Source organism: Barbatula barbatula, assembly GCF_947034865.1.
Source record: "Barbatula barbatula genome assembly, chromosome: 17".
Lineage (NCBI taxonomy): Eukaryota > Metazoa > Chordata > Actinopteri > Cypriniformes > Nemacheilidae > Barbatula > Barbatula barbatula.
The window spans coordinates 19256013-19327591 of NC_136780.1; the positions used below are offsets into that span (position 1 = coordinate 19256013).

Sequence of the window (71579 nt, forward strand, 5' to 3'; positions counted from 1 at the left end):
CAAGGTTGACAGAACCGGGCTAATATGCTCATACTTTTTTGTACGTGTAAGAACTCGAGCTGCCACATTTTGGACCAGTTGGAGTTTTTGTAATAGGCCTGCAGGGCAACCACCTAATAGTGCATTACAGTAATCTAGTCTTGATGTCATTAAGGCATGTATAAGCTTCTCTTTGTGGGTGTTTGTTTTGTGTTTTATCATTAAAGTCTTGTTAAGAAAGATATAACACAGCCAACATGCCATTTTAGGATTTTTTACAGAAGAAATTTTTAAATCCAAGTGCGAGACATGACAGTGAATGGCAATTGAACAGTCTGAATGAGAGTTCAAAAGTCTTCGAAAAACATTGAATATGAAAAAATTATTAGCAGACTTCTGCTGCTTTGTCCTAAACCAGAGATCTCCCACCCTGTTCCATCCTGCAGACTGCAGCTCCAGCACACCTGTGTGAAATCATCATGCAACCTCAATAGATAAAATACAATACATGGTCCAGATCAACAGGAGCAGGGTTGGAGACGCCAGTCCTGGGACCGTTTCAATAAAAACTGTGAACTCAGAGTGGATGTACACAGAGATGCCAAACTTTTAGTTTTTGCTGATTTGAGGGAGTTCTATCACCTCTGGGTAGATTTACCTTGAGTGAAGCGCTTGAACCACATACACAGTTAGGAATCTAACTACTACTGGGGGGGCGGTAAACTACGACAATACTGAGCGAAGTAGGAGAAGTAATATTGACAGCGTGGTATTCAAATGAGTAGTTGTTGCATAGGGAAGATAGTGTGGAATATTTGCAATTATTGTTGATAAGCACACCTGTGCCTCCTCCTCTTCCAGTTTGGCGGGGGGAGTGAGAGAAGGAGTTGTTGGTAGAGAGAGCAGCAGGTGTGGCTGAGTCCTCTGGACGAATCCATGTCTCAGTAAGACCTAGAATGTGAATGTCAGACTGACTAGTAAAAGCAGGGATGAAGTCAGTCTTGTTCACCGCTGACTGGCAGTTCCAGAGACCCACAGAGAGAGTCAGAGGTGGGCGAGAGCAATGTCTGTGATGGAGTACGGGAATAAACTAGAAACACATGATAGTAGTTTGCAATAGAGTAAATAAAAAGCAAAAGGAATGTTAAATATACTAATGTGCATTGCCGGTGTCTTTGCTCGGTGGAGTCGCGCAGGTAGTCGCAGGTCTTTACTCTCGTCGGTCTTCACACAAGGAGGGCTGCACGTGAGGCCTAACGCTAGATTTGTGAGCAATATTTGAGAGAAAGAGACTAGAACTAGAAAAAGTCTTCGATCTTTGAGTTCAGCTCATGAAAAATGGGGTCAAACACCAAAGTGTTGCGTTTATCATTTTGTTCAGTGTATGTTTATACACATATGCATTAAAACATTTCCTATTGAAATACATTAGATTAAAGGTTGTAACTGTCACTGATTCCGGTGAGCCTGTGTTGTCCACTACAGTCATACCTCCAGTGACCTCTTGTGGGTCCAGAGATGATGGTGTCGTCATGGGAGGCAAATGAAAAAGTGAAACGTGAAAGAATATCCCCATTTCACATTACCTCATTGAAGAAGAAGCACAGGTGTGGGGACTTGACCAGAAAAGCAGGAGACAATGCTTGCATTTCTACAAAAACTTCTTTATTATGAATTGCCATACACCATAGCTGACCCTCCTCACGGAGGGGCCCAGCCAAAACTCCCAAATACACAGAGAGGCAGCCTTTTCTACCCAGAGGATCAAACCAATTTAACTTAGTGGGTGACAATTAAAAATCATATACATAAACAATAAAACTTGTTTGTTTATTATGGTTTAGTTAAGTAAATGATTTTACATCAAAGTAAATTATTTTACCTCACAATAAGTGAAACTGATACCCAAAGCAGTAACAAGAATGAACCATTTACATAACACAAACCCCCCTACAAACATAATAAATGAACCAAGCCTACATTACCCATAAATACTGAGGATCAAATAAAAAGGGAAACAGAAAAGCCACACACCCTCTTAGACCCCGACCCCCAGAACCATGAACCCAGAGTCAAAGGTATGAGAATTAACACAACTTCTAAATAAAGTAAAGAGATGAAAATGACTGGTGTCTTTCTTCCAATCTAATGTGCACCTTAGACTAGAAAATGAACAGAAAACATTTCCAATAAATTAACCCCACAAACATGTAAACAAAATAATATAAACTTAACCCACACATTACTGAGGGTGATGTGAAATCTTCACAACAGGATAAACTTTCATTCAGTATGTTGGCCTCTTTTTGTTAAGAATCGTTCTATCTAATCTCTCTTCCTCTAAAACAACTGGGAATCGTTTCCTTCCTGCCTGGAAGCCCTACAGAAACTCATTAGATCAAACGTACACAACTTCTACGGCGCTGCCAGAAGCCAAAGGATCAAGAAAACAAGAGAAAAGATGAATTCTTAAAGACATTCAGTTACAGCGGGTGATTGTGCATAAGAGACAATGGAAACAGGCAACACGACATCTTGTGTCCCCCTGGACCTGCCAGTCAGAGTTTCATCAGAGATTCTCTCGTCACGAATAACAAAAGCAAAATCGAGTTCACACACCGTAAACAAAAGGAGTTCAAAAGCAGAGAACTTACTTTTCTCAAATGCTTCGTAGCAGTAAGGAACCTCCTCATCGTTCCTCTGAGATGTGAAACAATCTTGCTGTTACCGTAGAGTTTCTTCAGGCTTCTTGAGTGTTTTCAGAATAATTCTTAAGAGGCATCATTTTTCAGGATGTAGTCTCAGCATCAGGCGCCGTATCACGTGTGGTGAAGAGCAGTCATAATCTAGTGTTTTACACGCTTTCATGCAAACAGAGAAACTTATTGATTCACTGGACACAGATTTCATCATGACTCCAGCACTGTTCAACAGCATCTTAATGTGTTGGGACAGAAATCAACCCATATTAATGTTGATAGAAGAAATAGACTTGTCACAAACAGACCTGCACACCAGTGCAATAATCTTGCTGTTTGATCAGCATCTTGATATGCCACAGCTGTGTGGTGGATAGAGAAGTGCTTACTAACACAGATTTGTGAGCATTATTTGAGAGAAAAAGACTAGAACTAGAAAAAGTTTCTGGATCCGCACAACATATAACGGAACAATGGAGACGGCTGATTGCTCTTTTATCGCAGGTCTCCACCGAGCTGCAGCATCCATCATGACTTTCTAAAAACAACTCAAAACATCCGAACCAATAACTGTCTGTTTTTATGTCTATTAGATAAAGACCATTTTTAACGTTGTTCATGCTCTTCCTTACTTGCTTCAGCTTTAATCATCTTAGTAACATGGCCTGGTGAAGGCTAGCAGTAGCCTACTGTTTAGCATGTTGACAATGTTACCGTATTTTCGGCACTATAAGGCGCACCAGATTATAAGGCACACCTTCAATGAATGGCCTATTTTAGAACTGTTTTCATATATAGGGCGCACTGGATTATAAGGCTCATAGAAAAGAAGATACTGCAGTCAAACGTTTGACTGGGTTTGTGTTATGCATCCACTAGATGGAGCTGTGCTAAAAGGAATGTCAACAAAACAGTCAAACATTTGGCAACTCTTTTCACTCCCATGGTAACGTTGTTCAAACGTTGATGTGCATATTAACAATATCTCCCAGCCTTGCTCACTCTTCTCCCAAACGTGGAGGGGAACTTTTCCCTAATTCAGTAAACACACAGTAAAAAGAAAAAGTCTGATACCACTAAATCAAACGTTAGTGCATAACTCAACATTGTTCAGTTACACGTAACATGTAACACTTTTTCAGTTCATTCCCTGTCTACGAATCCCTCGAATTCTTCTTCTTCAGTGTCCGAATTGAACAGTTGGGCGACTACGGCATCCAACCTCCCCGGCTCCCTCTCGTCATTATCCGAGTCAGTGTCGCTGCTTTTGCCTGGCAGTTCAGAGATTATTCCTGCCTTCGTGAAAGCTCGAATCACAGTTGAGACTGATATATCAGCCCAGGCATCCACTGCTCCCACGCAGCTCGCAGTCTAGCTTTGAACGCCCTGTTGACACCAATATCTAGCGGCTGGAGTTCTTTAGTTAATCCACCCAGAATGACGGCAAGCTCCGAATTAGTTTGCTTCACTTGTTTTTGACACCATCTGTGATATGGGCGCGCATGGAGTCGTAGATCAATAGGGACGGAGCTGTGTGGAAAAAGCAACCCAGTCTCTTGACGTAAATTTCTCTCAGCCACTCACTCATCTTTTCATCATCCATCCATCCCTTCGGGTTAGCTTTGATGACGACGCCGGCTGGAAAGTTTTCTTTTGGCAAGGTCTTCCTCTTATAACCATGGGTGGAAGTTTCAGGCCATTAGCCTGGCAGGCGAGAACTACAGTGAAGGATGACTTCTCATTCCCTGTGTTGCGTATAGACACCGTACTGGTCCCCGATTTTATCCACAGTGCGGTTCACGTGAATATCAAAGGTGAGTGGAACCTCGTCCATGTTGGTGATGTGCTCAGGCCGGATCTTTTTTTCAGTGAACTTCTTTTTGCAGTATACGCGGAAAGTGACCAGCTTTTCTTGGTAATCTTTTGGCAGTTGCTGCGAGACGGTAGTTCGTGTGCGGATGGAGAGATTATGTCTTTTCATAAAACGAAAGCACCAAGAAGGACCGCCTCGAAATGCATCGATGTTCATGTCCCGTGCTAGTGCTGTTGCCTTCATTCGAATAGTGACTGTAGAGACGCTTCTACTTGCTGCTCTCCGTTCAACAACCCACTGTTCGAGTTTGTCCTCTTACTGTGGCCATCTCGCTTTGTTCCCTCGGAAACTCTGTTTAGTATTTTTTACTTGGTGCAGGTCATCTTCTTGCTTCCTCCACTTCCGTACCATTGATTCATTAATGTTGAATTCTCTCGCTGCTGCTCTATTCCCATATTCTACTGCGTGACCGACAGCCTTGAGCTTGAACTCTGCGTCGTAAGCGTGTCTCTTAAAAGGTGCCATTTTGGGGTCTTTATACACACACAAGTGTTGTGGGACTGTGAGTAAGCACAGTACAGGTGTTTACTGACTACAGTAGCCGTAATGCTGCAAGCTGTGCGGCTTTGTAGTTTACCAGTCGTACTGAAACATTTAATTATTATTAAATAGTTTTTATTGGTTTTACTGAGCGCCTTGGTTGATCCATACTGGTTGTACAATTAACCAATTGATCCATATATAAGGCGCTCCGGATTATAAGGCGCACTGTCGTTTTAGTGCGGAAAATACGGTAAATGTGCTTTGGATAAAATGGTAACCTCTAACTCCCCGCTTGTACCTTAAAACAGCACACGACTGGCCTTAGCTATGGTGGCTCACCGGCATGTGCAAACTGATACAACCCTAAGCCTAGTCATATGGCAGTGTTGGCAAAATTGTATTCAAGATATTTGTTGTCAAAATTCACCAGACTGATACATTTACCCGAACATAATTTTTTTTTACTGGGAAGAAGTTTCAAACATCAATCAGATTGTGTTGCAATTCAATTCTCGCAATGATTTGTGTCATGTTTTGAATACGCTTAAGAAATCTTCTCTATGATATTGCTTTTAATGTATGTATGTGTGCGTGCGTGCGTACAGGACATGTTTCTGTGTGTTGTGTACACTGCGCTCCCTTAAAAAATTGGGTGCATGACGCCCCTGGTCGAAACGGTCAATTGTCCGGTTTGAATAGGTCCAAAAGCTTACCGTACAACCGCATCTGCATAGAGGTTGATGTTGTGTAAAGGCTTCTTTGATAGTGGCCTTCAGCTCTTCTGCATTGTTGGGTCTGGCATATCGCATCTTCTGCTTCACAATACCCTATAGATTTTCTATGGTGTTAAGGTCAGGCGAGTTCGCTGGCCAATTAAAAACAGGAATACCATGGTCCTTAAACCAGGTACTGGTTGTTTTGGCACTGTGTGCAGGTGCGAAGTCGTGTTGGAAAATGAAATCTGCATCTTCAAAAAGTTGGTCAGCAGCAGGAAGCATGAAGTGCTTTAAAACTTCCTGGTATACCGCTGTGTTGACCTTGGACCTCAGAAGACACAGTGGACCAACACCAGCAGATGACATGGCACCCCAAACCATCACTGACTGTGGAAACTTTACACTGGACCTCAAGCAACGTGGATTGTGAGCCTCCCCTCTCTTCCTCTAGACTCTGATTTCCAAAGCAAATGCAAAATTTACTTTAATCAGAGAAAAGCACTCCAGTCCTTTTTGTCTTTAGCCCAGGTGAGATGCTTCTGACGCTGTCTGTTGTTCAAGAGTGGCTTGACACAAGGAATGCGACAGCTGAAACCCATGTCTTGCATACGTCTGTGCGTAGTGGTTCTTAAAGCACTGAGTCCAGCTGCAGTCCACTCTTTGTGAATCTCCCACACATTTTTCAATGGTTTTGTTTCACAATCCTCTCCAGGGTTCGGTTATCCCTATTGCTTGTACACTTTTTTTCTACCACATCTTTCCTTCCCTTCGCATCTCTATTAATGTGCTTTGACACAGAGCTCTGTGAACAGCCAGCCTCTTTTGCAACGACCTTTTGTGTCTTGAGATACTGAATTTGAGATTTTCCTTAGTTGTCAGTTATAATCATAAAAATTTAAATAAATAAACATTTGAAATATATCAGTCTGTGTGTAATGAATGAATATAATATACAAGTTTCACTTATTGAATGGAATTAGTGAAATAAATCTACTTTTTGATATTCTAATTATATGACCAGCACCTGTATGCAGCCTATTGCTCAAATGCCATTTATAACTCATGTCCTGTACTGGTTCCAATGTCTTGTACCTTTGACGGTGTTAAACATGTTGTCATGTGGATGGGAATAAGCATGGAAATTATATGCAGATGAGGTTATGCGTAGTAAAACTAGGCATTGTAAAATGTGTACTGTACGGTGGTTTTGGTGAGAAGACGGGGTGGAGATGCACATACACACAATCTTCCTCTGACTGGGATTTATAAAGGGATTTTTGCGCAGGTTTTGGCCAAGCTTTTGTGCGAACGTACACTTTTAGAATGAAATCTACGGAGACTTTGATACATGAGGCTACAGGGGTCTCATTTATAAAACTATGCGTAGGATCCTCACAAAAAGTGGATGAACGCCAAAAAATGGTCTGACTTAAAAACCGTGAGTACGCACACCTGGAAGGGTATCAATCACCTGCAAGCCTGCGTACGCGACTCATCCTCATACCCCGCCCTGTACACGCCCATTTTTAACCATAAATAGTCAATGTAAAGCACCTTGTGAATGTGGACTCGTATATTAATAAGCCTGGCATCCAATCTGCATGTGAAGCCACACGTCACAAACCACCATATATGGAAAGTCATAACATTTCCGGGTCTAACCGCTAAGAGGCCATAAGAAAATCATAAAAAATTATATAAACCTGCCAAAACTCCCAGATCCCATCCTTTATCTCCACAACAAAATCACAAATGTCCACACGTCATTAACTGTGCTTTGCAAATGAATAATTGTTATAATTAGTATTAATAGTTAGTATTAGTTCTTAGAATAAGCCTATTAAAGCTTTAGAAAGTCTCTGCAGCATTTATATGTTAGACCAGGGGTCGGCAACCCAAAATGTTGAAAGAGCCATATTGGACAAAAAAAAATAAAAAACAGCTGTCTGGAGCCGCAAAAAATTAAAAGCCTTATATAAGCCTTATAATGAAGGCAACACATGCTGTAAGTGTCTATATTAGCTTTATTACCCCCCTAGTATCAAAATGATAAGTAGGCTACAAATACATAATGAGCATTCATGATTAAATGTTTATTTTCCCCTGTTTATTTTAAGGCTCATTTTTACCGAAGACACTCGGCCCCTAACGTTACCCATGTCACTGGTGTGGCGGTTTACATGTGCAATGGCGATGTGTGAACGTCAGTGTCAAAACTCTAAAGAGTTAATAGCTCATCTGAAGAGCCATATTGTGGAAGGACACGTGGTCACTTGTCCAGTAAGAGGATGCACATTTCTCTGTTGTCTCTAAATCTTATTTTGTCTTTATTATGATTAAAAAGGTTTGTTTTGTTCCTGCCCTTTTCAGACACTGAATTTGAGCAGAAACCATAAAGATACTCAAAGGACCTGTGACTCTTCGGAAATGGTGAGATTTCAGGTTATATATATATATTTTTTTTTTTTTTCTTCATTAAATTCATTTTCCTTTGTCCCTTTACAATATTGCTGTTTTGTTTTTGTAAACGGCATCAAATGAGAGTGACAGGTGAAACAGTTTCAAGACAATGGCAGGAAAAGCATGCTGAAGATTGAATCAAACCTTGGCTGGAAATATTTGGTATGTGGTTTACCGTAAATAAAATTGTTGAAAAACATTCAGCTACACTGCAACACAGGGAAACTTGTTTTGCACTTATTTTCTCGTTAATTAAATTTCTTGTCTCATTATTTTTGTCAGTTATTATTATTTATGGTGTATGCCCTTTTTGTTTTCTTTCTAAATGCAGAAGGGGTCTAGCCAGTCAACAATGAAAGCTTCGTTGCCCCCCTGTGAGTCTTCTGGAAGAAATGATGGTGCCTGTATTCTTTGGTTTCCCTAAACATCACACCCTGTTTATACGAGGCTCTTCAATTAAGTCTGCACCCAAAGATTCAATAAGAGGTAAGCAGTGGTATTATTCAAGTTTTGCAAAAGAAAGATGGACAGGAGACACTAATCTTAATTAGCCGAGCTCAGGTTCATGTCCAGGTGAGCAGTTTCATACGATGAAGGAAACTGACGCTATAAAATGTAGATTGAATGATAGGTCTCATCACCATGCATTCAGTCATTAACTTCAAGTTCTATGATAAATCAATAGGAAATTTAAATACAATGTTTTCCAACAAATTATGATTGTGATTAGGGCTGCGTTGTCAATGTATTTTACATAAGTAGATTTAAGAACTGCATACTTTACACCTAAGAAATAATTTATCATTAGATCTGTTTTTGACAGCACGTTTCATTTCTGTGCATTTTGCTCAAGCACTGATCAAACTTTTGAAACTTTGTCCATTTTTTGCTGCAGAGGGGATCCTGCCAGTCCAAAGTGAACTCCTGATGGACATTGAAGTACTCCTGCAGAGCTTGTTTCTTCGACACCATGCGCATTAGAAACTCCACTGAGTGCTTTCCTTCACCAACGCAGGACCCAGTGACTAATTACTGTTGATCGGTCAGGGGCAGGTCATTTTTTGTTTCGCGTTTATTAATTCCTCCATGGATTACCAGCCATATATATGGACACATGCTGTATTCTCAAGATCTATGCTGTTTGGTAGGAATAGAGAAAATGATATGTCTGTTTTGCAATGGTATGTCAAATTTTCTCATTGTTTTTCAGTAATATTCACTACCTTAGTTATATATGAGCATCTTTAGATTTTTCTATATTTAGCGGTTGCAAATGTAAAATGTACGGTAAACTCATATTTTACTGTATTTTTAGCGGTAAAATACCGGCAGCTGTGGTTGCCAGGAATTTACCGTAAAATGTATCTCGTCAAAATAAAATCCTGTAATTTGTTATACAATTTCACTGTGTTTTTTACTGTCAAAGGTTTTAATAAGGTTTAACATATTTCTGTTATTTTTACAGTTATTTACCATAATAGGGTCTATCATATTACTGTTAAATTAACAACAAATTACTGTAAATATTATTATTAGAACTTTTTTTTTTACTGCAAATATCCGTAAAAAGCTATGGAAAGTTGCATTTTTTACATAAAATTACTGTATAATTGACAAATATATTTGTTTTTTTCTACCATGATTTTGGTAAAAATATGTTGTCTACTGGAAAATTTAGGGTTACAAAACCAGTATACTGTATTGTCTTTTACAGATTCCACATTTTTTTCACGGTATATTCCTGGCAACCACAGCTGCCGGTATTTTACCGTAAATTTGACAGGTTTTTTTTAACAGTGTGAAGAGAATTTAAATGTACGTGAGGTATTAATACGTACTCACGGCTACTTTCTGCAATCTAACTTGACTTCACTGACTCACCAATTCCCCTTGTCTCCAGAATATGTGTACGCATGGGTCAGAGGTTGCTTACAAGTGCTCTGGTCAACTTAGTTTTTTCAATAAATACCAAATTTTGAAATTGGCGTACGCACGTTTATATATAATAGCAGCGTGGCGTTCAATTGGAGAGTTAAATCCTTCTGTAAAAAAATGGTTTTAAACAAGTGGCCCTAATATAAGGACGGAGGCAGCTAATGTTGTACTGTAGGTCAAATGCATCATTCCATACATAGTACGCTGTTCTTCTGAACATTGATTAAAAATTGATTAGAAACAACATATAAAGAAGTGCAGAAAATGATAGACTGCTCGGCTAAAATTATATTAAATGCTTTAAAATGGCAACCAAAACCAGAAAGATGTGGAAGAAAACGGAAAACTGCCATTGGAATGGATGGAAGAATGGCAAAGATTCAGCCAATGATCAGCTCCAGGGTGATTGAAGAAAGTCTGATTTTACCCACAAGTACAATTAGAAGACTAGACACCCTATGTAAAGCCAAACAAACATGTGCTGAATATGTTACTACAGGCCAAAGATCACATTGACTGCCCTACAGAGACAATGGCGCAAGACTTTGTGGACTGATGAAAGCAAGATTGTTCTTTTTGGGTCAAGGGGGTCGCAGACAGTTTGTCAGATGACCCCCAAACACTGAACTCAATCCACAGTATGATGCATGGTGACGCAAGCATCATGACATGGGAATGTTTCTCATACTATGGTGTTGGGCCTATTTATGGGTGTAACAAAGTTCCATAAAAGGGAAGGAAGGAGGCAGGAACTGGCGAACATTTAACAAAACTTTAATCAAATCAAATAAACAATAAACACGGATGTAAAAGACAGGCAGCCACCTCACGGTAGACTGCCGGCCATAAAACATAAACACAAATTTAGCATATGTCCGGGCCAGGTCCTCTCTCACTGACAGTCCGGTCGCTCGTCCTCTTTATTATCTCCTCCGTGATACAAGATACCCGTACAGCTGACGCTCGTTAACACTCATGCACTGGCCTCGCATCCTGGCTCTTGACCCGCCTACCTCGCTACATACTCTCATCGCCCCTCACAGGCGGTGGTTCCTCTGAGACTGTGCTTGCCCCCCCCCCCTTTGGGGTGTCGCGCAGCCTCGGCGGAACTATTCCCTGAGGGTATGCACCGACGAGACGAGAGAACGTAGACGGGAGCACTCCGAGCGATCGGAATGAGAGAGGAAAAAAAAAGATAGTTCGGTTCCCCGACATGCTGTAGCTCGGTCCTCAGCCCAGCCGAGAGGCTCTTTCTCGCGGTGCTATGCGGTGGTGCTGGACGTCGGTGGGACGGCTCACTCCTCCTCCGCCTCTTGGTGGTTGTTTTCTTTGGCTGAGGGCAGCCGGCAGGAAGTTTTCTGTTCCCTGCTCCTCCCCTTTTCCTTGGTGGAGGACAGCAGGCTCCGGTCAATGGCAAACGGCCCGAACTCCTCCGCTCCCTCTTCTACGGCCGCCACCCCACCTAGGCCCAGGAGTATGGCAGCAAGGTCTTTGTACCAGCCGATTCCTCTTGCTCCCGCACCACCGCCTCGGCACCGCAATGTCGAAGAGCGAGGGCTCTTCGACAGCATGTTCCTCCTTCCTCCCGGGTTTCAGCACCCATGTAACAAAGTTACATATAAAGTAAGGAAGGAGGCGGGAACCGGCGAACATTTATCAAAACTTTCATCAAATCAAATAAACAAACACGGAGGTAAAAGATATGCCATAAACACAAATATAACGTTTGGGCCCGGTCCTCTCTTACTGACGGTCTGGTCACTCGTCCTCTTATGTACCCCAATCTCCTCCGTGATACGAGACCGGTGCGCGTACAGCTTCCTCGCATCCCGGCTCTCGTCCCGCCTACCTCCCTACAATGGGATTCCGGGGATCATGGATCAGTTTGAATACTTAAAGAGGTCATGTTGCCTAATGCCGAAGTGGAAATGCCCTTAACATTGGTGTTTCAACAAGACAACAACCCCAAACACAGCAGTAAGTGAGCAGCATCATGGTTCCAGACCAACAAGATTAACGTAATGAAGTGGCCAGCCCAATCTCCAGACCATAATCCAATAGAAAACTCTGAGGCAAAAGCAAGACATGCAGAGGAATTGTGGTCTATAGTGCAATCGTCCTGGGCTGGAAAACATGTTCACAGGTGACATGAGTTGGTCGACTCCATGCAACACAGAGTTCAGAAGCAGTTCTCAGAAACCGTGGCTAAACAACTAAATATTAGTTCAGTGATTCACAAGAACACTTCAAGCATTTTATACAGTAAATGTTTTACTATGTTTAACTTTAAAAAAAAAAAACTGTCTGCAAGTCTATTTACACAGCCCAACATAAATTTTTCTTCACAGTAATACAACATTTGATAATTTGTTTCTTCTTGTTTTGATTTAGAATAGAATGTGCAGTGTGTATTGAAATAAAAGTTATTATAAGGACTTTGAGCTTTACTCACTTATTGAAACACACTGCTATTATTTTGAACACAACTTTATAACATTTTTCTAATGACTTCAATACTAATAACTTGATTTATGTCCACAGACCACAGTCTCACTTATGGTCCCTGTGGGGATCAATCGTTCTTTTCCTTTGATAAGATAACATTTCCACAGACAACTCAAAAACAACCAAAGGAAAGGAAACATTGGGGCTCCAAAAATGATTTCCATTACTTATTAACAACTTACAGGTTTACATCAGACCTCCATTCAATTAAACTTTATTATATCGAACATACCAAATTGCACATCCCTATACTGCTGATACTCTCAAAACACTGTATAAGTGTCTTCTGACTTTGTGTTAGGAATAATTTGTTGCAGACCAATCGAATGACAGAGTACCGCGAGAAAGTTTTGAAAGAAAACTGAGCTCTGCTCTCGCAGAACTTTGATGTCATACGCCGACCGGTCTGCGCAACACCCGATGAAAGCCATCATAATTAGCGTATTGCTAATAGCTTCTGTCAAGACACTTACATACGGGCATTGAAACTCTGATTGTATTTATAGACTTCATATGATTCATATGCGAAAAAAACTGCTCACACTGATATGGGGAGCTATAGGTTCCTGACCACTTGCCAAAAAAAAAGAGAAAACAGAAAATACACATATCTGGAGCTGACTTGAATATGGCATTAACTTTGCGATTGGCTGTTATGTGTTGTGGGGGCAGGGTGGACGCAGAGTCACTGAGAGAGAGAGTCGCGCCAAATAGGTTTTCACAGCACCGGCGGTTCACGGATCCTCCCTCTCAACGACTCTGGGGGAGGCGGGGTGGGCACAGCTTCTGATAGGGATGGCCGGTTCCCCCGTGGAGCCGGGCCTGCAGACCTGGTTAGGTGTTAAGACTAACGACACAATACTGCTCCCTACTGCTTCAAAGGCATACAAACTTATTTCAGTATATTGCTCAGCAATAAAGCAGAATGATAATAGACAAATGAACAAAAAACACATTCCTCTGAACTTGACTGTCTGAAAGAAAAACATGAGGCTTTATAATAATAACAACAGGAATATTTTATATACCGGGCTGCAGCGTTACACACGTTTATCTTTATTATGTAAACATTTCTTATGAAATATCAACTCTTTAGCATACGTAAATGACAATTGCTATAATATATGATTTTGAGTGTTTTGGAACGTCAGACACAAAAAATGGAAAAACTTCTGCTGGATTTACTACACATGTCTGATAAAAATAGTCTTGCAGCAAAATAGCCCTCAACCTCTGTAATAAAAACAGATTATAGATTTGTGTGTGTGTGGTGTTTAGCTTGTGATTTACGTCCCGTAACATCAGTTTTCCATAAGAGAGCGCTGTAGAGCTTCCTGGATCATGGTTTGTTCATCTGTTGCGTAATCCTGAAAACAAATCAAAGAGGCATTTCACACAAGAGATCTGAGGTAAAGAAAAAAAGCACCTTTGCTTCCCAGACACCAGTGAAGGCTTTCGGGTGACCTGCCGAACCAGCACTGATAACACTGTGATCACAGTGACGGATTTGGCCTGCTTTTATTGAGTAGACAATAATCTTGACGGTCTAAACCAAAACAAATCATGAGATCAATCAACGGCTGAGGTCACAGCTGGAGTGGGACGGAAGATCATCTCTGGACTTCTGGATCCAAGCTGGCCCATTACAGACGTGCAAACACCCATGTACATGATCACAATCAGTTCGCACAACATCTTTCTAATGTAAAATAACTTTAGTGCTCATGTTATTTTATCATGGACAGGTCTTCAAGCTTTGTTGTTTGTCATTTATTAACTGATAGTAGCATTAGGATCTAAAGATCAAGTAACAGTCTTTCTGCACCCATAGTTGCAATATTTTTACCATATTTAAACGTTTATTTTTAGAACTGTATATTACACTTCTGATTTCACAGATTTTTTTTGTATGTTCATGTATAACCAGTGATATGCACAACGGGTAGAGATTAGTGATCGACCGATATTGGTTTTTTTAAAACAGATACAGATTATTTGCGTATTTATGTGCCCGATACCCGATATGCAGAACAGATGTTTATTTACATAGATTACAACACAGCTGAACAGTCAACACAACAATCACTCCCTCCTTAAATAGAGGGTCTGAAAGATTAGCACTTGCACCAAACTCATTTGTAGGGACCGAGGACTGGCACGCACGCACACACAGAGCTCATCGAGAAAGAGAGCGCATGAAAACAGGTCGGGAAAGCGAGAAGCGCTGTTTATCTTCTAGTTAATCGATCACAGATACAGCCACTATCACAGATGGATACAAACATTACGTGACACCGAATAAGTAAATGCATTGTACGGGAAACACTGATGGAATAATACATTGTCATTAAAGTAACAAACAAAACGGCAAATAAATCTCAATTGGTAAAATATGCTACGTTAATAATATTTTTGTCAGTCTTATAAAATACCTGCGGACAAAGCACTGTTTATATATGCAATTACTAACGTTACATTCAAACTGTGATCGCTTGAGATAATAAATAATGAATTCCACAGGGCTGTATTTATTTCAATGTTTATTAGTGAAATAATGGTTATATAGTCGATGAAAGTATAACTTGGGGTGTCATTTTAACTTGCCGTGATAGTGACTTTATCTCTGATCGATTAACTATAAGTGATTGTATTCAAAAATACGTTTGTTTGAATACAGCGCAACTTTGATATTATACTAAATAATTAATAAATTATTATAATGTACTTAGCCCTGGATGCATGTACGCAGTAATAATAAAGTTAATAACATAAGCTGTCTTTAAATGTCATTTACTTTACGCTCTTGTTGTATCACGTGATAACACTCATTCAAAAGGTTTTCTTTCAGCCTTTTACCGCAAAAAAATATTCGAGAACTTTAATTTTTAACCATTAACAGAAATGTCCTCTAACAAATACAAAACAGAAGTGCGGAGCATCAAACAGGAAGTCACTTGTGGTAATAGCGCCCTCTATGGAGACGTAAAGAAAAAGGTGGATAGATACACACCATCATACGCTCATCTCAGTCTTGCAACTCGCTTCAGCTCTATGCGTCCAGTCACACAGCGGTCCAACCCTTGACTTGACTGATTACATTAATACAATAAATACACATGCCCGCGAGGAATGTCTCGGTAGTCCTGATGGCCAGTAGACGCCTGGCCTTCTCACAACAGCAAGAACACTCCCTTGTTTGTTTTCTGTGTGTGTCGTACAGTTATGAAATTACTTTGATATTCTAATAAGAGTTCATTAAAAAAGACAATATCTTTCAAGTTTAACCTTTTAGTTTTCAATCTGATCCACTCACACGTGGGGGTGCTTTCACAGCCCTCACTTCTTGACATAATGTGGAAAAAAGAAAGCCCAGAAAATCACATTCATGAGAAGGTAATAAAATTAGAATTTACAGGAACATACAGTATGTCCCAGCAAAGAAAAAAGTATTACCCTGGAAAACCTGATTATGAAAATGGACTTACCACAAAAGTATCGTAAGAGAAAGCATGTCTTATTTTGATGTGCTGAAAGAAGTCAGTGCTCCTGTAATTGGGGTCACCCCAGGGCATGGAGGCACAAATTGGACACACCTGTAACAGACGACAACAGCAGTATAGAAATATTGCTCATTTTTGGTAAATAATTAATTAATAATGACCTATGAATGTTATTATTATGCATAATCTAATTTATCCACTGTGCTGCTTCAGTGAATTTAATAAGAAATAATTAGACAGCATGTGATGTGTGTGTGAATAAGAGAGACAGAGACTGTAAAAGGACGCTCAGAGAATGTGTTAACTCCATTGCACTGCAGCACTTTCCTTTTTTTATATAAACATGCGCTTGTTTACAGCAACAAGTTATCACTCTGAGTTTATTGGGGACAATCCATTTGTTGGATACCGCCACACAGCCAAATGTGCTTGTTTCATAAGTTAATAGATAGCTTAGTGGCAGAGTGATACAAACGGTGAAGCTCTACATGCATTTTAATGTCTTTGATGACATACAACATATGGGATTTATGTATATAGATTTGAGGAAGATATGAAAAAAAGCAGCTGCGTGGTTATGTTGTGTCAAATATAAACCTGTTTACCAGTCTAGGAAAGGTAACAGAGTGCTTTAATTTTAACTAAGAAAAACAATTATTCAACATTTCCTTCAAATTATGACATTAAAAATGTATAAAAACTGTATTTTGCTGAGAACCAAATTGTGTCAAAAGACACAAAAAAAATTACATGCATGAACATGTGAAAGCACATCTGCTAAAAGCACACTTGCATTTGTAAGCTTACAGGCTAAAATTGAGAAGACAGATGCAAAAGAGTGCATGCATTAAGCAGCAGTGACAGGCTGTCTCACCACTGGACGTGGGTCATGTGTGTGCCGTGAGGTGCAGTGTTCCATCAGACCGTCCTGATCAAAGTTAGGGAGGTCACAGTAGGGACAGGTGAACGTGAAGCGGTTCGGCACTGAACTACAGGAACAGAAGGACGAAGAAATATCCATATATACATGTTGTAAAAATTAATGCATGGTACATATACAGTATATTTGGTATGCATATGTCATACAGGAGCGGCGCTAAGGGTGGGCTAAGGAGCAAAAGCCCAAATATTTATTGCCATGCCCGGTAAGAATCCCTTTGGGGCCGTTCAAATCAGTCCTTATGCGTGCACAAATTGGTTATTTTTCAATGTAGATGCATTGCAAGTGCGCTCAAATAGGAAGCAACACTATCGAGGGGCGCATGTTCAACACGCTCCTTTTTCCAGGCATGTCCGTGCAGAACATCCATTTATCCTTTGCCGGAGCCTTTTAATCTTCACCTCTGGGTTACAAGTATGATGTTTTAAGACGAGAATGGTATATTCTAACTTACAAATGGATGTCTCTGGGCTAAGCCCTGGATATCCATTCACCTTAGAACCGCCTCTGATGTCATTCATGCATTTAACATTGGTAATACCTGACAATGGAAGGCTGTTTCTGTGAAATGGACTTCATACCCTCTTTGACATAGTCTTGATATTTGGAGCATGTTTCTGTGTGGGATCTCATCTGGGACAAAGGTACCTGCCCAAGAGAGTAATGATCAAAACCTTTCATTACTTGGGTTTGAAGCTCTTCATCTACAGATGCACACTTAGTTAGGTCATCTGTCAGCTGCACGCCTTTTCCCAGCGCTGGTTAGATCATTCACTTCCCAAGCTGAAGCAGCAGTACAGCACTCGTTTATCACACTCAACAATGTGATTGTTAATGACCAAAATCCACAAGGATTGACAGGAAAAAGTCAAACATTCTCATTGAAAGCATCTTAATGATATCTAATGTTGTATGTATGTGAGAGGGTCAATTACTCCTGCGCGAGTCAATCATCATTTCTCATCCTAAACTTCAGAGAAACAAATAAAACTACATTTAGACATCATGTTATATGCGTATGTTGCATATGTGTGAGGGGGAAACGATTGTATCCGGCTGTCAGTCACTCTTTCCTAAACGAATCCTGAATCCTGTATTATATTTTTCCCTAAAAAAAGCATAAAAAACTAAATAGATTAAATGAATACAAGTTATACAATCTACATTTTCAGTAAAATGTGCTTCTTGATAAGTTTCTTCAAGAGGTTTTGCTCATTAATGCTTTTAAGGTTAAACTGATGTATTGCTAATTGTTATTCGCTGTACTGTGGCACAGATGTCTTCACTCCGTTTTGCATGCAACCTCCAAACACAAGTTAAGGTATTTGCACATAGAGTCTGGAATTCTCTTACACGACTTTTGTATTCGTTATTCAGAAAATTCATCACGCACACAAACCTTGCACACTGAGTCAGATGCATATTAATGAAAGCGTTGTGGAAAAAATGGCAAAACAATAGAGCCTGAGTGTGACCCTTTGTTCGCCTCTCTCCTTGTCTCCTTTCATCCCTTGCTTCTCTCCAGTGGCCCTACATTGCTAGGTAGGCTGTCGTCACCATCTGCCTGCAGTTTCTTGAATACCTGTCAACACTCCTGTTTATCACACCCATCCATCTGTTTTGTTATTTCTCCGGTGAAACTCCAGTATTTAAGTTTTTCCCATCAATGAGGAACCCCCGAAACCCTGCGGGTCTCCCGGATTTTAAAGGTCTTCTAAAGTCTTCTTGCTTCGGCACTGTGGCTTGAAAATCAGCGCATTCTTATCCAGTCATCTGCTCATCTGCCACGCTCTCTTTATATATTCTATAAATTTTTGTAATCTGCACTTTGCGCCGCCATCCTGGATTTTGGCATCTCTGAATTGTCAAAACACCTCTCAATATGCATTCAAAAAACGCAGAGAATTTTTTTTTTAATTACTAACTCATTCCGAATTTTTTAATTCCGTCCGAAAATAACGGAGCGTATGTAAATGTTGATTGACACAACTTGAGGTCGTATTTAGTTTAGTTTCGGCCTTCAGGCATCTATTAATCAGTTGCACGATTCTGTATGTCAGTTATGAGCTGCACCCTCATCATCTTTTAGAGATTTTTGCCGTTTTGGTAATGTACAGGTCCAGGATCTTAACATTGTTTAATCTGGCAACAGAAGCAACAGTGCTAGCGCATGATGTCATCAGCATCTGAACGTCCTGCGCCCCCGAAACATAAGACTTGCAGACTCGCTTTACGCTAGTATGCGCCGTCGTTTAGGCAAAGCATCTGTCACATTCATTTCGACCCCGCGACCAAATGGTGGTGTGAGAACTGGACCCATGAACTGGGTTTTTGACTTGAAGGGGCGCTGCCAAGACCGATCAATGTATGTCACAAATGACATGCAGCTTCGTATGCTTTCTAATAGCTCTTGCGATACTTTGGTATCGAACAAATCTCTTGGCAGTTCACACAGCATTGAAAAGTTAATAACTTTTTCAAACTTTCTTAAAAACATGCTCCCTGTCAAGTAAGTACTCTGTGAATGAAGAATCCCCAACAATGATTTGTTGCATTATGTCTGAGATTTATATGTCGTCCCCACCAAAGGAAGCTTTTAGCGACTTGTTAGCAACCGCGGTTTTTAGGACACAATAAGGCTTTAAACTAAATTACAAGCGGGTTATAACTGGTGTGTTTTATGTCATAGATTCAAAAGGTGAATATATTTTAGAGGTTTTGATTACCTGCCCTATATTTTAGAGCGATTTATCAAAAACCCATCAAAAAACCCATAGACTTTGGAATTCTTCAAATGCGAACTCGCTTCCAGTGTTTGTATATATCAATACTTCATCCCTGAGTCATTTAAGATTTACAGAAATAAACAACGCTGGTCCAGGTGCACTTCCTGATTCAGTTTCTTACGACATAAACATTGGAACAAAATCCAACCAACAGAACATTTATTACAGAATCAAAATGTATGTAAGATAAGATACAAATATAAAACAAATAAAACTATAACCAAAAGTGCTTCTGGTTCAGCAATTATATCTTGCGAGGGGGGTCTATATTTAAGCAATAAGGTCCAAGAAGCCTTGGTTTACAGTGATTTTATAACAAACTAACTAAGATGTCCAGCAAAGGTATAAACCCTCTTAGCGGTTATAAAATCACTTTAAACCAATGCTTCACAGGCTTATTTATAAAACACCCCATCCCATCTCCAGCACTGCTTGTGTGGCAACCTTTCTTCTTTTGTTACAAACAGGGGATGACGATTGACGAACAAACCAGATTGCACTAAACAAATGTAAAAGCACAAACACGTGTCAAATAGTTTGTAAAAGTCTGGCATTGCTGAAGGGGGAACACAAACACTCACTCACGGTCGTTGGATTGGAAAGAGATTATTGTCCCATGCATGTCATAGGAATGATGAAAATGATTTGCACTCGCCTCATTTCCACAGCCTTTGCATCTTCCTGACGACCTGTGAATGAGCTCCTCCAAAGCATCGGCTTTAGTCCACTCGCTCAGATCGGATCTGCAGACCGCACACACGGCTCTCTGAGGCCGTAAACACTCCTGGAGACAACTCTGGCAGAATCTGACAGTGCGACGAGAAAGCAAAGGTGTCATGCGGAAACTACTACAACTCCCAGAGTGCCACGCTGCAAAGTTTTCTACCAGAGAAACAAAACCGAAAGCAGCCGGTTGCGTTTCTCAATCTTTGCTTCACAGCAGCACACTGAGACGAAATGACACGTTAAGCGAGCCTGGCATCCGATTCACTGTCAATACTCACGTGTGTCCACACTGTGTGGTCATCGGACGGGTGAAAATTTCCAGACACACGGGGCACACGAATTTTCCGTCTGCGGCGTCGTTAGCATCGCTTTGGTGGGCTGTTTTGAGCATCGCCATGTCTGCCGCTCGCTGTTCCGCGTCGTTTTACACGTCCGGCGTCCGGTGAGATTCTCACTGTGTGGCGCTTGAGCCGATGATGGGAGGAGCCAGCGACAACTCTGCACGCGCTCCGCGTGAAACGAGATGCAGGCAGTCTTGGCCGACCGAAGCCTGGACGGTTCTCTAATGCACGCAAACGCAACAACGGTAAAGCACGTCTGAGGCGCTTTGATTCACGTTCTGTTGAGTCGGTTCTTGGATCGAAGCAATTAGGAAGGCGTGCGCGAGTCACTCGGCGAGGTCAGTCCTTCTAGGCTCCATCTTCCTGACGCAAGCATGGCATTTGTCGTCTTTCAAAGATGACCGCAGGGACATGGCATCAAACTGAAGCGGTAACGAGGGGATGACGTGACGTTGAAGCCTTAACGCAACGTAGGCGCGGGGACTTCTGGGAACATTTCCGAGCCACGACTCCGATGAATCGAATCATTCAAGCAAACCGACTCGCAGAACGATTCCCAGAGCTGATTCTGCGGGAAACGGCTCGCGTGGCGCATGCGCAGTGCGGCGGTGGGGATTTCCAGCGGAACATGAAGGTAAGTGGTGCTGGATGATGAGCAGGAGGGCGGCATCATTGACGATGCGGACGCTGACCGGGCATTGTAGTGTTGTTTGATTCATCCGCGTGTGCCTTTTCTTCGGAGGTTACGGTTAAAGTGGTGATAGCGCGCGCGCGTGTGTGTCAAGGGCCCTGCGGCTGCGCTAACGTTGCTGCGATGCAGTGCTAACTGCATATGTCATCGGTCATACTGCCAGGTATGAGGTCTAAAACATTTCTAGAAGATTGACGACCTTCATTTAGTCGCGTTCCTCGTATGAATGCTGTTTTAAGAAATGAGACGAGACGCTGTTGACTGCTAGCACGGGACTGTAAGATTAGCTCTGTGGCTAACGTACGTCACCAGCAACGCACTGCTTCACGAGCACCTGAACATGACGCGTGTCAGTTTGTTCATGCATCAGTCACGTGTCTCGTGTTGTTGTTGTTGTTGTTGTCGTTGTTGTTGTTGTTATTATTATTATTATTCCTGCTGCGCGCGTGTTTTCACGACATTTACACGATCTGTAATGCTGCTTGTTTGCTAAAAGCAGCTCACAATACGACAGAAATCAAAGAGCAGGGGAAGAATTCAAACATGACATGTATGTGTTCACTGGAGTAGATGTTTGCGCTCATGAATTCAGTATTATCGAAGTGTGAAGCTCTCTTTTATAACATACAAGACCCTGTAACCTCGAGCAAATCCATGACAACAGTGTACTGAACCCGCGTCAACAAGCAAAGAATGCTTTTACTTTCCCGAAGGAGTGACACACTCCTCTGTCGCAACGGAGAAATCATGGCTCAGGTCTTGACAATTGTACAAGGGAATGCTAAACAAAGCTCTACGGAGAGATAGGAAGGAAGAGACCATTTTATCATCATTTCTAGATTCAGTATTGTGTGGTCCGACCAGTCAAAATTAAAGTCAGGTTATTACATAATGAAGAAAAAACCTTTCTCTGCTTTAGGGCTGTAGCTATCGATTCTTTTAGTAATCGAGTGTTCTACCAATTATTTCAGCCATTACTTTTTCTTTATTAAACAGGACTTTTATTTTTGCGGGTTGTCGTAAGACACTTTTGTGTGTTTGTTAGATAGCTTCACTCATTAAAATGTTTTGAAATAAACTCTGAGCAACTCTGGAGATGAAGTGCATGTGTTCATGTCCTCATACAGTGAAGACAAATCCATGAACAAAAACCGGAACAAAAGATGCATTCTATCTTAAAGCGAATGCTCACACAGACCTGCCTGAACTGCCTTGTGTAACCACACCCCCGAAAATCTACATCAGCTCGTGGTATGATTTGACGAAGGTGGGCATACTTGTCAGTACAATTGAAGTGGAACCTGATGTTCCAAATATGGTAATAAGCGTTACATTTCCGTAACATTAAAAACATTCATGTTACACTTTTAATGTTTGTTAATCCAGGTGTTACTTTCAATTTTGTGGTAGTAAATATCCCATTTCTTGAACGCAGTATTAAAACACGAAAAATGTAAATATGTTAATTAGCTGACTATTGTTGGTACAACCCACCCTATGATTCATAAAGTTCTGTGAGGCTGCTGCAGCTTAAACATTTATTGTTTTTGTGTCATTACAGCAGCTGGCAGTGTTGAATATGGCACGCGTGGTTCGCCTCTCCCTCCACAGACCCTGACCTTCAGGCCGCCGCCACAAACGCCTGACAGATAGAGAAATCTTCATCACTCTCCTAAGCTGTGTTGACTGAAGAAGCATCCAGAGATGCAGTCCACTACTGCGGGAAAGAGTGTCGGACGAGGCACGTGGCCAAATTAATCCTAGTTTATTTTACATATTGGCGCACTGCCACCCGGGATGATCGCAGATTGCTGATTTGTCCCACCAGACTTCACCGTTCTCCTTGGTCGTCCAGCGTCTAGTGGGAGAAAGAGGTCCTGAGATGGCAAGGGGTGCCGCTTAAAGAAGCTCTTGGATTGCGGGCTGAGACAGGAGGTTGCAGAGCGCAGCCCGTTGCCACCAATGGATGCCAAGTTGCGCGAAGACCTGTTCCGTAGGTTTGTGGCATCTCTGGAGAATCGGCTTGAGAAGAGAGCTGGTGGAGCTACAGCTGAGGAGGCGTTGATCTCTGCAGCGACAGCACTGCTGGGCTCATATCAGCAAGACCCGGGGCAGCGCTTTCGTGCGGTTCCCTTCTACGACATTGTGGAGAATTCACTTCGGACTCAGAGGGGTGCGAACCTGCAGACCTTGCAGACAGCATTTGCAACATTGGAAACCATTTGTACCAACTTGCTGCTCTTTCCATGGAAGAAAGAGTTCCGTTGCATAAAGGTGAGTAACTGTGAATAACTGACTGCATATATGAGTGGTATCAGCAACATCAAATCACCACAGGTATTAAAATGTGTATCATGATATCCTAGGGCTCGAAAATTATTCCGCTATTATTAGGGGATGGTTATTTGATTTACTAAAGCCAATTTTTTCTTTTTCTTTCTCTCAGACGTTTACAGGGCCATATGTGTACCAGTTACAGTCTGTGATAGGAGATGCAGACCTGCGTTCGCTGCTGCGTTCCATGGGCTATTCGAGAGACCAGGAACTACAGTACCACTGCCGGGATCATCTGGGCGGAGGCACCCACCTTCGACAGCTGGCCTTCGAGCTTCTCCTCGCCCAGGCCGAATGCCGTCTACTTGCCGAGGTAGTGCCCATGTCTCGGGTCTCTGCTTCTGAGCTGGAGGCGCTGGAGGTCAGAAGGAACACCAGGGAGGACGCAGCCGGCTGTGCCGACGCTCTCCGCAGACGGGACGGCATCACTGCCGATTTGTCCCGCCTGTCCGTGCGTCCGTCAGATATGGAACGTGCCCACCTGCGGCGAAGCGGTCGGCCATCCAAGTCGGTGGATGTAACCGATGGCGCGGGACACTGGCATCAAGCCAGCAAGCCAGTGCTGAAGGCCTCGCTCAGTCTTCGTAAAGAACCGTTGTTCGTCGACACCGAAGAGGATACAAAAGATGAAATCCTCCGTCCTAACTCCGCCCTGTATGCCGTAGCGGCCCCTCCATCCTTCGGCCCAGCAGGCGACTTCTTCCCGATTCAGTCACCTCCATCAGAGCCTTACCCCTACCACTTGTCCTCCCTGGACGAGGTGGACCTGTACACTGAGCGAGGGTCGGCAAGCCATCAGATGCCCTCTAGGCCACCGAGCCGGGAGCCACGAGAATCCCGGGACACTTGGGTTCTAAAGGGTCACATGATGTGCCAGGGCTGTGGTGTCGGCTGCCCATCGCTCTCTTCTTGCCAGAGGTGCGACATGATCCTGTGTTCATCCTGTCACTCGGTGGAGCCGGCACCTTGCTGCGGCTTCCAGGACTACACAAAAGCGCCCCGGCCTCTGGATGGCTACGTGCCCGTAAAGGAGAAGCTGTCCGTCTACTGTCACACCCACCCGCACCCTCTTCCCCACGCTCAGTCCCACGCGCTGCTGCTGGATAAAACGGCGACGAGTGTCAAGCTGTTTCCCAGTATGCCGGTGACTTCAGCAGGCGGCGGGGGTGAGCGTCTGAGTGTGGCGGGCTCCCGCTGCGGCTTCTGCAACAAGCCGGGAGCCTCTTACACCTGCGTGAACTGCTCCAAGGTGTCCTGCGACATGTGCATTAGCCTTTATGGCAGCGATACGTGCACACGCAAAAGCCCTCACCATAACTTTCTGCCCAATCACCAGCTCAATTTTAAATCCGGCACCATATCTCACCTCGTATATCGATAGACCAGGACAGCATTTGATTTATTTATTTTCCTTTTTGTTGACAGATGTTTCCTTTCACTAATATGTGATTTTCTACCCCCAGTAGCTGTGTTTTATCAATAACAGCAAAAGAAATTGCTATATGACCAGAGAAAATCCATCCAACAGCAGCTTCTGTTTAGACTTTCCCTCGAATTGAATCCAAGAACTTGAAACTTGTTGTCAGAGTTGAACAACCTTAAAAATACACTGGAAGAACATAGTGCACACACCCATACATATAGAGATATACATTTTGAATTGTGATGCTATAAATGTATGTATGTTGGTCTACTGGCTGGATTCCCAGCAGGTTGTGAATCTCATTCAGAGGGTGAAATGCCTTGTAGGTTTACCCAAGAACTCGGCCTGTGCTGTTCAAAATGCTGCTGTTCAAAATCAAACCAGGAGGCCACTAGCATATTTTGGAAGCAACATGCTCAGTATGTGCTAAATGTATTTCCGTAACATGTTGTCAATGCTAGTTTTCTTTTACATTATCCTTGCCCTTCTCTCATTTGATACACTTTAAAAAAAAAATTAATTTGATACAATGACATTGCATCACATGATGATTATCTTGAGTATTATGACTGGCAGGATCTCACAAAAACATGTTCATATTCATCCTTATACCAGAAGTAAAAGATATGTGAATAGAAAGATTTTTTGCCAGTGTGACACTATTTTCCTGACAATAAAGCACAGTTGTGATTCTCGTTTATGTACTATGCGGGAGGGAAGATCTTACTCTTATCAGTTCTCTTACTTCATTCAAGACATTCTAGTCATTACACTGGCACACTTTTATAACATTGGACTGATTTGACTTATTTTATTTGTGCGGTATACTTTATATTCGCCTATTTGCAGCAAGCAACATAAAGTGTCTTGTGTGTAATTCTCTGTGTTACATATATTTTGTTTGTGATCTCCATGTTGCCGGAAGGCGCACAAATTCAGGACTCTATGCTTCACGTCTGTCTAAAGTAAGGGCCAAAACCTGTCAGGGATACAGCAGCTTGCACAAGACGTGAAGGCGGTATGTTTCCATCATGTCTACCATGACTGGACCTCACAGCCGGTGATTAACCAGTTAAACGTGCTCTGTGCCAAACACTCACATAGGCGGAAGCTGAGAAAAAGTGAGTTTGAACTTTGGACCTGCCATCCCTTTGACAAAGCTTTAGTCTTTGCATTATTCAAGTTTGATCTTTATTAAGAGCTTGGTGAGGCTGGAAAGGGCAGATGTTTGTCACTGAAAGTCTACTCCTATAATTATACAAATAAATGGATAAAAAAGCGATGATTTTATAGAATAAAATTCTTGGAAAAACATTGTTGTTTGTGAGTTCAGTCAAATCCTGGTAAGCTTTAACTCGCTTGAAAAAACAGACAAAATAATCACTTATGTCAGTAAATACCACACTTCCCTGTGTGAGTCTAGTTGTTTTACAGGTTATCATTTCCATGTTCATATTTGTGCTGCTGCTCATATTCTGTCCTGTCGAATCTGCAAAAAAATGAACGTTTCGGTGTAAGACCATTTCTTTCTTCATTTACTGGTCCATTTATTAAACCCACACAGGGCGATCATACTACTTCCGGTAAGGACATATTTGTAGAATATTCGCTTATAATCATGGCCCGGGTTTCTTGTTTAAACTAGGGGTTAGATTTTGTGAGGAATAACTTTTGACCCCATCCATCTAAATTAATCTTCGCTTATTAACATCCACAGAATTGTGTCTATGACTTTTACTTTTAAAGAGTTACTTTTTTTGGTCAAAGCTTCATACATCAAAATCTGCCATGCTCTCCTCCAGATAGACATAGACAAAAAAACACAATACACTGCTTGAAATTGACATTCAGAACTTTAATCTAATTGTTTAACAAGTTCACTGCGTGTAACTTTTCTGTGATATATTCAGGGACCTCCAACCATGCTCCTGCAGACTGAAGTTTCAGCACACATGTTTGCAATTAACAAGTAACCCTCAACACCTCGATCAGATGCTTCCACTGTGTTTGATTGGGGTTGGAGCTGAAATATTCAGCACGGTAGCTCGCCAGGAGCAGGGTTGGAGATCCCTGCCACATTGTTTAAAAAGCAAATGCATGTGTGGCAATCTGTTCGCCCTTGGCCGTGCTGGTTTGAAAATGAGGTGTGTTCAAGGGCACTGTTGACGCGTTGCTATGACCCTTTTGGATCATACGCCTGGCGCGTCAAACACGTTTCCTTTTGTTAAACTAACAAAACAACCCATGCCATGCGCTCTGTACCATATGCGCTTTGTATGTTAAAATAGTGCGCATTGTCTCTCGGGACATTGAAACTACGTTGATCCCTGATGCCGGTCCAGAATCGCTTTGTTGACCTGGGACAGGCCATTAAAAAAAAAAACGCAAATTGACGCAATTTGTTGACTTGCCCAACATTGAATCAATGTTGATTTCAGTTTGGTGAAATTACTTAATTTTTTTATTGCCAAACAACATAGTTCTCTGGAATTTTCCTGGTGTGCTCAACCACAGTGAATTTACAAAGACAAAACGACAAATGCACTTAATCAACATACATACATTAATTATTCCCATTCTAAAGAGTGAAATACAGGTGTAAAATTAACAGAAGACTTTAAAACATGGACCATTATACGTACAATTCAAGAAATGTCAAGACTTAGAATGAATTGCTCGAAGTCGTCTGCCTGAGGGTAAAGGAATGAACAGATGTCAGGCCAGATGAGTGGAATCTCTCAGAACACCTTTATTGCAAACATGAAAACTAAATGTCATGGATCATGGTAAGATTACAGCCTATGAGGTTGGAGGCAGTCCGCACTATATTACAAATCTGACTTTTCAGCTTAGTATTCAAGCTGCCAAACCACGCCGTAACTGAAAAAGACAGCGTAATAAACGACGTCTCTATATAACCATAACCAACTTTAGAATGTAGACGTTTTTGAGTGGTTCCCACAGGAGTTCATCCCATCTTTGAACAGATAATCATGTCTGCTGTTCTATGTTAGGAGAAATGTCCACATTATTTATTGTAAGCCATTAGGAAACATTCAAATGTTGAAGTAGTAACATATCTCAAAATTATTTAAAATAAATGTAGTGTTTTATCACCTGCCCGTATATGTGTCTCATGTCACCACAAAAACCTAAATAAACTTAATAGCAAAACAAGGTATCTTTTCTCTCTTTTTTCTTTTCTTTCATGTTGTCAGAATAAACAGGTGAGGTTAACACATCCACAATGTCCTCATCCTCTGAATCTAAAGAAAAAACTTCACTAGATTAGCCTTAAAATATCTTAACAAGATATTCCTAACTCAGACAATAAAGGGACAAAATTTATTATCATAGCACTAGAGACCTTGATGGTCTTGACGGTGAACAACTTGTTTAGGGATGCACTTGATGAAAGGGAGAAGAAGATTTTTTTCATTTGGAACAGGGGGTGGACTTGGAGAGGATACTACATTTTGCTTTGTAAACTTAACAGAAAAAAAAACTTAAAAAATATTTTTCAAAGTGAAACTGACCTCTATTTGAGCAGCTGAATAATAAACATAGTTATAAAAATTAAACTATTTACCATTGTTTTAAAAGATGGTTTGCTCTAAAATGCACAACATGCATGCTAGACTCTATACCTACAAATCTACTGAAAGAGATATTCCCAGAAATTATAGATCCTCTTCTCAGCATTATTGACTCATCTCTTACACTAGGACATGTGCCTAAAGCATATAATGTGGCTGTTATAAGGCCCCTCGTCAAAAAAAAAAAACATCTCGACCCTAGAGAACTTATTAACTATAGACCTATATCGAATCTACCTTTCATATCTAACATTCAGGAAAAAGTAGTCTCAACTCAATTATGTTCCCTCCTCCAAAGGAATGACATCAATGAAGATTTCCAGTCTGGATTTAGAGCACATCACAGTACAGAGACTGCTTTGATCAGAGTTACAAATGATCTGCTTTTGGTGTCTGAACGAGGTTGTATCTCTTTATTGGTGCTGCTAGACCTTAGTGCTGCATTCGACACTATTGACCACAGCACATTTACATTTACATTTAGTCATTTAGCAGACGCTTTTATCCAAAGCGACTTACAGATGAGGAAACATTGGAAGCAATTATAACAACATAGGCCACAAAATACATAAGTGCATCAAACTAGTCCATTAAAGCCTAGCACAGTATACAAAGCTAAGAATAGTGAGGTTAGTAAGGTTTTTCTTTTTTTTTTATAAAGAAGGAAAGGGAAGAGAATTAGGAAAAATCAATCAGCGACGTGTTGACGGAAGAGATGTGTTTTTAGGCATTTTTTGAAGATGGCAACCGAGTCTGCTGATCTTGTAGCAGCTGGTAGATCATTCAACCAATGTGGAACAGATCCAGAGAAGGTACGGGAGAGTGACTTTTTTCCTTTTTGGGATGGTACCACTAGTCATTGTTCCTTTGCAGACCGCAGTGATCTGGCAGGAACATAGATCTGCATTAGCGAGTGGAGATACGATGGACAGTACGCTCCTACAGACTCGAAAATTATGTCAATATTAAGGTAATATCTTTGAAATGGTTAAGATATTATTTATCCGACCGTTTTCAATATGTAGCAATAAACAATGAGGTGTCACGCAAATCACAAGTCCAGTACGGTGTACCACAAGGCTCAGTCTTAGGGCCTATGCTCTTTGTTTAATACATGCTACCTCTAGGAGATACAATAAAGCAGCACAGAGTTAGCTTTCACTGATATGCTGATTATACGCAACCTTATATTTCCTCAAAGCCTCATGAAACACAGCAATTCCATCGAATAGTGGAATGCATAGTTGATATAAAAAAGTGGATGAGTAAGAATGTTTTATTACTGAAATTGTGTAGCCAGACATCTTCTTTATTTTATATTTTCTAATGTCCAATGACAAATGTTTTGTAAATTTAGTTAACTTCAGCAAAACTTGTATTAAGTTCTTTTTTATATTAAGTTATTTTCAATCGTTCCGATAGGGAGTTCCTATCAATTGTTGTAGGTAGGGCCTAAATTAGTGAGACACCTAAAGGAAATATTTAGCTTCTCCTTGAAGTGCATGGTGTATGCAAGCAGAGGTAGTTTTTCTCTCTCGTATCTTTCTTGCATTAACCATCTTTTTGTCAAGTAATCACTACATTTATGATGTTAATACAATGTTAAGAGTTTCTGTCATAATTTCTATCCATGTGATTAGCATATTTTAAAGCCTAGCACATATTTTCTTTGAAAGTGGTACTTTTAACCGTGTTACATTAAACTGGTGCCGTGACCCTGAGCCACTTGGTCAGCCACAGGGATGGGCATAAATACATGAAAATGTATTTAAAATACAAATACAAAATACTGTGTGGAAAAAATTATTTAAATACAAATACAGTATTTTGAAAATACACAAAATACATGTGAAATTGGTGATTCAGTGCAGGTACCCCTATTAGGCTGAAATCTATCATGGCCTATTCTGAATGCCAAAAAGCAACGAAAGTTTCTAAGCATTTACCTCTTCCCTTCCCCTGCCCGGTAGGAAATACACAACTACAAGAAAAAAACTAATTAATTTTATTATATTTTATCACCATCATTACTTTGAACTCAGTAACAAAAACTCAATAACACAATCAATTATATTTAAAATAACTGATGGTGTACTCCTCCAGGTGGTGTACAGATTTATACAACAGAGAGCATGTCCAGCATAAAAGCCTCGTCGGTTTAATGAGTGCACGCAGTAAACAGGTTCGTGGCGTATCCATGCGAATTGCGAAAGTATAAACAAGGCTTCAACTGCACAAAGCTACAAGAGAAAGGGGCAACTGTGCTCTTATTCCAACGCGTCACGCGTGACACTCCGTCTCGGAGAGTGTGCACAAAAAAAACGTCCTGCCAACGTGCAAAGTGAGAATTAAAATTTCCTTTCACGGCAGTTATAATAACACAAATCACAACTACTCATTCACACTTGTTTCTTTTTCCACTCTAATGTTCCAATTATTCCTGCCCACTAAAAGGTGCACATATACACTCACTGGCCACTTTATTAGGTACACCTGTCCAACTGGTCGTTAACGCACCTATTTCTAATCAGCCAATCACATGGCAGCAACTCAATGGATTTAGGCATGTTGACATGGTCGAGACGATCTGCTGCAGTTCAAACCGAGCGTCAGAATGGGGAAGAAAGGTGATTTAAGTGACTTTGAACGTGGCATGGTTGTTTGTGCCAGACGGGCTGGTCTGAGTATTTCAGAAACTGCTGATCTACTGGGATTTTCGCACCACCTTCTCTAGGGCTCTACAAAACTGAAGTCATTGCGTTTGGAAATAAAGATGAGGTTCTCAAGGTGAACGCGTACCTTCACTTTAAAGGTCAAACAACAAAAAATCAAGTCAGGAATCTCGGTGTGTCTCTAGAGTCAGACCTTAGCTTCAGTAGTCATGTCAAAGCAATAACTAAATCAAAATGCTATCATCTGAAAAATATTGCAAGAATTAGATGCTTTGTTTCCAGTCAAGACCTCACCAGCAGTGTGTATTATTGTAATGGACTCCTAACTGGCCTCCCCAAAAGACCATAAGAAAGTTGCAGCTCATCCAGAACGCTGCGGCAAGGATTCTGAGCAGATCCAGAAAATATGATCATATCACACCAGTCCTCAAGGTCTTTACACTGTCTACCAGTTACATATAGGATAGATTTTAAAGTTTTATTACTGGTACATAAATTGTTCAATGGCCTAGGACCTCAATACATTGCAGATATGCTCATTGAATACAGACCCAAAAGAACATTCAGGTCATTACGATCGCATCAGCTGGAAATACCAAGGGTTCTCTCCAAGCAAGGAGAGTCTGCATTTAGCTATTATGCCGGTCGCAGCTGGAACCAGCTTCCAGAAGAGATCAGATGTGCTCCCACAGTAGTCACATTCAAATCCAGACTCAAAACACATCTGTTTAACTTTGCATTTAATTAATGTGCACTGTGCCTCTGACCGTCCAACTGTTTGTGCTGTACTTTATTTTATTTATTTTCTATTCTAAACTATTTTATTTTATTTTTTAATTTTTTAATTTAACTGGTTAAATAAAAAAATTCTTATTTCTTCACTGTTTTATCAAATAGATATATTTAATTTCTTCTATGTAAAGCACTTTAAATTACCATTGTGTATGAAATGTGCTATATAAATAAACTTGCCTTGCCTTGCCTTGCCTAAGGTTTACAGAGAATGGTCAGAAAAAGAGAAAATATCCAGTGAGCGGCAGTTCTGTGGCCGCAAATGCCTTGTTGATGCCAGAGGTCAGAGGAGAATGGCCAGACTGGTTCGAGCTGATAGAAAGGCAACAGTAACTGAAATAACCACTCGTTACAACCGAGGTATGCAGAAGAGCATCTCTGAATGCACAACACGTCGAACCTTGACGCGGATGGGCTACAGCAGCAGAAAACCACACCGGGTGCCACTCCTGACTGCTAAAAACAGGAAACTGAGGCTACAATTCGCACAGGCTCACCAAAAATTGGACAATAGAAGATTGGAAAAATGTTGCCTGGTCTGATGAGTCTCTATTTCTGCTGCGACATTCGGATGGTAGGGTCAGAATTTGGCGTCAACAACATGAAAGCATGGATCCATCCTGCCTTGTATCAACGGTGGTAGTGTAATGGTGTGGGGGATATTTTCTTGGCACACTTTGGGCCCATTAGTACCAATTGAGCATTGTGTCAACGCCAAGCCTACCTGAGTATTGTTGCTGACCATGTCCATCCCTTTATGACCACAGTGTACCCATCTTCTGATGGCTACTTCCATCAGGATAATGCACCATGTCATAAAGTGTAAATCATCACAGACTGGTTTCTTGAAAATGACAATGAGTTCACTGAACTCAAATGGCCTCCAAAGTCACCAGATCTCAATCCAATAGAGCATCTTTGGGATGTGGTGGAACCGGAGATTCGCATCATGGATGTGCAGCCGACAAATCTGCAGCAACTGCGTGATGCAATCATATCAATATGGACCAAAAAACAGGAATGTTTCCAGTACCTTGTTGAATCTATGCCACGAAGGATTAAGGCAGTTCTGAAGGCAAAAGGGGGTCCAACCCGGTATTAGTAAGTTGTACCTAATAAAATGGCCAGTGAGTGTATATTTACTTACCCCAATAGCTCTATGAACTATTTAGAAAAAGTTAAATCAATTCACAATTTATATAATCGCCAACATGACCTTGAAATCTTCCCCTTATTCCAGAAAAGTCGCAGATCCAATGCTGGGTTGTAGTTGAAGCTCATGTGCATGAATGTTGGGTTTGGTGGAAGGGCGTGTCTGGCCTGAACTAGGCTGTGCTGTGATCTCTAGACGCTATAACGCGTGACCAGAGGATCTACGCAGCGGATATTCAAGTGATGTTATTCGGACATTTGCACACCCACAGTTTCACTAAACTACTGTGTAGTTTCACATAATCCCAGACTGTGTGGTATACTTCACAGGTGCATTTCGGACATTTGCACTTACATTGCTTCGAAGGCTGTGGGTTCTCGAATTCTATATTTCACTAAGTGCTTTGCATATTGGTAACCTTTGTATATTTGCATATTTTATTAGTTTCCTTTTTTTTATTCAATCAGTTGTGTCACACAATATGGCTGGAAGAGGTCGAGATACTTCTGGTATGTTCACTCCATTAGCTGGTAGAGGTAGGGGTCTGTAGACTACTGTTTGAGATTGAATTCAGCAGCTGAATGAGCTAATAGTCATTTAGAACGTAGTGGAGGTAAACTGGAGAATATGAGTGCAAAAATAGCCATGATGTTTATACGAAACTGCTCTGACGCTGAACTGTCCAGTGTGTTTAAGTGCAAACCTATGAGCAAAAGGTCAGTCGAGGAGATAAAGGAGGCTATAGATGATCATCAGAGGGAAAGTCAGTCTCGCAGAATTCCAAGTATGGTTAAGCCCTGCACCTTTAAAGTTTCATCAGCTACCGCAGGCGCAGTCCCTGGTATTGAGGTCATGGAAAGTGAAATCTGTGAAATCCGTGGGTGTGGTTGCGTTTTTGTGGTGTCCAGAGGTGACCACTTGAAGTCTGCTACAATCGGGCAAAACTGAAGTGTTACTTATTGGAAGGGTGACGCTAACGTCGGAGCTGTCGTGCTGCAGGTGGGAGTGAATGACGTCAGGATGCGGCAGTCGGAGATCCTGAAGAGGGACTTCAGGAGTCTGATCGAGACGGTACACAACGCATCACCCGCGGATCATTTGCTCCTCACCTGCTATTAATGTTACTGTTTCCAAATATATAGAACATAATTATTCCTAACAAAAGTAAAAAGCCACTGCTGTCTTTTACATTGGCTACAGTGTATAGACCCCCTGGTCCCTATACTGATTTTATGAAAGAGTTTGCGGACTTCCTATCGGACCGATTGGTTAACGTTGATAAAATACTAATTGTCAGAGATTTTAATATCCATGTAGATAGCGCTAACGATGCATTAGCAGTGGCGTTTACAGAGCTACTACACTCTTTTGGAGTAATACAAAACATCAAAGGACCCACTCATCGATTTAATCATACACTAGACCTGATTATATCTCACGGAGCCGATCTAACCAATATAGATATTATGCCTCAAAGCGACGATGTCACAGATCACTATCTTATAATGGGTACTTTGCGCATGTCAGGAATCAGCCCTTTAACTCGTTATCGACAGGGTAGAACAATTACCTCCGCTACTAAAGATATAGCAATGTCATTAAATACACGTCAAATATACTGGTAGAAATCCATACACATGTTAAATTCATTGTTACGAACGACTCAACAAATCTAACAAAGATAGCCATGAAGAATATATACAGTATTTTAAATATCTTAGTATAAAAATACTTATATATAGCAGCCTAAATATATCTTAACTATCTTTATATTAAATAGCGCTTTTAGAAACGTATAAATTCAATTACACAATATTAATGATTTTTATCTGAGCACTTTATACACAGATGTAGATTGAAATCTTTTGAGTGAAGAACACTGATTTATAACGTTGTTACACGGTCAAAACCTTTAAGTTTCTTAACCATTTCCATGTCTTCATGTTGTTCCTGTGAGCGAGCGTTAACTTCCGGGAGATTGATTAAACTTATCCTTCAAACGTGTTCTGGAACCAACATACCCAGAGTAAGCAAGGTTTGGGTTCATCAACCCAGAGTTCAGGGTTTAGCTGATGGTAAATGAACCTGCTTTCTGGAATAAACCCAAGCCGTAATGACCTGTCAAACTCTGGACATGCTTTAATTGATGCTGGACAATCTATGTTTAACAACCAGTGTAAATGAACCTCCCACTATTCACCTACGCAATTACTAAATTCAGAATTTTTTTTGGCATATGACCTCTTTGAACAATTATGAAAAGATGATACACAATGTAATACCTTGGAAAATAGCATTTAAGACTTTAATGGCCTTAATTTTCTCTCAATGTATTGATCAACTTCTAAGACCCAGCACATCACAAAAAACGTTTGTTTAAAAAGGCAAAAAGAATTTCACACATTTTGTTTTACTATTTGTCACAAGCACGCCAGGATCCACCCACTCCCAAGCACCACGCAACATCTTCTGAGTACTAATCACACACACCTGCAGCTCATCATCACCTCATCACCGCCTGCACTTAAGCCCCACGCTCACACACAGTCATTGTCCGGTCTTGTTAGAATGATGCTACCTCAAGGACTCTCCCAAACTACTTACCTGCTTCCTCGTCTCCAGTATGTCGTTTCCTCGTCTCCAGTATGTCGTTTCCTCGTCTCCAGTATGTCGTTTCCTCGTCTCCAGTATGTCGTTTCCTCGTCTCCAGTATGTCGTTTCCTCGTCTCCAGTATGTCGTTTCCTCGTCTCCAGTATGTCGTTTCCTCGTCTCCAGTATGTCGTTTCCTCGTCTCCAGTATGTCGTTTCCTCGTCTCCAGTATGTCGTTTCCTCGTCTCCAGTATGTCGTTTCCTCGTCTCCAGTATGTCGTTTCCTCGTCTGGCTCCAGTGTTCCGTTCCCTTGATCCTACTACGAAGTGTGTTGAGTATTGTTCCAATAAATTCCATAATCCCGCATCTCTTGTTCTCCGTGTCTCTGTGTTGTAACACTAGTATTGTCCCCGTTCCATACTACCCATAAGAATCACTTGCAGATTTATACAAACAACCAATTTGTGTTTTTGTCACTGTAAAGTGTGTTTTTTACTTCTGGGTCGGACCTATGCTGTGGCCCCGTAGGCAAAGTAACAGTTTACTTGTGCATCATCGTCCGTGTCGGCAGGCAATGGCCACTACGCATTTACATTTAGTCATTTAGCAGCTGCTTTTATCCAAAGCGACTTACAAAGAGTTCGGGGAGGAATAAGCGATATGTCATAGTATTAGCACCTATTGTACTATTGCACTTCTAAGTTACTAGTTTCAACAAAAGCTAAACCACTACCTGTTGAGAGAAGAGAGATAAGAGCCGAAGAAGAAGCGGTTTGTTGTGTACGCTGTCTGAGAAGCATTTACAATCAGAAGGAGCTTTATTACAAACGTATGTTAACACGCTTATTGCTCCCCTAACTCTTTGTATGTCGCTTTGGATAAAAGCGTCTGCTAAATGACTAAATGTAAATGAGACCTTTTCCTGTCTGAGCATGACACGCAAGTTCTTGTCTGGGCTCTTGTTCTGTCCAGACTGTACTATTACAATGCTCTACTAGCTGGTCTTCCAGCTTGTACAATCAAACCTCTTCAGATGATCCAGAATGCAGTGGCTTGAGTGGTGTTCAACATGCTGAAAAGAGCGCATGTTACTCCTCTCTTCGTTAGGTTGCACTGGCTCCCTATAGTCGCTCACATCCAATTCAAATCTCTGCTCTTGGCCTACAAAACCACCACTGGTCCGGACCCCCAAATCTTCACTAATTCAGACTTATGTTCCCGCCTGATCCCTGATCTCAGCTATCAAACAACGACTCATCGTGCCATCCCACAAAGGGAAAAAATCAACGGTCTCCCTCGTGCCACAAGTTGTCTTTAAGTATCGGCTAAAAACACATCTCCTCCGTCATCATCTGACCCATTAGTACAGTCTTCTACTTCTTTACTTTCCTAACCCCCTCTCCCAAAAAAATTAATTCTTAGCATTGTATACTGTGGTAGGCTAACTGAGAGCAGTTTTACTGCACCTATGCATCGTTGTTTTTTTGTTGCACAAATTGCTTCTATTATTTTCCCCTACTTTGTAAATGGCTTTGGATAAAAGCGTCTGCTAAAGTACTAAATGTAAATAAACTGAAAATATGTAAATGAAAATGGCTTTATTGTTGAAAAAATAATCTATAGGTTTATTCAGTATTCCCTCACAGTTGTCTTTAAAATCTCAAAAGGTACACGTTTTTTTACATCTATTTGGTGGTGTTTCTTTGCCAATAATGAATTTTTAAATAACGTTGATAACTGCCTTTACCAATTTTTTGCTTTCATTATTAGAAATCCACAGTGCATGCAAAATGTTTACTGATACAGACTGGTAACATATAGACTAAAGAAGTACACCTATAATATTCGCTAATGCCGTTTAACACATTACACGCTTACATAAGAACGTGAGTCGCCAGGTGCTTGTTACACAAATAAAGTTTAACAAATGTACAAATTACTCTAACAGTCTAATCATTGACAAAATTATTGTGCGTTGTAAATTATGTGGAGCTAATAAAAACCCTCTCTACAGCGAAAAACTCTGCATCCAACTTATTAAAAAACATTTGAAAGGGGACAGCTTTCTTGAGAAAGTACCGGGTGCAGAGACTGAGATCAATGCAACTACGGTCGAGTCCAGTGCCAGTGGATGTCCTTCTCCAGCATAACAACAGAAGCTGAATTTCTCCTGTGACCGTCCAACGGCTACCGTAAGCAGAGAAGGTCTTAAGAAAATCGTCGCGGGGTATATCTTCACATCATAGAGAAAATACCCACACGCAACAATGTAAGTCTACCACTTAGAAAGACGTTTGAAACCTACCTGGAGAGAGAATATGCGACAGTTGAAGCTGCATTGGATGCGGTATACTTTGTTTCCACTACCACTGACATCTGGACAGCAAACAACAGAAGCTTTACTGGTGTAATACTTCACTGGATTAACAGAGACACTTTGAAGCTGCTTTAGCATGTAGGAGACTGAGAGGCAGACACACATTTGATGTTATAGCTGCAGAGTTGGAACATATTTAATCATCATATGGACTGCTTAACAAAGTTGTTGACAGTGACGTAGAATGCATCACATTTCATCAAGGCGTTTAAAACATACGAAGGAGCAAGAAGATGTCACTTTTACAGATATCAGAAGCCCTCTCTGCTGCAAATGATGATGGTCAGCTGACTCTTTCTCCACACTACAGATGTGTCACACACATTCAACCCAAATGTGGCGGGATGGTGAGGCGGAGAGCAAGATAACTAAAATAACCTCACATTAAGATACGGAAACGCTTAACTGTAGCCAACTACGCCACCTAAGGACTTTCACCCTAGGATATACTAGTGTTCAGAGGAAATCTAAACCCCAGGTTCTTTCTTTCCAGAGAGGACTGAGACAGTTCTGCCAATTAAAACAAATGTTTATTTTATTAAAATACAATTCCTATGACAGTCACTAAAAAGTACCTTCAAATACAGTTACCCCTTACGTTACCAACACGGGCCAAGAAAAGGTACGTTAAAGAAAGAACAATGTAAACACTATCATAAAAATGGATCATAAAAAGGCACAAACAAGGAAAAAGAATATTGCCCCACCTAAAACAGTAATCACTCACTACAACCAACCACACACACTGGTGTTGCCCCCTGAACAACAGGGAATGAGAAACTCACTCGTGTTAAACACTGCACCCCAAAAAGAGGTGGGTAAAATACCCTTTCTACTATTGGCCACAGAAGCCCCGAGCACTTACAATAAGTACAGTTAATCACAAACAAAACTAAATAAATCAATAGTTACTGGTTCGTCAGTGAACTTCCTCAATGGGAAGCACTTCGTCTACAACCACAAATGGGGGAAACCAAGGACGAAACCCAAAGCACCCAAATTATAGCAATTACCTAAAGAAATTGTCACAAAACAAAAACATTAATGAAAATAAAACATTCAAAATAGAAACAAAACAGCAGCGTAATCTGGGGCAGTGCGTCTTGCCATTAAAGATACGCTTGCACTGCCAGAACTGGATGCAAGCCTGTTATACACGTCCCTCCGACTGCGTTCACGATCCGTCTAGCTGCACTTGAAAGGTGTAATGACTGCAGGACACAAACCTTACATTACACACTAATATTATAAAATCACATTCTACATATCACTCATAAGATCACATTCCACACTGATTCACATACCTGATCAAACAATGAATGGGAAGATATGCTTACACGGCTCAGCTGGACGCAAGCCTGTTATGCATGTCCCTCTGTCTGCGTTCTCAACCAGTCTAACACATCTGTACAGGTTCTAGCTGCACTAGCACGGTGTAATGACTGCCTGAAACAAACTTTAAATTATACACTAAAATATGACAACAAACCACACTCTCACTCACTCACTCTCACTCACTCACTCACTCACTCTCACTCACTCACTCACTCACTCTCACTCACTCACTCACTCACTCACTCTCACACTCTCACACTCTCACTCTCACTCACTCTCACACTCACTCTCACACTCACTCTCTCACTCTCACTCACTCTCACACTCACTCTCACACTCACTCGATCGATTGACCATTACCCAGACTAAATGCCCCGAACCACACGACTCCGCTAGGAACAGGCGACCAGGATGCAAAGAGTAACGCATACCCAGCCATATGAATACTGCCTTTTTATTTAGAGCGCAATCATGGTAATTCGTCACCAGCCGTTTACAAACACCACAGCTGTGTATAGGACTAGAATAGCAAAATGCACAGCTCTTTGGACAGAGCCAAGCTGTCAACGGTTGCTTCAGAAGAAGTGCAGGAAGTCAGCCAGAGAAAGCTGCTGGTACCATCATCCACAAGGTGGAATTACTTTCATGAGGCTGTTTCAGGAATCACAGACATTGGCATAAAAGCTGGAGTGAAGTGCTTCAATGACAAGGAGTTCCTGTTCTTGCATGAGTACTGCATTGCAATGAAGCCCCTTACAGCTGCACTGGGCATTTTACAAGGAGATAACTGTTTTTATGGTGCTTTATTACCCACACTCGAAGTTCTTATGGCAAAGACCCTTACCATGAAAGACACCCTCTCCAGGATGACAGCTGATCTTCCAGATGTCATTGTAAAGGTATGTTTCTATACATACCATCTTTTAGTGAATGTATTAAGGCAGTTTGTTGAATTGCACCATTACAGAGCATAGTGCAGTATGTATAAGGATAATCAGTACTATTTAGCTAAATTATTAATAGTTAAGAATGAACACAACAATAAATGTGTTCTTGACCCCACTTTGTGTCTAAAGCGAATAGCTTGCATTGCAAATTATACAATGACAAAACAAACATAATATAAATGTTTTTTTTACAAATAAAAATTGTAAAAAGCGCTATATAAATAAAGTTGACTTGACTTTTAGTTTAGTTGGTTTGGTGCTCACGCCTAGAAGTGACAGACTATTTGACTCAAGATTTGAAAAACGTTTTAATGCGATACAAAAATGGTTACAATGGCTCCTCTCATTTGTTTCACTCAGAACATTAGGACCCATGGGCAGGCAGATAAAAAACAAAATGGTGTTAGCATGATGAGGCTACATGTGATGTTAACAACATTTTATGTTCTGTAAAGCTATTTGTTGCTGATTCAATGCAGTTCAGTTTTGTTTTGTTAATGATGAAGAAATATGCAGAGGCTCTACTTATACAAGTTACAAGAAACTCAGGAGGCGAAACAGTATTTCTTACATAATGTTATAGATGTTTTAAGTTAATGTCAATATTTGTCATTAATATTCTTGATAGATTTTTATTTATAATTTTATTAAAAATATTTAAGATACAGAGCTAAAATGTTTCCAAGCATTCTGGTTGCCAAGAATTCACTTCGCAATAAAGTTTAGCCATGACCCATGAAAATGCTAAAGAGGATATTGTGTTGTTTCTAAAGGGGCTGGGGAGGGGGTCAGTAACTAGTATTGTAACTAGTTATTTTTTAAATCAAGTAATGAGAACAGTAACTGAATTACTTTTAAAAGGAGTAATTAGAAATGTAACTACTTTTCCAGAGTAACTTGCCCAACACTGTAGTTTACTGACAATTAATTCCCAAGTTCCATAGCCAGTCAGAATGAAACATTCAACAGGCCTGTAGTAGAAGATATTGTATTAAGCTCTTTGTGGTGGAGGACTGATATAAAATGTAGTTCTTACAGTTGCTGTGTTTTTCTATGTGAAAAATCCTGAAAACTGCATTACTGGAAGTTTCAGGCCGATGCAGAAGTCATTTGCTATTATTCACTGATTAAGGATGAATTACAGAAAGTGTTGTTAATGCTTAAGCAGAAAGGAAAGGTGAAACAAACCCCTGGAGACAATGGCCAGAAAAACTAAAACAAACTGCCGTATATGAAAACTGTGATTTCAAATAAAAACAACCATGAATGTACACAAATTAACTTTATTTTATTATAAACCATTAATATTACAATTAGAATTTTACACATATTCTAACCAAACTATGGAAGCTGCGTGTTGTTTGTAAAAAAAGAGGGTTGAAGAGTGGTGAGAGAGAAGCTGCTCAGGTTCTGGTCTCTGAAGCACTGGCCTCTCTGAACTGCTGAGTCCAGCTTTGAGGATCCTGATCGTGAAGCTGTCAAACAAACAAAACAAATGATTTAATCATATCACTATGAGCAGAATCAGTTTAGAATGTGTCTGTGTTTATGTTATGTAAGGGATCATTGTATAGCCCGACATGGTGATGAGGACTTGATTGTAAAGCAGAGCATTGACTGGACATTATCCTGCTTGTTACCTCATGATTAATTATTGGATATGAAATATTGCCTGGAAATATTTCATTAGCCCTTTCGAAACAAACGCAGACCGACTGCAATGAATAACTTACCATTAAGTTTGAACATGCAATTTGGTTTAATCATTTGTAAACAATCTTATATTTGTTAATAACTATGAATATTTCTATTGACTTTTTCTGTAATATATAAAACTGCACCGGTAAAGATGATGCAAATTATGAAAAATAACGACTCGGGAGTTTTTAAAAACAGAACTCTTCACGACCGAACAAGTGAATGGTCCAGGACCTATTTTTAACAGGCCACAGCTCTCATCTGGATATAAGGGTGTTTTCACATATTTTACTTAAAAGTTTAAGTTTACTTAAAGTGAACCAGAAAGGGAACTAGCCGAATGGGACCTCAGTCCTTTAAGTGTTTACCATACAGTAAGAACCCAGTTCTTTTCTTGGTCCTTTTTAGCACTCAAGTGATCTCAGACCCTTTCTTGTTCACACCATAAGAGCTCAGACCCCAGCTTTCTGTGCAGCAGTCAGGCATGCAGACAATCACACAGACTCTTACACACACACACAAACATAAGCCGCACTCGAGGGCGGCAAAAACCCACTCACAGATCCAGTGCCTCCTCGCTTTGACCCGCCAGCCTGACAAGTGGGTCTGCATGCGGCGCCACCATGGCAGCAGAATCAGATGCTGCTTGTCGGAACTGGATTACCTATCCCTGTTGCAAGTCTTGTCTTTGGTGTATTGTGTACATGTTTTTCTCCCCACCTTCCCCATGTTATCCTTTATCTTCTTCTAAAAATACATTTCGTTGCACTGTACTTGTATGTGTGTAATGACAATAAATTGAATCAAATCAAATCAAATCAAATCAAATGTGATCAGCCAAGGACAAAAAAGAAGGAAGACTGCACTTTATAGTGAATCGACACTTGGGCAGCAATAATTGTCCAGCTGTATCTGTTTCTTCGAAGAGTATTTGGATTGATCACATTTATAAAAGGCAAAGTATGCCATACTACTTTATAGGTACTCAAGATTAATATGGCAGAAACTGCGTATTTTACCTCCACTTTACATCACAGCAGCACAACTGAAGGCTGGTAAAGGAGCGGGTATACTTGACTTTCCACGCCCATCTCGAGCACAAACGCATCCGCACAGCTTCTTGAGGTACAAATGAGTATGTGAGCTCTACCAGACTGTCAGAGGGCAGCAGTGAGCCGCGTCATTCACAGACCCGCTGCCAATGAATGATAGTGGAAATCATTTGCAATTGCAAACAATCCGTGCAAACAGCAAGACAACAGAGAACAACAACAACAACCAAACAGTATGAAGAAGGACATGCTTCTATGCTTACTGTTCTTGGATTGAGTGGCACTCTGCACACTTTCTGTGTGTATATTGACCCCTAGTGATCTTGTGCAATTTTTTGTGCATGCGCAGTTGTAAGCGACACAGCCATGTAAAGTATGTAATTCGCAAAAATGGTCAGTGTCAGTGTTTAAGTATTATACATGATGTTGTTAATAAAGCAATAAGCTCCAAGTAGTAGTGGGTTACAGTGCATTGCATAACAGCTAAGGTCGTTGTGGCACAACGCGAAGTGGAGTGCATAAAACCCCAGAGCTGTTATAAAATGCAATGTAACACACTGCTTCGTGGGGGCTTATTGCTTTTAGAAAACAGTAATTCCAGATGCGTAGCAAGGTTTCATAAAATAAAGTAAATAAAATTATATTTAGGCTATGTGGTTCGGTCAGCCGTTATAAATCATTTATATTTTAAAACGGCTTACAACTCCGCTTAGCTATTCAGAATCAAAGGACAGGAACTGACCATTTTATAATTAACATTATAGGTGCATTATTGTGGTTTACTTTTATATCAAATTGGTTACTTTAATAATATACTGTTGGGCTGTTTTAATAGACCTAAACATATTCTCAAAAAGAATTCTGTCTCCGTATTTGTTTAAAACTGTCAGAAACACCTCTCTTTGTCTCTGCTGTCACCATGTAACAATTTCCCTTACACTATAAAAGCAAGAGAAAAAGTCCTTGACGCAAAACTTAAGGTAACAGGCGAATACTGATACCTGATTAATAATTAAAGCAGCAGCAGCTAGCTTTTGTTAAACACACACTAAAGAAAACTATATAATCAATATATTATATACACTAACAAAAAAAAACAATAAGACAAAAGTTCATTCAAGTGTATTGAAAAATAAACCACATTAATACCCCATCGGGCAACATGCTCTTATTTCAGCGCTGGAGACACGGCCGCACTCCGATCCATCAAACAAACATTCGCAAACTTTCTTAATTTCCCCCACCCTTTTAACCCTCGGGACCCCAATGTCCTGGCCCGCAGACCATGAGTGTTCACTCAAGCAAAATACAGTGTCCTCCGCGGTGAGAAAAAAAAACACCAACAAAAAATATTAGGCGAAGCTTGATGAGAAGCCGCAGTCAATATATATTCTGTGACTTACGCAATCTTGCCACAGTCTGTTTAGCCGACAGGAAGCTGTAGTAGTCCAGAAAAACAATTGTTACTATAATCCACAAAAAGAACAGTCTCTTAGTCCCTTTGATCAATTCTTCATGCAACTATTACGCAGAGCCCGCTAAACCCAGACCGCTTCCTCCATTGACCTCCAGAGTGCTCTTCCTTGATGTCACTTCCCCCCTCCCCTTAAAACCATATTGCACTACATAACAATGATGAGAGGAAAAAAACAACAACAAATAAAAAAATCCTTATAACAGTCCGTGATTACACCACAGGCATCTGATACCATGGTTCTCTTTTTTCATGTGAAGACAAAACAATACCACAAAGCATGTTCATCATCAGCTCAAAAAGCTGTACATTAAAGCAAAAAATAGGTGACTATTACAACCAGGCAACAGGAGCAGCAGGTGACGCATATCCCTCATCGAGGACAGACCGTCTCGCTGCTTGGGCTTTAGAGGACACAGCCTCTAAAGTCGGAAACACAGCTTACAAGATAGTATTTACCCAGTTTCACCAGGAATTTGCCCAGGCTTAAGGTTAGTCCCAGACTAAAATAAATGTTCGAGCTGTCGTAACAGTAAATAAATTGCCCTGCCATATCTTTGTGTTAAAAGTAGATTAAATATTATAAAAAAAAGCAAATGAAATATACACTTGTTAAATAAGTATATTTAACATACCTTTGTTTTTATTTAATTGTATACTAACATCATGTGTTTCCAGTTTATTCCTGTAGTCCACTGCAGAAAGTGCTCTTGCCTAAGACGCAAGGCACGTCACGTTCACACCTCGACTTCTATCTGTGAGTCTCTGGAACTACCAGTCAGCTGTGAACAAGACGGACTTCATCCATGCGTTTGCCAGCCAGTCTGACATTCACATTCTAGGACTTACTGAGATATGGATCATCCGGTCTAGATAACCTTTGTCCTCTGTCCTCCAGACCAGCTCGTGCCACCCCCTCCTTTCCTTGGCTGTCTGACATCCTCCATCAGCAAACAATTCTCAGCACCTCAGACCTCGGAACACACTACCCTCACTTCCAACATCAAACTCTATTCTTTCACCCCACTGACTGACACTGAAGTCACCAGAGTTCTCTCCAGCCACCCCACCACCTTTCCCCTCGACCCGATGCCCTCCCATCTCCTCCAGGCCATATTCAGCCCACTCGCACATCATTAACAACTCCCTGCTCACTGGCACTTTTCCATCCACATTCAAACAGACCTAGGTCACGCCCCTAAACCCACATTGGATCCCTCTACTACCAACATTTGCAGACCTGTTTCTCTCCAATTTATTGCGAAAAAAAGTTGTAAACAAGGTGTATTGCCCCCTATCCCAGAAAAAACTGCTGGATGACAAGCAGTCTGGCTTCAAAACAAACCACTCCACTGAGACGGCACTGCTATCGGTCACAGAATCACTGCGGCTAGCCAAGGCGGAAATCCTCGGTCCTGATTCTGCTAGACATATCTGCAGCGTTTGACGTAGTCAATCACCAGATACTGCTAGCAACCCTGTCATCTCTAGGAATCTCTGGCACTCCTCTCCACTGGTTCATATCCTACCTCTCTGGCAGATCCATCAGGGTGTCATGTAGGGGCTCGCTGTCCCCTGCTCACCACATGATCTGGGTCCCTCAGGGATCAGTGCTTGGACCGCTGCTGTGAAACTGATGCCAGTACTGTTTCTTGCTAAGAGCTTAAAGCGGCCCTGCAATGGTATTTCTTGCATTCTGACTTATTTACAATGTTAAACGAGTTGTCTACTCATGCTTAACATGGTCAACAAAACAAGTTGGACGTATGATGTAGTATTTCTGTGTTCGATACACTGCCCCGTGTTCATACAGGTTTCGGAAATTTATTTTTGTACATGGAAAATCGTTAAGCAACAACTTTTCATAGTCCCTTATAGGACAATTCTCCCGGAAAAGCACACGGCACGCATCAACCATGAAGAGGGGGAGAAGGAGCATGCGCACAAGAGACTTTCACTTGTGTGCAGGAGAGAGAGAGAGAGAGTGAAAGAGCACTATGCTCACAAAGTTCAGCAGTTGTTTCTGTTCACAGCATTTGGGTGATGAATGTTATATAAACTGCGAGTGTATGCTGGATTTGGAGATAGTTTGAAACAGATTTTCGGGCCCAGCGCTAAAAGATGCGAGACATGAACCGCAGGTGGCAAGTGAAACTGATGTCTGTGTTTTGTCGGCAATAGGTGTGCACGTTCTTTAGATTACAATTTTTCGCTGTTATGGTTTAACGGTATCTATAGTTTATAAGTGAATACGGTAGTATACTTTAAGTTTTTTTTTCATCTGGGCAAATATATTACTATTGTATAGTAAAGGACGGAAAACAGATTAGAAATTAATGGAAACAGTTCGTCACTGTAGTCATGAATAGTGTTATCAAAAGTCCCAGTACTTCGGGTCCAGGTCGGTCCCTAAAAATAAAATAATTGGCGGTCTGACAGGTTGTCAGTTGCAAACTTTTCATAAGACGTGATGAGCGCGTCTCCAAACCACAAGAGATGCGCACAGAAATACTTCAGATTAAAGTCATTTCACAAAGAAAACTAACAGAGATTTGTGGTGAAAAGAGGAAACATCTGGATTTATAATGTACATAAACATTTATAAAGTATTTTTAGAATTTAAGATCAAATATGAGCAAGACATGAGAACTTGAATTGATATATTTCATGGAAGTGTTTGAACTGGATCAGTGCACTACAGGGATAATAATGCTATGAATTTCAAATGTACCGATGAACGAAACAAACCTCAGCGACAAACTCCAGCAGTTTGAGTTTGGACAGCTCGACATCAGCCCGCAGACCCCAGCGAAACTCAAACTCCACCGGCTCAGTGTGAGGGATCCTTACGTACTCCAGATATCTAGAGTCAAAACCAGCTCTTATCATAACAGCACACAACACATACACAGATCAATCAGCTTTGATAGGTTTAAAATATATGTCAGGAGTCATTTGATGAGGATGAGAATTCTTTTTTCCTCCTCCGCTCCACATAACTCCTTCATTCTGTACGGTGTGATATAAACCATCTGCTCATGGTCTGAGGAGCAGAAGCTCTGAACACACCATCATCATCAGTCTCAGCCTAGACTCGATCCCAAAACCTACGCCTGCTTTTACCACCTGAGCTAACAGATAAACACAAAATCCATTGGCCATTAAAGAGTTTCACTCACTTCTGACGAACAAACTCATCCGTCACCAGCTTCTTCACGTCATTGAAATCATCGTGCTTCTCTCTGTCAGGAGAAATGAGTGTCAGACATTACAGTACAACAAACCAGTGGAGAGTACAAAAATGTTTTTCCACCAACCCTGGATCCACACGCAGCTTCTTCAGTGTGTTCCACACCAGATCTAAGGAAAACATCAACATCACGTATAAACAACAAACGCTTTGTTTTAAGAAGTGTATTAATAAAGCAGTAGTTTACTGGAAAAAAATCAACAGAGGTGTATGACTTTCCTCATTTGGGTCAAAGACCAAATGGGTAATGAACTAGGCCTGTCACGATTGCAGTTGATTATATCGACCATCGACACTGATAATTAGTCGACATCAATATTTTTTTAATCGACTAGTCATTTAATATTATTTTACCTGGAGCAGATTCCAGTCTTTGTTCATCACACACCTAATAACTGCTCCATGTTCACGTTTTCCTTGTTTTTCCAAGGTTATGTGCTTTTTGTTTTACTTTTGCTGCCTTCACGCGCTCTCAGAAATTGGATAATTCTCACTTCAACCTGGAAATCATTTATGGAATGTTGCTCTTTTAATGTTAAAAGATACTTGCAATGTTTTAATGCTACTAAATCATTAGTTATATTAATGTTACTAAATGCAATTAATGTTAGTAAATCCAGACATTACTTCCCCGTTTGTGGTGGGAAACATTCCAATTCCTAGGTGTTTGAAACGCACTATTAAAACTGATGACATCAACAATGCGTTAATTAGCATGTGTCATCATCAACCACCACACTTTTACAAAATCCAAGCGGAAACATTGAGCTTGTCATAGAGAAATGCGTAAATTGCCCGTCCCTTGATACTATCATGTATTGGCGATCCAGGATGGCGATAGAATGATCTGACATTAGAGATTCTCACAACACTAATACATGGTCAGTTTTTGTCATCTCATTGACGGTTTAAATGCCCACCAATAATCAGAGTGAGGACTTAATCAGTAACATGTTTACATGACATGAGCAAACCTCTTCACTCCCGTTTACATGCAGATTTAATTATTCGGATTATTCACTATAATACACAGTACAAACAATGCTCTCGGGTACAGTAGCGTGTAACTGGGAATAGTTTTGTAATATATATTCGCATCATTCTTGTGAAAATGCTATTTGCCATCCTGCGGATGAGTTTCATAGTTATTCGGCGCAGTGATAACATGCCTTCTTATTGTGATCAAAACCGGCGTACCACATATGTTACTTCGATTATGTTATTTCCAGTATCTCACAAAACACCCTCACATTTGCGTAAATATTTTATTATATATTTTCATGTGACAACACTGAAGAAATTAAACTTTGCTACAATGTAAAGTCAGTGTACATCTTGTATAACAGTATAAATATGCTGTTCCCTCAAAATAACTGCACACACAGACCTTAAAGGCGGGGTGTCCGATTTCTGAATTACGCTTGCTTAGACAAAAAAAAAAGTCAAGCCGAGAGCTGACGAAAGCCAAAGATGGGGGCAGGGGTGTGTTTGATTGGGTGATTTGAACATCAACAACGGCAAAGAGAAATTGGAAACCCCGCCTTTAATGTCTAAACCGCTGGCAACAAAAGTCAGTACACCCCTAAGTGAAAATGTCCAAATTGGGCCCAAAGTGTCAATATTTTTTGTGGCCACCATTATTTTCCAGCACTGCATTAACCCTCTTGGGGATTACCACTGGAGTCCTCTTCCACTCCTCCATGACCACATCACAGAGCTGGATGTTAGAGACCCTGTTCTCCTCCTCCTTCCGTTTGAGGATGCCCCAACAGATGCTCAGTCCATCACCTTTACCCTCAGCTTCTTTAGCAAGTTGGTCTCCGAAGGGAGGGGATCATGTTGGCATTCATGGTGATATCGCTTATTGCTCCTTGATCTCTTTGTAAATCGCTTTGGATAAAACCATATGCTAAATGACTAAATGTAAATGGATGCCCTCAATAAACATGCATGACTGTAGGCAAGACTTTGTACTCATCAACTGGTTGCCGCCACACATGCTTGACACCCTCAGAACCAAAATAAGTTTATCTTGGTCTTATCAGACCACAGGACATGGTTCCAGAAATCAATTTCCTAAGTCTGCTTGTCTTCAGCAAACTGTTTGCAGGCTTTTTTGTGTATCATCTTTAGAAGAGGCTTCCTTCTGGGACCCCTTCAACCTCGGCAGCACTCATACATCTATTTCCAAAGACAACCTCTGGATATGACGCTGAGCATGGGTACTTTGGTTAACCATGGCGAGGCCTCTTTCTGATTCTGATTGTCTTGGCCGTGCTGCACCTCAGTTTCTTGGTAATCTTTTTGTAGTCTAGGCCATCTTTACCTAGAGCAATCATTTTTTCTTTGGCATGAGGTGCCATGTTGAACTTCCAGTGACCAGCATGAGAGAGAGAGCGGCAACACCAAATTTAACACACCTGCTCCCCATTCACACCTCAGACCTTGTTACACTTACAAATCACATGAAACGGGGAGGGAAAATGGCCAATTGGGGCCCAATTTGGATATTTGCGCTTAGGGGTGTACTCACTTTTGTTGCCAGCGGTTTAGACATTAATCGTTTTGAGGGTACAGCATATTTACAGTGTTATATAAGATGTACACTCACTACTTTACATTGAAGAAATTACATTTAGCTACAGTGTTGTCACATAAAAAGATATAATAAAACATTTACAAAAATGTGAGGGGTGTACTTCTGTGAGATACTTTACCTGTGAGCCTGCCTGACAGTTGTGCAAATATTTTGTATAAAGAAATGGGACGTTTAAAAGTAAAGACTCTATCGGTAACAGTAATGAAGACAAATAACTCACTCTCTTTGGCAACACCTCCCTTCATAAAAATGATGCTGAGAATGACAAACAGAAGTCCGGTCTTTGGGTTTCCAGGACACCTGTGGGGTTAAAAAACAGATGAGTCAAAAGACAGAAATGTGTGTGTGTGTGTGTGTTTGAGAGACTCACATGCCCAACGCTTCTCCAGCCTCCAGCTTGTTGATCAGGATGTAAATGTGATTTTTGGTATCAATCTCCTCCAACTTTAATCCAAAAACCTGACCCAAACACATGACCTCAGATTACACTTTTATCTATTACACACCACACACACACACACACAGCCCTTTCACCGGTACCTGTTCAAATGTGCGACGCACTCGATTCATCACCTCCAAATAGATGACTTTGTATTCTTTCATCACGTGTTTGACAATGTCTGAAAAGACACATACATGTCATTTTGACACATTTGAATAGTTGGAGTGTTAAATTCTTTGAAGTGAAACATCTGAATCCAGACCTGCTCTTCGAACTGGTATTTTTTTTTGGTCCTTAACCAAGATAAACTGGACCACTTCTGCAACCTTGACAAATAAGAAGAAGAGTCATTAACGACATGAAAACACTGAAGATTAAATAACACAAACAGTACAGCACAGACTCAGAGATGAATGTTTCTTTAGTCAAGCGCTCCAGTTTGTTCAGGTGGGTTGTGGAATGGATGATCTTTTCTTGAAGGTCTATGAAACGCTGCTGGTGCTGGTGCAAGGGAGGTTTAATGACTAACAGTCAATGAACTGCAGGTTCAATGCTTCTAGAACATGAGCATTAGTGGTGATAAGGTCGATAAAATCCTCACAAACCAAACTACCATCATCATCATCACACATGCAGTATAGCACACGTGGGAATGAGCGCTACCTTGCGGTCGATCTGGACTGAAGTGAAGTTCTCTCGAGCTCTTTGGACCTGTGATGATGTCATCTGACTGAACGTCATTTCATCCCCATTCATCTGAGAACATACAAACAGGTCAAAAACAAACTAACAAAAACATCGCATGGCTTTCAAAGCCCATAAAACGTTTCTTCCAGGCTACGTTTTTGCGATTTAAACAAGAAATATTTGAAATGAATGAATATTTGGATCGTTATATCCGACCATTTCTCACATGTCTGTATTAATAAAACCGTTTGTTTACGTGTAAACGTTACTTTATATGTGTTAATGTGATTGCTGACCCTTTGGGATTTGCTCTGAGAAGCTGAAGTTTTCTTCCTTTGCGACATCGCGAAAACCTGAAAAACATCCGCGACACAAATCACCATCTTTACTGCCCACGGTTAAATAAGCTTCCATTGGTGTAAGCACACAATAAAGCAGAACGTCGCACTCACCCGATATTGTTGTGCCGTTTAGCTTTGAAATAAAACCACAAACACACACACACTCTTCCTCGACACTGACTGAATCAATGATGCGCGGCGCGCTTTACACTGCCAACTGCCGGACAACAGACGTCATGACGCGTTTTGCGTATGACCTCAAAGTATTGCGATAACAACGCGCATACACAGCCTGTATATTAGGCCTACTGTAATATTCTACATACAAGTATTTTATCTGCTACTTTTTTTTTTAATAAAAACAAAGTCTAGACTGTTCTTTACGCAGTGTTGGGGCAGTAGCTTAGTACAAGTAGCGAAGTTACTAAACAAAATTTTTCAGTAGCTTGACTGTAGCTCAACTACTTTTAAAAGAGTGTCGCTTTTCCAGTAGATCATTTATTTTTTAAGAAAGTAGCGGTGTTGCGACAGTCCGTTCTGCCTTCCGATCAGCGCTGTCACGTGACTCACGTCTTCTTCTTCTTCTTACTATATCACAAACGGAAGCGGTTCATTATCGCCATCTACTGGCGTTACGCTTCACTGAGAAGAGCTCGTGAAGGACGTACACGAGTGGCTAAATATTAAAGTTCGAAACACCCATCTTATTAACTATTATGCATCTTATGTAATAAACATAATAATAAATAAACAATACAATACAATGATAATGGTATGGTATTACATTGTTTTTAACTTCTCTATTTATTTAAAACATTAGTCTAACACACATGTATCACATCATTTTAGTATTTACCATAGTAAATTTGAGTATTTTACAGCTGTAGAATATTATGGTAACTATCACACTCTATAAACATAGGGTACTACAGTATTCTGTATTATCTAGCCACATTAAATGGATAAATTCTGTAGTAGCCTATACTTTAATATGTACTAAAGTAAAAAAACTGTACCATATCTAAGAGATTTACTATACAGCTTGCTATAATAAATATTACACTCCTGTATTATTTTAAATGTGAGATTTAGAAAAACGAGAGGTAGTTTCAAAGTATCTAGCTTCTTCTTTATAGTAACTTGCACGTGAAGGACTGTAATACAAGAGTAGTTCACTCAAGTAGTGAGGAGCTAAGCCATGTAGGGCTTTATAGGCAAAAAGGTAATGCGATGCTTTATAGGTAACTAGTGCATGGTTGACTGAACCGACCCATGAGTAAAAATAAAGTTGCGTATCATCAGCATAACAGTGAAAGCTAACTCCGTGCCGCTTTATTATATCTCTTCTAGAGGTAGCATGTGTAATGCGAAGATCATAGGCACTAAGACTGAGCCCTGTGGTACACCGTAGTGGACTTGGGATTTGTGTGACACCTCATTCTTTATTGCTACATATTGAAAACGGTCGGATAAATAAGATCTATACCATTTCAAAGTATTCCCTTAATGCAGACATAATTTTCGAGTCTATGTAGGAGTGTGCTGTGGTCAATGGTGTCGAATGCAGCACTAAGATCTAGCAGCACCGATAAGGAGATACAACCTCAGTCAGACACCATAAGTAGATAATTTGTAACTCTGATCAAAGCAGTCTCTGTACTGTGATGTGCTCTAAATCCAGATTGGAAATCTTCATTGATGTCATTCCTTTGGAGGAAGGAACATATTTGAGTTGAGACTACTTTTTCCAGAACTTTTTCCAGGTAGATTCGATATAGGTCTGTCACTGTCTGCCACTGTGTTAAATAAAAACCTAGGGTTGTGCTGGTTTTCTTCTATTAGTGATGAAAGGTAGGTGGATCTAGACGTTTTTAGGGTTTTCCTGTATTTTCGAATACTATCCTTCCATGCTGTACGAAATACCTCTAATTTAGTTTTCTTAAAGTTGCGCTCAATCTTTCGTGCTGCTTTCCTTAGAGCCTGAGTTTGTTCATTATACCATGGTGTCGGGCTGTCATTTCTAATCTTCAGGCACAGAGGAGCAACTGTGAGAATTATTTCTCATTAAAATTACTTTTATCTGCAAATAGATCAGTCTTCACATTTCATGTTTTGGGCAGCTTCATTACAGTATGAAATGGCAGTGTATAGCAAATACAGTTAAGATGCACAGTTTTCATTTTTTTCATTTTTCACCATTCATTTGTATGTGTTTATAATAGATTTTTGCCCGTACTGTAATGTCGGTGTTGTTGACTTGCAATCCAGCCACCATTGAGGGGTCTAAGTATATCTTATGTCTCCAAGACTTCTGAGTAGTGCGTCAGATTTAAATGACATGAAACATTTGCTTGTTGGGGTACTCCAGGAGCGGGAGTGGGGAACACTATTTCAGCATTTACACTTATTGTTTGTGATCATTTTAAGATTTCAGATTATTTTATTGATTTATTTTATGTTGCTGTTGCTTGACTAGGAGAGAAATGGCGAAATTCAAAAACTCTATGCTGACCTTTAAAAGTGCTGATAGTTTGGGATTGAACGTGAAGCACTGGTTAATAGTCCACCAACTCAAAGCAGATGCAGGAGGAGATTTCTTCAGTATATGTCAGCCTGAGCATGACTGCAGTCGAGTCAGACAGAAGAGTTTCTCCTCTGAAGAACTTTATGGCTGGAGGGGTCGGTGGTGTCTGTCTCTTATTCGCCGGACACCCGCTGGACACTATAAAGGTAACACCAAATTTACTCTGTCTGCCTTTCTTACACATTGTTTTGTATTTTAATGTTTTAGATTTCTGTTTAATAGGTTCAGCTGTGTGAACATTAAACACACTGGTGTTTTAATAGTGTGAGTACATCAGTTCACCGTAAACTGTTATTATTTATAATTATTCAGTTGAGTTTTGGCAGTTCTGTATGACAATTATACAGTATTTTGTGATAAAGGTATAGTCAAAACTCAAAATTAATTCTCTCATCATTTATTCTCCCTCATATGTTGGTAAATCTGTATGAGATTCTTTTTTTAGTGCACCACAAAAGAAGATATTGTGAGAAATGTCTCAGTGGTTTTGTGTTCAATAAAAGTCAATGGAGTTCAGGTTTTTTTAAATATCAGCATTCTTCAAAATATCTTCTGTTGTGTTCTGCAAAAAATTAAAAATCATAGGTTTGACATGACATGAGCGTGAGTAAATGATGAAAGAAATTTCAGTGTTCAGGGAACACTTCAGCATTCTCAGAGAGGATCATATTTTGGAGCGCTGTCACAATATTTGTTCAGGCTTTTGATATCTTATCCACACACTCTCAGACAAAAGGCACTCCTACAGACATGTGCGCTATCTCACAGGCCCAGAGATCAATGCGTGTGTGTGTTTCCACAGGTCCGCCTCCAAACACAGCACTCCGCTCTCTACAGAGGAACATATGACTGCTTCAGAAGAACTGTGTCTAAAGAGGTGATCAACTTTTCTCTTTATTGTGCTGTGAGCCACACATATCACGGTACCAGAAAACACGTTGGCATTCTGACAACATTGTGATGGCGTAGAAACGTAAAACGCTAGAAAGCAATAGTAAAGTTGTTCTGCAATACTTCGTAACTGTAAGATGACTTTTGTTAATCCTTAATTCTATAGCAACTAATTTCTGTGTATTCCCATCTGCCATATATTTTTTCGTTATTTTGAATGCACAAAAGCCACCAAAGACAATATAGAAAATCCAGAATGATTGCACTACAATCTGATGGTGACTGACAAAACAGATCAAATCAACAGATCAAAATGACATCAAAAGTACAATGTAGAAATAGATTTTTACTAGCGTGTATTGTGGTATGTGTTTGTCTTCATCCGCCCTCATCTGGGAAAGCGTTGTGTATAGCGTATAGCATGTGATTTGGGACACAACTCTTGTATGGGATGTGCTTTCTGAAACCTTCTCTAAGGGCCAGAATCTCTGAATCTGGATGTGCTTACAGACTTCTGGCAAGTTTCAACAACTAAAACAACTGTATAATTCTAAATCATTGTGAAAAGTTGAGAATCAATCACTGACCACTCTCTCTGTCTCTTTCTCACAGTCTGTTTTTCTTTCGATCACAATTTTCTGTTTGATCGTCTGCAGGGGATATTTGGCCTATATAAAGGGATGGGTGCACCTCTAGCTGGTGTGACCCCGATGATGGCTATGAATTTCTTTGGTTTTGGGCTGGGAAAAGAGTTCCTGCAGAGCGACCCCACCATCCCACTCACGTGAGTAACATTGCGTATCGTAGAGATTACAAGCCCGTAGGCAGGAGGGGTTCGGGTGGTTCTCACTGCCAAAGGTACAGAATTTAAGTCGTTTTTTTCATGTGATTATTGTCCATTCAATAGTCTACAATATAATAGCCATACATAGTGGGACATGGCAGTCAACCAGGATGAAGCTGTGAACATATTCTCCAAATTGCACCCAAGAAGATTGTAACTGACCAGTGTACTAAATCCATAAGTGTCAAGACAAATACAGCAAGCAAAGAGGTATTGACAGAGAGTCAAGAAGTTATGATGAGAAGAATTATTATTAATATTTCAGTAAAGTTCTTAAATCTATTCTGTTGTTAGTGTGGTCTTTAAACTTATGAACTGTGTATGGACTGACAAAAGTGTTACATGAGGAAGCAATTTGACCTCCCCTTTCAATAGGCTGGCTACGGACCTTGATTACCAGTTTTTTATGCAAACCCCAGAAGCGAGCACACTTCTGGTTCCATCGCCCCAAAGCCTGTGGGTTTTTTAAATGTGTTTGGGGTAAATGTCTAAAATAAGGTCTGTCGTAAAAAACCTCTAAATATTTTCACATTTTATTCTATGACATAAAACTCACCAGTAATAACCTGCTCGTGATTTTTAAAGCTTTATCCTGTGTAAAAAAACAGCGGTTGCTTAAAGTGACTACATCCTTTGGCACGGACGTTAGATGCCTTCACACATATAAAGCTTACCGTAGTGATCGTAGTGTACACTGAAAAAGAAACTAGTAGGATTCACTAATTTCTTACTTTGAAAAGAAAATTGGGAGTAAAATTTACTATAAAAAACTGTGCAGCACTTGACACAACTTAACACAAAAAATCAAGTAAGTTCTTCTAGTCTGTTTATAGCCTCATGTTAGCCTGACGATTGTATTTACTAAAATTAGCAAATATTGTGTTAATCTGTAAAATATAGACAAAACGTGTCAATATCACAAGCTTATTTTTCATGGTCCTCCAAAGGTCTATGGGAAACATGCATAGGCTTTCACTCGAGGGAAGCAATGCGGCACTACAAAAAATATGTAATCTCTGTGATACTCCATTGTGAGCACTGTTTCATCTAAATGCAAAAATAGATCAGTGTTTAAAGAATTTGACCCACTCTCAGGTACACACAGATCTACGTGGCGGGAATGCTGGCCGGAGTCTTCACCACTGTGATCGTGGCACCCGGAGAGAGAATCAAGTGTTTACTACAGGCAGGTGACAGACACACTAATACACTCAATAATACACCGCTAATGTGCTACTGAAAGAAAGAGCGTTGACCTCCTGTGTTTCAGATCCAGTCCTCGGCCTGTCACATGAAGTATGCTGGACCTGTCGACTGTGCACTCAGACTCTATAAAGAACAGGGATTATGCAGTGTTTACAAGGGCACTGTTCTGACTCTAATCAGAGGTGTGTATACTCAACATGCGTGCGTGTCTGTGTGTCTGTACGCAAATTTTTCACCATTATCCTTTAGGAACGGATGCGTAGGTAGACTTGTGAAAACGAACTGAAAGTTAAACTCTAACCTAACATGTATAAAAAATAATGTCATTAACAGTGCGTTTGCAAAAGTATTCACCCCCCTTCATTTTATTCACATTTTGTTATGCTGCTGCCTTATCTTAAACTACTTTATATTTATCTAAAATCCATGCACAATAAAAACTGTTTTGTGACAGCTTTGAAAATTTATTATAAATAAAAAACTAAAATAAGTACATTGCATAATTATGCATACCCTTAAATTAGTTAGTTAGACTTAAATCTTTTTAGGTATGATGTGACAAGTGTCACAGGAATAAGAACAGCGGAGGCAAAAGCAAGTAAAGACGGGTTTATTGTACAGAGCAAGCCCAGCCTCACAACGAGAAATAATAATTGTCAAAGTCTCTCTGGTGATGCACGGGTAACAGTCAGGCAGGAGAGTGATGTTGTAATTCCAGCATGGAGACACGAGGAGGAACTGAACACCACAAACAACGATCTGAAAAAAACAGGATAGATTATATATAATCTGATGGTAATTAGAATCAGCTGGCGCTGATTCTCCTGGAGGATCATCAGCGAGCACGCCTACACACAATCAGGTACACACACAAACACAGTGCAAGGAAGAGTCAATGAATTCCTCAACCGTGACAGTACCCCTCTCCCTAGGAGTGTCTCCTGGCACTCCGGACCGTAACCTTCCCAGTTCACCAAATACTGAAATCCGTGTCCCCTCCGTCTCGAATCCAGAATGCGATTGACCGAATATGCTGGTTCCCCATCTACGAGTCACGGCAGTGGGGGAACCGGGGCCGGCGGATTAATGGGAGAATAAAATACGGGTTTTCATTTGGAGATATGGAAAACGGATGATTTCTCCTGTACGCAGGAGGAAGTTTGAGTCTGACTGTCACCGGACTAATGACCTTGGTGACAGGAAACGGGCCAATAAATTTAGGAGCTAAGTTGTTCGAAACGGAGCGGAGCGGAATGTTCTTGGTAGAAAGCCACACTTTGGAACCAACAACGTATACGGGAGGTCTTGACCGGTGGTGATCGGCCTTAACCTTGGTGCGTGCCCCCACCTGGAGCAGAGTGTCCGTTTATTCTTATTTTTATTTTATAATGTTGAGCTTTTAAATGAAGTGTTTTTTCGTAGGGGTTCAGAGTACAGTACATTCTTTCAGCAGTCAGTTATATGCCTAATATAGGCTAATAAAGAAGGGAGAGGGCTCAATTCTTTTTTTATTTAGTCGAATTGTTTTGATCAATTAATTTTTTAAATTTTATTGTATTATATTGAAAAGGAAGACAAAATATAAAAAGCACATTTTGACCATTCAGTTTGTCCAATAGTGAAAACAATTGGCTACATAAATAGAAGAAATGTGAAAAGCCATGTTCGGTGTTCGGCCAACTGTTTAATTTTTATTTGGCTTCAGCCAAGGATTTTCATTTCGGTGCATCCCTTTGGTGCACCTGTGGTCGTACGATGAGCACCTCCCTGTCCGAGCCCAGGCAGCCCAGTTGATGCCGACCGCACACATCTGGCTGCTGACGGAAGAATCTACAGCCTCCCAGCTAGCAGAGAGGGGTCATCGACCGCTTGCTGCAGGCTCTGCCTCACCAGTCCAGGATCCCAGTCAGCTACTGGATCTCCGGCTGCCGGGGCTGATCGCGAAACCCGAGGAAGTGCCGCCTGGGCCTAGCCGAAGCCCAGTACCCAGAACCCCTCGACCGACCACCAAGACCCAGGTACGTGCCTTCCTCGGGCTAGCCCTGTGCTACTGGTGTTTCATACCTGCTTTCTCTTCTCTAGCCAGCCCCCTGACCAACCTGACCAAAAAGTGGCAGCCGGAGAAGATCCAGTGGGCCCGAAACGGCGTTGCGGGCACTACAGCAGGCGCTGTCTGCCTCACCCGTGCATCATGCCCCAGACTTCGGCTGTCCCTTTACCCTCCAGGTGGACGTTTCCGACACTGGGCTGGGAGCGGTCTAATCGCAGTCCAAGGATGGAGAGGAACACCCAGTAGTTTATATCAGTCGGAAGCCCATTTCCTCCCGCGGAGACCCTATATGCCACGGTGGAAAAGGAGGCTCTCGCCATAAAGTGAGCAGTCCTGGCGCTCCGCTATTACCTGCTGTGTAGGAGCTCTACCTTCGTCACTTGACCTGGATGGCCAAGGCGAAGGACACTTCGACTTACCAGGTGGTTTCTTGCACTCCAGGACTTCCACTTTACACACCTCCATCGGGCTGGGGCCTTCCATGGCAACACAGTTGGACTGTCTAGGGTGTGGCGAGCGGGCCAATGTGCAATCAGCGTCGCCAAGGAAACGGCGCAATCAAGCCACCGAACCTGCCGATCGTTGGCACCTGATTCCCATAAAGCTCAGCCCATATAAGTGGCGGAGGAAGAGGAAAGGTTGAGCTTGCACTCCTTGCGGTTTTTCTGTCTTTACAGAGACCAGCGGCCAACGATCGGCAGACACCACAAAACACTCATGCACACCCCAGGATCACGCACGACTGGAAGCACTCTGGGAAACAAGCTTATTCCCCCACAGCTCTCACCTCACCGTTCCCGGCTTGATGTTGTTGGCAATAAAACACCCTCCGGGGATAAAACCGTGACCAACTGTGTCTGTTTTGCTTTCTGCCCGCCACAACACACACACACACAAAAGCTATATTACATTATTGCTTATAACTATTTTTGAAAGACGATTACTTTTGCTGAGTTCAATGTGTGAATAACTAACATCAGTTTTTTTCCATTCAATTCAGACGTGCCTTCCAATGGTTTATACTTTCTGACCTACGAGTACTTAAAAAATGTTCTGACCCCTGAAGGAGAGAGGTAAGAGTCACTAGATGTGTCCAAGCTCTGCTGCGCTATTACAGTACTTTACTTGCACTGTCACTGCACTACCTCAGAGTGTTTATATTTTTGTGTGTATGTATGCCTTTGTCTATGTACTCTATATAGGTCTTTGGCTGCTATTACATTTAACTGTATATTTTTTATTTCTTATAACTTATAATATAATTGTGTTTCGTAATTGTTCACGTCTTCCAGAAGAGCTGCTAACCTGTATTTCATTGTTTCTTAAACAATGCTAATAAAGTTATATTCTATAGTTCTATTCTATTCTAGAGTACCATGAGGATTAGAATGTAATAGTGTTTTTCTCTCTCAGTGTTCACCAGCTCAGCACATGGAGAGTTCTCCTGGCAGGTGGGACCGCTGGTGTTTTAAACTGGCTAATAGCGTTGCCTGCAGATGTGCTGAAGTCAAAGTACCAAACAGGTACCAAACAGACACTTCCCACGGTAGTCTGGCCACCTTTTCTTCACATCTCCATGGAGGGCGAAATGTGTCAAGTGTTAGAGATAATGGTTAAAAATGGAGTTTCTTGGATCAGGTTTATTTATGGCTGGTGTGGTTTAAAATCGGATTTACTGTTTGATTCTGGCTCTCCTGTTTCTGTTCTTACCTACGCCTTTAGAAATGTGAACAGTTGATGTCTGTGTCAAAGAACTGGTAAAGTTGCGTAACTCTGTGCTTTAGTGCTTCAATAATTTCAAAGCACTTCGCCCTTTTATCATTTCCATGGGCACAAAAAGGTGGATAGAGCTCAAATGATCTCCAAAACCTCAAATCTCCACAAGTGTTATTTATTGAAAAATGAAACCTTGTGTTGTCAAAGTTTTTATTTACGGCTCTCTCTATATATATTTATAAAACAGTTGATTGGCTGTGAGCCATACAATATTCCACCAGAGTCACCATGGCATCCACTTCACATACTGTTTGTATCACTCTGCCACTAAACTAACTCGGCCTATGCTGTCCTCGCAACTCCATCACTCTGAAGATGCTATACAGCTAGCTAACAACCTAACAAACAAAGAAAACAAAACACACACATAGCAGTTTACCCATTCCAGGTGTGCGCTTCCTGAAGAATGACATAATGACATAACTCGCTGGTTAACCACCATAGTACAACCGTTAGCGATTTATTCACAGAGCTGATGGTTTAGAAATTACAGAACGGGACGCAAGAGTCTCGATCACCCACTTTAGATAACAGAAATTGCCATGTCAACTTGATACAGTAAACAAGCATTTTACATGAAAAAACAATGGAAAGTGCCACAGTGCATGTCTTTAATTCAGATCTCTTTGCATCCTAACTTTTCCAGATGAGGTTGGAGAACACATGGATAGAGATCAGAGACCATTTCTCCACACAATATCTCTTCAATCCTTCAGGAATTGATGAAAGCACAATTTCATGTTCCTAATCACTTTGTTGTGCTACAAAGTTATGTGATATAAATACATGTCAAGAATATCTACTCAAAAATTTTCTCTGTCAATTGTTTAACTTCGATGTAAAATTAGATTTTTGTCTCATGTTGTTTTTATAAGCAATATATACTTCTCATTGGTTACATATTTGTAAAAGCCACAGGCACATCATGTGTGGGGTGAGTAATTGTCATGATCCTGCCTCTCCTTGTCTTGGTTTTCGAGTCTTGTGGCAGGATCATGTCAGTCCCATGTGTTTTGTGTGGAGAAAGAGCATTGTTTTGGTTTGAGAAGCCACGCTCTCTCTCCGGTGTCACGTCCTTTAGTCCCGCCCCCTTGTTTCCCCGGTTAGCGGTCCATTAGTGTTAGTCTTGTCTCCAGCCCTGGTCCATCTTTTCCTTAGTGTTTCAGTCCCCTCACCTGCCTCGTGCAATCCTCCTGTTAGCTTTCCCTTAGTGTTTCATCCACGTCACCTGCGGCCACTCTCCCTGTGTCATCAGTCCTTGTTAGTGTTTCCCTTTATCAAGCCCCAGTTTCCCCTCTGTCCCTGGTCGGTTCATTTTGCACACTTTGCACACTTACCCTTCCTAGTCTGTCTGGATTACCCGTGTTCCTGTTCCCTGGACTCAAGTTTGTGGACTTAGTTTGTTATTCTTAAGACCTTGTTTGTTTTGTCCCCCTTGTGGAAAGTTTTAGTTTTCAGTCTTGTTTGTGTTCATGTTTTCGCCATCGAGGGTCTTTGTTTTAATAAAGGTTTTGTTATTTAGCAAACCGCTGCCTGCGCTTGGGTTCTGTCTATACACCATAACAGTAATGCTTTAAAAGAGCACAAATTGGAGATTCAATGTTTCACTCCAACATGTTCCTTTTTTGATTAGGAGATGAAAAATTTAGTAAATTTGAGGCATGGCTTACTGTCCCGCAGATACTGACGGCCGCTTTCAGGGTTTAAGAGATGTGTTGGGAACTCTGTTACGGAAGGAAGGTGCTCGGGGTCTCTACAAAGGTCTGAGCGCAGTCATGTTACGAGCTTTTCCTGCCAATGCCGTGAGTAGATAACCACTCTCAATATGCAAGGAAGTTGACAGAAAATATTTAGGTTTTTTTGTATATTTACTTGTGTTGGTTAAATCAGTTTCTTCATGTGTAGTGAACATGTGAAGTGTAGTATTTCATACTCTGAATTGAACCCTAACCCAGTTTTAATGAAATATGTATTACATTTTAGTTTGTTTGTCCCCAAATTTGGTTGCATGCCTTGCAAAACACTTTGAGAGATCTACACTGTCATTGCAGAACAAATAAAAAATTATGACCACGTTTACATTTTAGGCGATCTATTCCTTGTTCTATCAGTGTTTGATTTTAGCCCATATATTAATAGAGGTCACTACAGTGGATGGTAGTTGTGTGCGGATGAGGTTTTCTGAAAGAATAGCTATTATGTCATATATGATCTGAACCAAGTTACCATATGTAGCTCCTCGGTTATGTCATTTAAATGTATTTACATTTACATTTCTGCATTTGGCAGATGCTTTTATCCAAAGCGACTTACATTGTATTATCCTATACATTTATACATAGGTATCTGCAATCCCCTGGGATTCAACCAACAACCTTGCGTTGCTAACACAATGCTCTTACCACAGAGCTACAGAAAAGCTATTTGAGCTACCACTGAGCTACAGTGCATAACACTGATTGCATGTCATTGACTTTGATACTTGTATAAAATATAAAAGTATTTGAAATGATTCAGTCCTGACATCAGTGGATTTGAGTGATTCTTCAATGCTGCCATGAGAATTGAAAAGTTCTTACGCTTTGTGTTTCAGGCATGTTTTCTAGGCTACGAGGTTGCACTCAAGTGCTTCAACTGTGTTGCTCCAGACCTCTAGTGTCCTGATGGTGACATGTTTTCCTTTGATTTTAAAAAGGTTTTGTATGTGGCTTCAGACAAACAGACATATTTTCTTATCTGCAATGTCAAAGTTTACAATCACATCTCTTTTAATTATTATTAAATTATTATTTGTGGCTTTATTTGTGAATCATATATTATAAAGAAGGGCTGGAGGTCTATGCTGTTGCTTTGAACCATTGACCAGCTGAAGGATGACGTGCTTTAGTTGAAATGTTTATCTGACTCCATTAAAGATTGTGTTTGTCGCATCTTTTGTTCAAAGGTAGAATCCCATGCAACCTAACCTTTATATTTATTGGATTATTTTACATTAAATTGCATTGTCATGATCAACACAACAGTCAAGTCATTGCATTTCAAATGTATTTATTGAAACATTTACTTTTCATCCAACAATAAATATACAATGTAATATTTTACATGTCCGTTTTTTCATAAAATTGCATCAGCGTCATATGCATACATGCAGTTTTAAAGTCAGGCTATTCTGATGATCTGTACAGTGTGATGTTTTACACCCATTTGCTTTGTTCGTATTTGCTTACGACGCAATTTGCAGCCCTCGGCACGTGATGAAAGTGAAACACTTGTTGGAATCACGATGTTGTAAAATCTGAAATCTATTTAAACCTGAATCTGCGGTCGGGGAGACGAGCCAAATTACTTTTTAAAATGCTTAAGATTTAACGTACATAAACAACGGCCGGGGGAAGCCTGCATTCCTGTCAAACCTTGTAATTAACACTTGCTACTGTTAAGAACAAGCACTTATTCCAGGGATAACAATTGTCTCACATTAAGCTTGTAACTTCATTGACAACTTCAATCTTTTCTGGGGTCACAGTAAACTGTTCAAACCAGATGGCCTCCACCTAAACAATCTTGGTGCAAGACTGCTACAGTAAGGGACAATATCAACTTCTCCCTTCAGCAGAGTGTGCAAGTCCACACACACCCGAACAAAGTATGAGTGACCAAAGGACTTCACATCAGTTTCCAAGTCGTCATGTGCTTGACACACCCTACGAGGACATTGATAAAACCATAGCCAAAACAAGCTCTGCTCACGGACACCATGCTGGCTGAGCCTTACGCATCGAGATCATAACAACTGATGTGGCCTAGTGGTTAGAGTGTTGGGCTTGTAATCAGAAGGTTGCAGGTTCAAATCTCAGTGCCAGCAGGTCATCACTTGAGCAAGGCACCTTATGCCTGATTGCTCTGCAGTAATGTGCCACTGTAAAAAAAAAATACTTGTAAGTCGCTTTGGATAAAAGTGTATGTAAAATGTATGCTAGGACAAAACTCTGCCACTCTTCCGCTGCAACCGTAAAATGGCGGGCCCCACAACCACTAAAGCATGTGGGCCAAACTCACCATCCTCCTCCGGCGAGAGCTCTCCAGCCACTGCCACAACGCCAGGGCCAAAAACCCTCCTACATCTTCTGGTAAACCGTTAACAGCTCCCAGTGATGTGTCTGATCCCTGCTACAATAGTAGCAACATTGATAAATGTTTACAGAACAAGCGGGAACCCAGTGTGCCTGTAGATTTCTCTATTTCTGTTTTATCACGTGATAGAAAGTCTAAGGCCATCTCAAGCCATACAGCTAACCCATCGACTCTGCAACCTATTAGGTGTCAAACTAAGATTTCTTTATGGACAAACAGTTATGGCTTCAAATCAGCATTTCCAAGCATTCGTTCACTAAAAGCAAATCATTCCTGATCAATGAATTAATAATGTCAGGGACGTGTTGCGGACACAAGAGGACCCAAGTTCGGTAAGGGGGTTAACACAGGGTTTAATAATAAATACAAAACATGAAAGAAACACCCACGAGGGGGTACACAGGAACATGAACATAAACTGACTACCCTAAACTAGACAAAACTAAATACAACTCTAGACTAGACTAGTCTAGACTATAGACAGGTGACAAATGCAACATCTGACACTAGGGCATTAAACAAGGGAAAATCAAGAGGGGAACAGGTGTAGGCCATGAACTAATTAACAAGCAATAATGAGGAGACAATAGGACGGTAACAGAGACGAGACTGGAGAGAGTGTATGTAATGGCCATAATTGTCTCTCTCCACATAAAACATGAGGCTCTGTCATGGTCAATAAAAGCAAGACAATGTGAGACAGAACCATGACAAATAACCACAAGCATGTAACAAAGCTGAAACACCAAAATAAAAACAAATATAGTCTCCACCCATTTCCGTTCTCCAGATTGGAAAAGGAAATGAGGTAAGCACATAAAAGGAGAAACGTAAACTGAAATGGGGGGGAAAGGAAGTTAATTTTTGTGTGGTGTTCGAGGTTGTGCTGGAGTGATGAAATTCAAGAAAAGCCTATATCCATGCGCGATCAAAAGCCAACACGTCTGCGGTAAATGGGAGACCGGTTAAAAGGAATCTGACGGTGAACGCGCTTCCCCTTACCTTGACGGCTGTAACGTATTCCGCAGTTGAGTGAATGCTCTGCCTTTGCTGGAGTGGACGCGGGAGTGTAGCTGGAAACTTACACTCGCAAACTCACGAGGTTTCCAGCGCTGAGCGTTTTCAACCCGCGGGGTCTGTATAGTCTCTTTGCTGACAGTGGCGGCGTCCGTGCATTCAAACCGGCTGGACTTTTCCCCACACACAACCACACGATTGGCCTCAGCATTTTCCACATTTTCCTATTCACTTAGTTACTTTCTATAACTACGACGTGAGTAGTGTACCTCCGATTTTCTTTGTCATTTATTGTATTTAATTTGTTTAATTTTGTTTAACCTCAGTTTGTTTCGCCTTTGTTTTTTTTTTTGATCAACATTTTTGAATCTTTTGGGAATCTGTGACTCTTGTAACTAAAATGATTGTGAGCTCAGTTTATATATCATGGTTGTGATTCTCCGTTTATAAATGAGTGGATTGTGTTTAATATTTTTTGGTTTCTCTCTCCATTTTTGAAATACAACACTCTAACCCCAAATTCTATGTTTTTGTGATTTTTTTTTTTGTTAGAAAAAGTGAATTTGTTATGTAACGAGTGGCAATACTATGGCTATCTGGGAATATTTGTTTAACCATTGACAGGATTGCCTGTCTGGCGCCCGAACTAATTTGACCTTCATCAGAATTAACCATCATTAGTTAAGTTTATTTGTATCATCGGGTCGCCACCGTTACAAGCAACCTGGATTTTATGTTTTTAAATTAAACATGGCTAGAAGACAGCTGTAGTCCAACAGTCCTCAATGAAACAGCCCCTCCTAACTTTGCTTTCATGAGGTGAAGGTGTAGCTGCTCTATTTAAAGATTACCTATAAGTGCAAGCAAATGTCATTTGTTCAGTACTTGTCCTTTGAATATCTAGGTATTGTGTTGAAAGGTGCCCCACGCATTTTATGTATCAACATTAACAGGCCTCCAAAAAAGTATCGAGCCCTTGCAGAAGAGTTCACAAAACTCTATCAATGATAACCTCAGTTATTTTCCTGCAGTGGATTGCCTGCAGTGGATTTTAATTTTCACATACTGTAGATAATGTAGAATCAATACTACAAAATAAATTATAACCGTTTTAAACACTTTTTCTAGCGTGAATAAATCTGTTTATTTTATTTACAATGCACCCGTGTCTAGATCAGCACCTTGGTTCCTGAGGTCATTAATCAGAGTATATCATGTAAACGGTCCGGGCACTGGTAAGGACCCTGGCTAACTTCAATTCAATTCCGTTCAATTTGATTTATATAGTGCTTTTCACAATTTGCATTGTTCCAAATCAGCTTTAGTTTTTTTTAGTAAATTTTTTTGTTATTCTAAGTATTATCAAAAGTCCTGAGTTTTGAGATCTTAGAGAGCGTGGTGGGTTGTAGTGTGATAGAAGCTCTGTGAGGTAGGTAGGGGATAAGCCCTTTAAGGCTTTATAAGTGAGTGATTAAAAGAACTTTAAAGTCTATACGATACTTAATGGGTAGCCAGTGAAGGGTTGATAAAATTGGGGTTGACTTTTTTAAGGTGCGACAGCTTCTAATGTATTAGAGAAAATAGTGCCTAATTTTCTGGTCATGTCATCGAGCGATTCTTTATTTATTGGTATAGGTTATTAATGGAGTCAGATCTGGAAAGCTCTTTGCAAAACTATCTTTAGTAGTGGAGGTAATTGTTCTACCCTGTCGATAACGAGTTAAAGGGCTGATTCCTGCAGTGCGCAATGTGCCTGTTATAAGATAGTGATCGGTGACATCATCGCTTTGAGGCATAATATCTATACAGGTTAGATTGGCTTTGTGAGATATAATCAGGTCTAGTGTATGATTAAATCGATGAGTGGGTCTTACTTCACATTGGGACACCGTTCACTTATTTTCCTGTGACGTGACTGCTTAAGAGCGTTTTTTATTTTATTTGTATTAATGGACAAAGCCCAATACAAACATATATGCCATACTACATTACAAATGTAAGAAATCTCCTAGTGTTTGAGGGTCTTAATCTAATAACAGAAACCTATCCAAGACATAAATAAAATAATGGGCTTTTGTTTTTGTCATAAACCTACGAGAATTTACCATTATTCTTAAATCATTATACCAGCTATTGAAATGTGGTCTAACTTATATTAACTGTATAATTCAGAACACAATCAAATAGTTCTTGTCATTCAAGATACACCTACCTTAACAAAGGTTATACTCAAAGGATTTGCTGAAATATTTTTTTATTGAATCCAATTTTAAAAAGCAGTACAAATATCTGATATGATCTATCGTTTCGATGTCAATTTGACAAAAAGTAAAAAAAATATTCAACCAATTGAATGTATTGTGCAAAAAGTGGTTGAATGGATAAATATGGTTTAAAATTTTAACTGTACACAGCAGATTTCATCACAGCTCTTTTAGCCACACAGGCTGCCCTATCCAATAACTACACTTTCGCCCACGCATATCAGGGAGGGGTGGAGGAACTGGTCAACTTATTCCTAACGACTGGAAATTCAAACAGCTGGCACCCTCATGTGACATCATCTCCTTCGAGTCTCATGCTGTTACTGTCATCCACTCTGTTAAAACTCATGTTGTAGTTATCTATCGTCCCCCAGGTCAGCCTGGACATTTCTTGGAGGATGGTACTCCTCTGGTGATACTTGGAGACTTCAACATCCACCTTAAAAATCCACAGGCTACCGACTTCAACAACCTGACCTTGACCTCAAGCAAGTTCCCACTTCAGCAACCCATAAATCTGGTAATCAACTAGATCTTATCTACACACACTACTGCTCCACTCATCACTCCCAGGTCACCCCGCTGCACACGTCTGATCATTTCCTTATCACTCTTGATCTCGACCTAACTTCTCCAGACACTACAAATGCTTCCCCACTGGTCACAATCCGCCGCAACCTACGATCACTCTCTCCCTCCCGCTTGTCCTCTGCGGACTCCGCTGCGCTCCCTCCCTCTGAACAGCTCTTTCTCTTGGATACTAACAGCGTCACAGACACTATTTGCTTGACACTAACCATCTGCGTAGACAGCTTATGGCCTCTTATATCTAGGTATCCCCTTCTGCCCCCTGGTTATCTGATGTTCTCTGTGAGCACGCGCCACGCTCAGGTTTGCTTAGAGAAAGTGGGGCAAATCTAAAGATCCTACTGACCTCTGTCTCTATCAGTCTCTCCTCTTTCTCTGCTGATATTTCCTCTGTGAAAACTCAGTACAACCACGCTAAAATCAACAACTCTCCTGACTCTTGTACTCTCTTTAAAACCTTCTCTGCTCTTCTTTGCCCGCTTGCCCCCCTCACCTCCATCGGACTTTAGAGCTGATGATTTTGCATCTTTCTTCGTAAAGAAAACAACCATCATCAGCAGTCAGTTCTCTGCAACGCCGCCTCATGAACATGCCCAACCCCCGACACACGCTCACTCCACTCTTTCTGCCTCCTACCTGAAGATGATGTTTCTAAGGTCATGTCTTCTAACCACCCAACTACCTGCCCGCTAGATCCCATCCCCACCCATCTCTCCATTGGTTGTTCCCGCTCTGACCCACATTATTAACTCGTCTCTCACCACTGATACATTTCCCCATAGTCTTCAAAGAGGCCCGTATTACCCCACTACTGAAGAAATCCACCCTTAATATAGCACTGTTGGATAACTACACAACGGTATCTCCCCTTTATTGCTAAAACTCTTGAGGGTGTATGTAACCAGCTCTCCTCCTTTCTCACGTCGAACAACCTTCTGGACAGCAACCAGCCTGGTTTCAAGAATGCTCATTCCACCGAGACTCCGCTGCTCTCTGTCATTAAAGCCCTGAGACTGGAAAGAGCCACCTCTAATGGCGGAGGACCAAATGGTGGCCCCTGCAATCTCTCTCCCCATTTGTCTTCCCCATCTTTCCCCCGACCTTTCCCAGGTCTGCTCCCAGGTGATGACGGGAACGGGATCTCCACCCACCCAGAGGCGCAGGATGATACAGTGGACCACCAACTCTCCCTTCCCTTCCCCCTCTTCTCACCCGTCTCTTGGCCTACTTCCTGCCAATAGGATTGCGGGGAGGATCAGGGTAATTTTATCGACCACCTCAATTCACCAAAGCCTGATTCAATCCGCGGCATTAGGTACGGGCCACATGGTAAAGGTACAGTTTGTGCACAGGGATGTGTTGAACTATCCCTTAGTGTCATTGGCTATACAATTACGGGTGCAAAAGTATAGCGTAGAGGTGTTTGTTAACCCATACCTCCAACATTCGCTAATTTTGGGGACGAATTGGCCGGAATTTACTGTTGCATTGGGGCATTTGTGTGCGGATTTCTCTTGGTGGAACCGAGAGCAGCCGAATGGGGCATTTGTGCAGCTGGGAGAGGCTGAGCTGGGGCCAAATTAAAACTGAATCAGGGGAATGGAGCGCTGTTGAGAGGAAAAATCTTATTTTAAAAAGACAGGTTGTATCGAGTGACCAAAGACGCTCAGTCAAAGCAGGAAACGACCCAATTAGTCATACCAAAGAGGCGTCTGGAAATGATTTTCCAGGCGGGTCATTCTAATCCGATGGCCAGGCTTTTACGAGAACTTGCTCGTGAATGTCAGCTGGTAAACCCACCGGCCACCCCAAAAGCACCATTGTGCC

At 40.9% G+C, this 71579-nt stretch overlaps 4 protein-coding genes across 15 annotated transcripts; 2 read left to right on the top strand and 2 right to left on the bottom strand.

Annotated features, from left to right (window-relative positions):
- Window positions 1-12402: 12402 nt before the first annotated feature.
- rnf114 (ring finger protein 114) lies at window positions 12403-21016 on the bottom strand. Its single transcript, XM_079477744.1, has 6 exons — window positions 20881-21016; window positions 20532-20682; window positions 17632-17738; window positions 17025-17139; window positions 16136-16243; window positions 12403-14017 (listed from the first exon to the last, which is right to left on the bottom strand). The coding sequence occupies exons 1-6, from the start codon at window positions 20997-20999 to the stop codon at window positions 13952-13954; spliced, it is 666 nt and encodes a 221-aa protein (XP_079333870.1). The 5' UTR covers window positions 21000-21016; the 3' UTR covers window positions 12403-13951.
- Window positions 21017-21133: 117 nt separating this feature from the next.
- spata2 (spermatogenesis associated 2) lies at window positions 21134-26698 on the top strand. 10 transcript variants are annotated; one of them, XM_079477741.1, is made up of 5 exons: window positions 21437-21577; window positions 22762-22952; window positions 23196-23375; window positions 23463-23908; window positions 24081-26698. In XM_079477741.1, exons 4-5 carry the CDS (start codon window positions 23597-23599, stop codon window positions 25347-25349), a joined length of 1581 nt encoding a protein of 526 aa, XP_079333867.1. In that variant the 5' UTR covers window positions 21437-21577; window positions 22762-22952; window positions 23196-23375; window positions 23463-23596; the 3' UTR covers window positions 25350-26698. The 10 variants fall into 10 exon arrangements, with proteins under 10 accessions (XP_079333863.1, XP_079333862.1, XP_079333868.1 ...); XM_079477743.1 differs by having other exon boundaries at window positions 21570-21797; XM_079477736.1 differs by having other exon boundaries at window positions 21241-21577; window positions 23196-23908.
- Window positions 26699-42118: 15420 nt separating this feature from the next.
- Window positions 42119-53051, bottom strand: ndnl2 (necdin-like 2). The gene is made up of 11 exons (XM_079478837.1): window positions 52510-53051; window positions 52354-52410; window positions 52034-52126; window positions 51633-51696; window positions 51469-51548; window positions 51299-51387; window positions 51149-51228; window positions 48397-48439; window positions 48259-48321; window positions 47828-47942; window positions 42119-42330 (listed from the first exon to the last, which is right to left on the bottom strand). The coding sequence occupies exons 2-11, from the start codon at window positions 52399-52401 to the stop codon at window positions 42259-42261; spliced, it is 747 nt and encodes a 248-aa protein (XP_079334963.1). The 5' UTR covers window positions 52402-52410; window positions 52510-53051; the 3' UTR covers window positions 42119-42258.
- A 1953-nt stretch (window positions 53052-55004) lies between these two features.
- Window positions 55005-64848, top strand: LOC306906934 (mitochondrial carnitine/acylcarnitine carrier protein). Of its 3 annotated transcripts, none has more exons than XR_013787869.1 (9): window positions 55005-55128; window positions 55785-55859; window positions 56530-56657; window positions 57813-57903; window positions 57988-58105; window positions 60974-61046; window positions 61387-61496; window positions 62396-63551; window positions 64343-64846. XR_013787869.1 is itself a non-coding variant. In XM_079478693.1 (9 exons), the coding sequence occupies exons 1-9, from the start codon at window positions 55018-55020 to the stop codon at window positions 64403-64405; spliced, it is 891 nt and encodes a 296-aa protein (XP_079334819.1). In that variant the 5' UTR covers window positions 55005-55017; the 3' UTR covers window positions 64406-64848. The 3 variants fall into 3 exon arrangements, 2 of the variants coding, with proteins under 2 accessions (XP_079334819.1, XP_079334820.1); XM_079478693.1 differs by having other exon boundaries at window positions 63430-63551; window positions 64343-64848; XM_079478694.1 differs by lacking the exons at window positions 60974-61046; window positions 61387-61496; window positions 62396-63551; window positions 64343-64846 and adding an exon at window positions 60006-60819 and having other exon boundaries at window positions 55017-55128.
- The last annotated feature ends 6731 nt before the right edge of the window (window positions 64849-71579 follow it).

What these genes read in the sequence shown, in the direction of transcription:
- ndnl2 (XM_079478837.1), bottom strand. Translation starts at nt 52,401, where the DNA reads ATGTCGCAAAGGAAGAAAACTTCAGCTTCTCAGAGCAAATCCCAAAGG. An exon ending in GCTGGAGAAGCGTTGGGCAT is followed by an intron (nt 51,229 to 51,298) that starts GTGAGTCTCTCA and finishes TTAACCCCACAG; the next exon opens with GTGTCCTGGAAACCCAAAGA. An exon ending in GATGAGTTTGTTCGTCAGAA is followed by an intron (nt 47,943 to 48,258) that starts GTGAGTGAAACT and finishes TTTTGACTCTAG; the next exon opens with ATATCTGGAGTACGTAAGGA.
- rnf114 (XM_079477744.1), bottom strand. Translation starts at nt 20,999, where the DNA reads ATGGCGATGCTCAAAACAGCCCACCAAAGCGATGCTAACGACGCCGCA. An exon ending in ACCACACAGTGTGGACACAC is followed by an intron (nt 20,683 to 20,880) that starts GTGAGTATTGAC and finishes TCGCACTGTCAG; the next exon opens with ATTCTGCCAGAGTTGTCTCC. An exon ending in AAACAGCCTTCCATTGTCAG is followed by an intron (nt 17,140 to 17,631) that starts GTATTACCAATG and finishes CTGTTCCTGTAG; the next exon opens with TTCAGTGCCGAACCGCTTCA.
- LOC306906934 (XM_079478693.1), top strand. Translation starts at nt 55,018, where the DNA reads ATGACTGCAGTCGAGTCAGACAGAAGAGTTTCTCCTCTGAAGAACTTT. An exon ending in GAAGAACTGTGTCTAAAGAG is followed by an intron (nt 55,860 to 56,529) that starts GTGATCAACTTT and finishes GATCGTCTGCAG; the next exon opens with GGGATATTTGGCCTATATAA. An exon ending in CTGACCCCTGAAGGAGAGAG is followed by an intron (nt 61,047 to 61,386) that starts GTAAGAGTCACT and finishes TTTCTCTCTCAG; the next exon opens with TGTTCACCAGCTCAGCACAT.
- spata2 (XM_079477737.1), top strand. Translation starts at nt 23,597, where the DNA reads ATGGATGCCAAGTTGCGCGAAGACCTGTTCCGTAGGTTTGTGGCATCT. An exon ending in AAGAGTTCCGTTGCATAAAG is followed by an intron (nt 23,909 to 24,080) that starts GTGAGTAACTGT and finishes TCTTTCTCTCAG; the next exon opens with ACGTTTACAGGGCCATATGT.